Source organism: Panthera tigris, chromosome B2 (genome assembly GCF_018350195.1).
Source record: "Panthera tigris isolate Pti1 chromosome B2, P.tigris_Pti1_mat1.1, whole genome shotgun sequence".
NCBI lineage: Eukaryota > Metazoa > Chordata > Mammalia > Carnivora > Felidae > Panthera > Panthera tigris.
In genome coordinates, this window is record NC_056664.1 from 67,404,869 (window position 1) to 67,476,957 (window position 72,089).

The 72,089-nt window shown below is 36.8% G+C and overlaps 3 protein-coding genes across 3 annotated transcripts in view; all 3 read right to left on the reverse strand.

The window, feature by feature from the left end:
* LOC102955153 (cytochrome c oxidase subunit 7A2, mitochondrial) overlaps positions 1-3,646 on the reverse strand; it is a 6,273-nt gene extending 2,627 nt beyond the window's left edge. The window contains exons 1-2 of the mRNA XM_007090121.3: positions 3,538-3,646; positions 1,991-2,080 (exon numbers count right to left, since the gene is read on the reverse strand). Coding sequence (XP_007090183.3) covers positions 1,991-2,080; positions 3,538-3,555 — 108 coding nt within the window. The 5' untranslated portion in view covers positions 3,556-3,646. The remainder of the gene's footprint in view (positions 1-1,990; positions 2,081-3,537) is intronic.
* Positions 3,647-13,240: 9,594 nt separating this feature from the next.
* Positions 13,241-52,363, reverse strand: TMEM30A (transmembrane protein 30A). Its single transcript, XM_042986678.1, has 7 exons — positions 51,920-52,363; positions 28,095-28,202; positions 25,364-25,471; positions 20,520-20,607; positions 19,246-19,389; positions 18,374-18,580; positions 13,241-15,921 (listed from the first exon to the last, which is right to left on the reverse strand). The coding sequence occupies exons 1-7, from the start codon at positions 52,154-52,156 to the stop codon at positions 15,728-15,730; spliced, it is 1,086 nt and encodes a 361-aa protein (XP_042842612.1). The 5' UTR covers positions 52,157-52,363; the 3' UTR covers positions 13,241-15,727.
* Positions 52,364-64,716: 12,353 nt separating this feature from the next.
* The window catches only part of FILIP1 (filamin A interacting protein 1), a 296,630-nt gene continuing 289,257 nt past the window's right edge, over positions 64,717-72,089 (reverse strand). The window contains exon 11 of the mRNA XM_042986689.1: positions 64,717-65,014. Coding sequence (XP_042842623.1) covers positions 64,974-65,014 — 41 coding nt within the window. The 3' untranslated portion in view covers positions 64,717-64,973. The remainder of the gene's footprint in view (positions 65,015-72,089) is intronic.

The window sequence follows — 72,089 nt, forward strand, 5'->3', positions numbered from 1 at the left end:
GAAGATCTGTATAGGATACAAAATTTTATTTGGGAAAAAACAGGTATTACCACAGTAAACAAAAAAAGCACTAATAATGTAACTACTTATAAAGGTAAACAACTCTGTCCCACCATCTTTCCTCATGAGAAAACCATTATTAACAGCATAGCTCATATTCTTAAATATTTTTTAATGCTTACGTTGTCTTACCTTCTAATTTACACACACACTTGTTTAATATACCAAATGAGATTACACTATATAAGGGTATGCTATATTCTATTTTTCACTTAATGCTGTCTTAAAAACTTTTGTTACTCCCTTTAAAACTACCTTATCCCTTTTAATGGCTACATAGAATGCCACTCTGCAAAAATATCAGAACTGAATAAGCCAGTCCTCTATTAATGGGTATTTAGGTTGTTGGAGTTTTAGTGGTATTAAAATCCTATGACAAATAACCTCTACCCTTTTCTTTATATATTTAAGCTACTGTGTCTGCAGAAAAGATTTTTAAAAGTGGTAGTCCCCAGGGGCACCTGGCTGACTCAATCAGTGAAGTATGCAACTCAATCTCAGGGTTGTGACTTCAAACCCCACATTGGGCATGGAGCCTACCTTAAAAAAAAAAAAAAAAGTGGAAGTCCCTGATAACAGGGTATCTGGTTCATTTTTAATAATACTCTCAAACACTCTTTATAACTTTTATACCAATTATACTACTAACTATTATGTATGAAAGTACTGTGTACGAATATAACTATCTCCCATACGTGGCTTACATAGCCTATTTTAAATCCTTCTATAATTCTAACAATTAAATAGGGGGAAAAACTTGTAATTTGTCATTTTAATTTGCATTTCTTACTGATCTGTAGGAACTTTTTTTTTTTTAATTTATTTTTTGAGAGAGACCGAGCATGAGTGGGGGAGGGGCAGAGAGAGAGTCACAAAATCTGAAGCAGGATCCAGGCTCTGAGCTGTCAGTACAGAGCCCGACATGGCCCTCGAACCCACAAACCGCGAGATCATGACCTGAGCCGAAGTCAGAACCTTAATGGACTGAGCCACCCAAGACACCCCTGTAGGACCGCTTTTTATACTGGGGATGTTAATCTTTTGTTATATTTTAAAATTTGCTCTCAATTTGTCACTTGAACTCATAAATGCAATTTTTGTCCTTTACAGCTTCTAGGCTTTGTAAAGACTTCCTTAGGAAGACTTCCCCACCCCTAAGATATAAAAAATACTCTCCTATGGTGACTATAACTAATAGCACTGTATTGTACACTTGAAATTTGCTAAGAAAGTAGATCTTAAGTACTCTCACCAAACACACAAAAAGATCAAGTATTTGAGGTAATGGATGTGTTAATTAACTTACTTACAGTAATTATTCATAGACACATTGAACATCACACTGTATGCACCTTTTTAGAAATAAAACCCATCAGGTACAACCTAAATATATACAATTTTTATTTGTCAATTGTACCTCACTAAAACTGGAAAAATATATTTCATTTTAATATTTTTTGGCAGAAGAAGCATTTATATCTGCAATTTACCTTTTAATACACAATATAGAGGGACAGAACTTTACTTTCTTTAAAATAGCCAATTTTTCTAATGCCAATTTATCGTATCCTTTCCACACTAAAATGAAATAGCACCTTTAACACATATTAAATTTCAACATACATATTTGTTCTGTTTCTGGGCCCTTTCTATGGTCTATTTGTCTATTCTTATGAAACTACCCATAGAGTGCCAACCCAATGTAACTTCTCCCAACAAAGTGTCTTTGACCTACACCTTTTCCCTCTCATTTCTTCTACTTCCCCAAAGTCCTCCTGGATATAGGCCCAACTAACTATCAATAGGCGGTTTATTATTTTGCTAATACAACAAGATGAGTAACAACCAAACATCTCCAGATTTACTTCCTATCTCCAACTTTTGGTAATTATTATTACAAGTAACAACCTCCTATAAAATATTTCAGTACCTGAAATAGCTTTTGCTTCTCTGGAACCTTATTTTCCAACTGCCTGCGTGAAGCAGTACTTATGGTCCTCTGGGCAATCTGACGAAGAGCCTGAAATAAAAAAATCCATATATACTGAGCAGATTTAGGTCTTAAAGAAACTTTCAAAACCAACTATTTTCAACTTCTACTATTACAGAAGAGGGAAACTGACAGTTAAAAACATACCCGATTTGTCAGTAACAGAGTCCTAACTAAACCAACAGCCAAGTTTTCCAACTTGTTGTCCATCCACTACTCTTTTTTTTTTAAGTTTATTTGGGGGGGGGGGCGGGGGGAATATCCCAAGCAGGTTCCGAGCTGTCAGTGCAGAGCCTGATGCAGGGCTCAATCTCATAACCTCATGAACTGTGAGATCATGACCTGAGCAGAAATCAAGAGTTGGACGCTTAACCTAAGTGATTGAGCCACCCAGGTGAACCCATCTACTACTCTTTACATCAAAATTCTACAGTCTCCAAAGACCACATTCAAGTAGCAATTCATACAGTTTCTGAGAAAAAAAAAAAAAATATTTACCTGAATTGAACTAGTAGTATCATATAATCCTTGAGTAAAACATACTGACATACAGATATTATGAGAATAAAGAATGGTTACAAAATACACTAAAAGTTCCAATGTTTTCATTTATAACTTTACCATGTTATTAAAAGATCTATTCGACACTAAAATAAACTGACATGATTCCTACTTAATCAAAATGCTTTCCCCATTGCATTTTTCCTATAAAATAGGGAATAATTAATGGGGTACAATTCTTTTTAAAAAGTGAGTTGCATTATATATCCAGTTGAATTAAATAACGAAACAAATATGCACTCCACATTCCAAAACAAACCATATGTTGAGAGCTAAGTAAAACCTTATTGAATAATTACAAAAGAGAATGGTCACTGTTACATTTTCCTTCTCTTTTTCGAAATTTTGGGAAATTATTTCACATGCTCAAAGCCGATGGATGGGTGAAGGACACTGCAGGACCGCCTGATTGAAGCAACACTACACTTTCAACCATGACGGCTCCTGAAGTCCCAACAGAAACTGAATGACTTGCTTTTTAAACCGCATCCTGATGCTCACAAAGCTCAGAAACGTTGAAACTTTAGGCCTTTCAACGTACCAGTGAACATATTTCTATCTGAAGCTTCCGGGTATCAGAAACGTCCCACTTGGATCTTGAGTTTACTCATATCAAAATTAGCGACTTCATCAATAACCCATAGGGTTAGAGGTGACCATTAAGAAACCAAGGCTGTCTAACCCACCATCCTCTGGTCATTTCCCCAGCCTCTTCATTCCCTGTATCTACTCAGCACAGCCGGGAGCAAGAGGAATAGTTAGAAGGTAAAGTAACGTCAGGCGAAAAGGACACGGACCAAGGTGACCTCAGAAGCCGCCTTCTCCCACCCTCCTCCCCTCTCAGGAGAGGCTTTTCAGTCATCCCTTAGCCTCCGCTCCCAACCTTCCCGCCCCACATCAAGAATGCAAGCCGAGAAGCTCCTTACCAGCAGATTCCGCAGCATCTTGGCTCGGCTACTACCCACCAACCGCAACAACCGAACACCAGGAACGAGAACGGCAACACCGGAACCGGAACTGCCTTCTGGCCTTGCGCAAGCGTCAGGGAACTTAATACTTCGGACGGAGGAGGGGCTTGAGCCTCTAACCATAGAGAGCGAAAGACAAGCGAGAGCGGCCGTACGGCTGTGGCCGCTCTAGCCGACCGGCCGTTTCCGTTCCTTGCTCTCGTTCCTAAGCTGGCCGTTGCTATTCAGGGGGCTGGCTCCTGGAGCTAAGGCTTGGAGAAGTAAGCAACTTTTGAGACCGGAGAGGCAAGGAGTGACGTGTTACGTACTTTGTAACTAGCTTAGATGAAATTAATGTGAGACCAGGCTATCATAGAAAATTAGTATATTTTGAACGAGAAGGTATTTTAAAAACTTCTGAGCAAATTTTGAACCATTGTTCAGATGCTGAAAGAACACTGGGTTGGTCTAACTGTAAGCTATGAAGCTGGATGCAATACAAAACAAAAAGGTTAGCTCCTCTTACACGGATACAATCAGTTTTTTTCCGTAGAAGAAACTTTGTGAGGGCGTTATTGTTCCTTGTGCTGAGAATATGCTGTAAAGAGCTGCGTCGGGATATCTTCTTGTACCTTTGGATGCTGCACAACTCCCCATGCAAGAAACGCTACCAGCGTCCTGAAATTGTGAAAGTTGTTCGCTCGTTTCTCCGTGTCTGGGGAAAATGCTGAAAAGAGGGGAAAATTTTTAACTGTGGGACAAGAAATGGGATGGCACATCGGTATTCTTTAAGTCTTGCTGTCCCAGGGCACTTTCCATGATTGGAGTTGCTAGGCAGAGCAAATATTGGATAGGCTGCCAGTGTACCTTGCTTCTAGCAGTCTTGCCTAAATAATGCCACTTACAGAGATCTTTAGTCTTTGTGCCCACCGAGTGTGTATAAATGTAAACATAAAAATACTTATTCTATACTAAAATAAATCTTCCCACCTTTTTTAAACAAATTTTTATAATTATTCCATTGTCATTTCAAATAGAAAGTGGATGATGTATGGGTTCAGCATAGGTGAAATGTGTAGATAAAAATTAGTAATATCAAAATCACTATTCCTTCTAATCTTTTGGGTTAGATCCACCAAGTTATCTGTGCTCAGTCTTCCTCACCAAAGTTTGTAAATACCCAATTCATCCCTTCTCTAAATAGGGACCGAAAGTTTCTGGCTTATTCTCCCTTCTGCATTATGCACTGTGATGGAATCCTTGAGGACAATTACCAGGCACCAATAGCTGGACATACAAATTTTTAAAAAGTGTACTCTGAACTTGTTAAAGCTGTATGTGCTCTCTTACATTTTCTCCATCTAGACAACTAGATTGTAAACCTCTCAAGAACAGAGATTATTGTAATTTTTTACCAATCCCCTGGTACTGCTTAAAGGGTTAAAGGTTAACCAGCAGATGAATTAATGACATATATTGGGTGATTGATAGATCTATATATTGGATAAAGGACATTTATGGCTCTGTCCAAAAAGAACCAAAGATTCACATAAAATAGATTCTGAAATAGATGCAGATCCTTATTTGTATGTTACCTAGTACAATTTTTCTTCCCTCTTTCCTAGATCATTCCATCAGCATATAAGCATATTCCCATATTAAACAAGCCTTTGATTTCAGTTACCATACTATTTCTTTTCAAAAGAAAACAGATTTCTTGGGGCGCCTGGGTGGCGCAGTTGGTTAAGTATCTGACTCTTGATTTTGGCTCAGTTCATGATCTCACGGTCTTGAGATCAAATCCCCCATCAGCACAGAGCCTGCTTGGGATTCTCTTTCCACCTCTCTCTGCCCCGCCCTCTCAAATAAACAAACAAACAAACATTTAAAAAATAAAAATAAAACAGATTCCTTTATATTTGTCTTCTTCTCTTCCTCTCCTAATTTTTTAAATTCCATTTTGGGTAGGCTTTTATGGCTTTTCCTAGGATCCCCAATAGCTTCTACATTATTGAATAAACTGTCAACCTCAATTTTCATTTTTTCCATCTATCAGCAACTAAATTTAACATAATTGATCATTCCTTCACACTATGCTTTGTTTTTAATTTGGAAATAAGCCACAAATGCCATACAGTATAACATACAACATGTATGTACAGTTTCATACATGGTCCTCCATCCACTACTCTTTTGATGGTTTTCCATTTCAGTAGTGTTTTTAGTCTCCTGAAACCTCAAACTCTCAATCTCTAAATTTCAGAGTACCACCTTTACATTCATCCCATCTGTGATTTCATCTACTGCCATGAAATACCATTTGTGTGCTGGCAAATTCTCTAGCCTGACCTTTCCCTTTGACTCCAGACATCTCCACTTACATGTCTAATGAGCATCGCAAACTTATGACCAAAACTGAATTCTACTTTCCAGTCCTTTATTTTCAAGGCTTCTCCTCTGCAATTTTCTTCATTTCAAGCCCCAAACTTTGACTGTTTTCTATCATGCCCTATAAACTAATCCATTAGAAAATTCTGTTGAATACATACACCTTCAAAATATAATCTGAATCTGACCGCTTTTCATTTATCTCCACTGCTACCACAACTCCAGGCCAAGCCATCATCATCTCCTGTTTACATTACTGCAAAAGCCTTTTCAATTAGTTTTCCTACTTGTACTTTTACACTCAGTCGATTTTCCATACAGCAATGATCCTTTTAATGATATAAGTTAGATAATGACTGTTTATAACTGTTTTCTTCATTGCTGTACTTGCAGCATCTAGAATAGTAACTGGCAGATAGAAAATATTCAGTAATTATTGGTTAAAGGAACAGTATGCTGCATAAAGAATGAACTTACTGGGAATAAAAATTCAAAACATCTTTGATACTCATTGTGCTACTTTCAAACAGCTTTTAGTCCCAGGATTCCTCACTCATTGTCTCCTTGCTCCTGTTCTATAAATTGTGATTATCCTGACAGAAAAATATACCTGAAATTTGCCTGGATGCCTATCAAACTTTATTGGATCATCTCAAGCACACTTGAAATTTGTTACTAGATTTGTAAACTCATGCTCTGCAGCAGAGCAGAAGAGTTCTTTCCTTTTTTTTTTTTTTTTTTTATTTTGAGAAAGAGAGAGAAAGAGAGCACATAAGCACAATCGGGGTAGAGGCAGAGAGAAAGTGAAAGAGAGAAACTTAAGCAGGTCCCATGCCCAGGGCAGAGCCTGATGCCAAGCTTGATCTCAAGACTGGGATCATGACCTGAACCAAAATCAAGAGTCAGATGCTTAATCAGCTGAGCCACCCAGATGCCCCAGAAGGGTTATTTTCTAAAGTTTCCTTTCCAAAACATCAGCTTGAGTTTCTTTGTAATATTAGAAAATTATTGTTAGATTATTGGGAATGATTAGGAAGTATTTCCTTCAGAAGGTTTTTGAACACTGTTAACAGAACTGGCAGTACTCTATTTAGATATATAGATGGATAATCTGAGGTAAGTAATGGTTAACTAAAGCCTGAGATAAGTTTGTGTGAAAATAATTCACAATTACTGATGTAAAGTTGCCAAATGACATAGTTACTCCATCTTTTTCCTTTAGAAAACAAACAAGATTACAACCCTTACTTTGATCCTGCCTATAGCATCTATAAATTTAAAAAGGAAAGCCAGAATAGTGTTTTGTGTAATTGGGATGTGTGTTTTAATTCTGGAAGCATGCTTAATCCATTTCCAGTTTCACAAAAGCAAATATAGTAGAACAGTTTCATGTGAGGTTTAACGTACAAAAATTACTAGTCAGATAAAAGATAGCATATCACTATAATTCCATATGTTCTCTGATTACAGCTAGGAATCATGAAACACTTGGCTATCACTTAATTGCTGTATTTATTATTAAATAATTTATGTAATTGCAAGCCTTGTCTTTTCATCATTAAAGTTAAGGGGTGGCTTTGGCTCTAAAATCTTTGGCTCTAAAATCCTTTTGTATGAAAAATAATATATACAATATATGAATGAGTTCACTCCTTGTTTAACAATAATTTATTGACAATTTAATATGAATCTAACACTTTGTAAGATGCTCTGGGGAAAACTTTTTAAATCCCTGACCTTCTGGAGCATAAAATCTAATTAGGAAGGTAATAATAAACACATAATAATAAATCATGATGTGGACATGAATGTGAGGTTTCTGACTTAACTCTTAAGATGGTTGACCATACCATTCACTATGTCAAAAAATGTAAGAGAAAGCTAGCTAGAATGGCTTGGTTTCTGTTTGGGCCTTACTAAGCTTGAGAAATCCAAGGACAATCCAAGAGATCCATACTGAACAATCTAGAACTCAGAAGAGATGTCAAGGCACAAGAAAAGATAAAGAAACTAGTGCAAAGATGGTGGTAGAAGTGATTAGGAACTTATGATTGCTCAGAGAGTATAATCTCAAAGAATTCCCAACATTTTATATGGTGAGCATAACCAAAGGATGTATAAAGGAGACTAAAGACAGGTAAGTATGAAGAAAATCAGGAGTTACCCACAAAGCCACATGTTAAGAATGAAGAGGGAAGGATGGTGCCAAATTATCAAATGGAGCAAAAAGTTCAAGGGTGAGTTTACTTCCTGTGACAAAAAAAGGGGGTGAGAATTGTTCATTGTCATTTTTCTATACTTTCTGTTAAGTATTTGTCATCTATCACTTCCCTTATTCCTCAAAACAAAAATCTGTCAAGAGGGTATTGAAACTCCCATTTTACTGACAGGAAATGATAAATGATTTAGGAGATAAAATAATCTGAAGGTACAGTTTACAGACATAAGAGCCAAGTCAGCCTCCTTCTAAGACCCATACTCTTTCTACTGTATCTTTCAGACAGAGATGATAGTAAACAGAATACAGTGTGACTGTGAAATAAATCCTTAGCTAAAACTGAAGATGACAAAAAATATAAATTACTCTTTTACAAGCTTTGTTGTGAAAAGGAAAGACAATACACCCCAGGGATTACTTCAGACCATTAATTCAACTGCAATTAACATGTATTTTTTTTAATTTTTTTTAATGTTTATTTATTTTTGAGACAGAGAGAGACAGAGCATGAACAGGGGAGGGGCAGAGAAAGAGGGAGACACAGAATCTGAAACAGGCTCCAGGCTCCGAGCTGTCAGCACAGAGCCCGACGTGGGGCTCGAACTCACAGACCGTGAGATCATGACCTGAGCCGAAGTCAGACGCTTAACCGACCGAGCCACCCAGGCGCCCCTAACATGTATTTTTAAAGCCATTCTTTTCTGTATTTCTGTTCCTTAAAATAATGTGACACACAAATCTTGATAGTGAAAGTAATATACAATGAGTTCAATCTTCTTCATTACCCTGGATGAAAAAGCTTGTCACACATCAAAAGACAAGCTCCCACTAATATCACTTACAGTAAATAACAAGTTTATCTTTTAATATTTTTAAAAATGCTACAAAAGCACCAAAAGGTACTTCAAGGTGTTTTCTGGTTTTAAAAAAGTGGATGGCCCCGAGTTTATCTCTTCTCCCTTTCACTCCAGTAACATGAAAGGGAATTGAAAAAGTAGGAGGTATTGATAGGCATCATTACCTTAGATGAATCTCAAAGGCATGCTAAATGAAAGAAGCCAGATTCAAAAGATTAAATATGGTATAATTCCATGTATGACATTCTAGAAGAAAAACTATGGGGAAGGAAAAGACATCAGTGGTTGCCAGAGAAATAATGAGTATAAAGGAGTAGTGTAAGGGAGTTTTGGGGGGTAGGGTGATGGTATTGCTCTGTATCCAATGGTGGTTACACAAATCTATGCATAAGTTAAAATGCACAGAAGTACACACACACACACACACACACACACACACACACACACACACACAAAGTAAAGCTTACTTTATGATAATGTTTCTACCTAATTTTTTTTTCAATGTTTATTTTGGAGAGAGAGAGGGTGCCACCTGGGGAGGAGCAGAGAGTGAGAGAGGCAGAGAATCTGAAGCAGGCTCCACGCTGTCAGCACAGAGCCCAATGTGGGACTTGAATTCAGGTGAGATCATGTCCTGACCCAAAGTCAGATGTTTAAATGACTGAGCCACTCAGGCGCCACCTGTTTTATGATAATCCAGAACAATTTTTTAAAATTTACTTACCTCTTTTTGGAGAGAGAGAGAGACAGCACGAGTGAAGGAGTGGCAGAGTGAGTGAGAGAATACCAAACTGGCTCTGTGCCATCAGCACAGAGCCTGATATGGGGCTCAAACTCATGAACTGTAAGATCATGACCTGAGCCAAAACCAAGAGTCAGACGCCTAACCTACTGAGCCATCCAGGCACCCCTAAAACAAATTTTTTAAAGATATGAGTCAAAAGGATAGAGAGTTGATAGGGGGGAGAAAACCAGAAAAGCATTTTCAGCAGATTTCTAGAAAACAGAAAGCAGACGGAATATGAGCAGGACAGAGGAAGCTGTAATCTAGAGACACTGTAAGGGGGACACCAGTGAGAAGCACGCTGATTGGCCCACAGCCCCTGAGAAGTTCAGACTTGGATATAAAAATTATAGCAACAAGGAATAGGCCTGAAAATGACTAGTTGAAAATTACATACAACAGAATGGTGAGATCCCAAAACCTCTGCCCTCCCCCTCTCAGCCAAATACAATCTCTCACCTCCTTCACTGTCTCCCATGGGTAGGAGATAATTTTTCTCTCTATAAAGTAATGGAAGACAACCAGGCAGAAGGAATGTGCAGAGGGATAGGTATAAAGAAATATGTATAAAGTAGAAAACAGAAGGTGAGGTGGAGGACAAGGCAGAAGGAGGGAGTTAAAAGCAAAAAAAAAAAAAAAAAAAAAAAAAACCCAGACCCCCCTTGGACCCCTTCCTTCTGAAGAGGACCAGTGAATTCCTTAGAGACTTAACAGTCCCCGTCAAAGAAAAGGCCTCCAGCCAAATGACTGGCTCCCTGACAATCATTCCCTAACGCAGTACTTCTCAACATTCGATCCCCTTACAGTTGCTGACCTGCCAACTCCTTATTACTTGTCTACGCTTTTCATAATGAATAGGAACAAATAATTCACTGAGTGGCATTTCTGAGTAGCACTGCGCTAGTGAAGCCCATCACTTGTCAAGCACTGGCCACAAACAAAGAACTTTCAATTAGTCTTTTAGGGGCCATCCATATATGACAGATGGTCAAGACTAGCCAGAAACACAAAAAAAGTCACTTAAATGGCCGAGAAAAAAAAAAAAAAACCTAAAACTTAAAACAACAACAACAAAAACCAATGCTAACAGAATAGGAAAGAAAAGCATATATACCCTCAAAAAATATTTACTTTTTAACATTTATTCATTTTTTGAGACAGAGAGAGGCAGAACATGAGCAGGGGAGGGGCAGAGAGAGAAGGAGACGCTGAATCCAAAGCAGGCTTCATGAAGGCTCTGAGCTGTCAGCACAGAGCCCGAAGCGGGGCTCGAACTCACCAATGGCGAGATCATGACCTGAGCCAAAGTCGGACACTTAACCGACTGAGCCACCTAGGCACCCCCTCAGAAAAATATTTTATCTGTGAACTAAGATGAATATTTTTTAGAAACAGAATAGAAATAAAGGAAGTCTTAGAAATTAAAATACTTTTTAAATATACATAAAATTCAGTAGACAATAAGGCTGGAAGATCAAAATGAAGAAATCTTTTAGAAAGAACACAGACAATAGTGTTGAAACAACTGGAGAAAAAGAGAAGAAAATTAAGCATCAGTCTAGGAGGTCTAATATCTGATTAGGATAGAAACTGAGTTCTCAAAACCAACAATGAAACCTAGAAGAGGGTGGAGCAATACCTTCAAAACTCTGAGGGGAGGGGTGCCCGGGTGGCTCAGTCGGTTGAGCGTCCGACTTCGGCTCAGGTCATGATCTCACCATTGGTGAGTTCGAGCCCCACTTCCGGCTCTGTGCTGACAGCTCAGGGCATGGAGCCTGCTTTGGATTCTGTCTTCTTGCCCCTCCCCTGCTCATGCTCTGTCTTTCTCAAAAATAAACATTAAAAAAATTTATTAAAAAAAATCTGAGGGTAAATTATTTTAAACTTAATATTGTATATGTAGTCAAACTATCAGTGAGATGTGAAAATTGAAAAAAGACATTTTAGACATGTAAAGGACACAGAAAATTTGCCTCTCAGCTACCACTTCTTAGGAAGCTTTAAGTGCTTTAGGTAGTGCTCCAGTAAACTACAGAATTAGGAAACAGATCCAACATAGAAAGGTGACAAGAGATCATGGGATAATGGCTGTGTAACTAGTCAAGAAAACAACCAGCTCAGATTGGCATAAAAGGACAAATACAGAATAGATCTCCCTAGTAAAAACAGGGAATCAGATTATCTGATATTTGGGGACAAAAACCCTTCAAAACTATTGATGAGAATATGGTGGACCTGACAGAATAACTGGGAAAAGCTTAAGATAGGTTTCTAGAAATTATGTGTTAAAAATGAGGCAATTATTAATTCTAGGAAAAATAAAATGATGTGAAATGTAATCGTGGTGCAATGCTTTGCTCCACAGTCATAAGTAATAATAGCTACTGTGTTTCCCAAATATGATATAACTGTAATAATAATGGGAGAAGGAAAGGTATGTTAAAGAGCTTTAATCAGCAGGTTAACATTATCGAGAAGATATTAATGATGACTACAACCATTAAATCAAGCAATAGCAGACTAGGCATATTGTTTAGATACACTAAAACAAATGCCAAAAGATAACTTTTGGACTCAAAGTGATTATCTCTAAGACTTAAAGAAAGTTGGGACAGGGACTACTGGTTTTCATCATAAGGCTTGTTGATTTTTTTTAACTGTATATACACGTTACTTTGATAAAATATAAATTTATTTATTTACAAAGCTATAAAATCAAATAAGGTCACCGTGGTCGATTTGATTTTAGACATGATATTTATTTTGAAATTTTGAATGACATTAGGGGAAATATGATTTTTATGTTTATTGAATGGAGCATGGGCTAAAAAAAAAGCTCTAAAACACTTCACTAGATCATCCAAACTCTACAAACATTTATGCATCAAAACTCCTCTTGAAACAGCACTCCTTTACTGCCTCTCCCCTCCTTTCAAAAAACACATGTTTATAAAGAAGACTTTTCACCTTAACCAACAAAGGACGAAACAAGAATTCTAAGGCATTGTTTCCATGAAGATAGAAGGTGAGCGTTCATTAACCCTCCAGTCAGCTGTTCTCTTTCCTGGTCTGGCTTTTTGTTTCCTGTATGCCCCACCCTCTTCATTATTTCATCATCCTTACTTCTCTACCACTTCTTCCTTTTCTATTTACTAGACACTTCCTTGATCTAATACCAAATTTAGCCCATCTACCTATAACTCAGGTGACAATATGACCACCTCCTGGTAAGAACAGATGTTTCTAAGTAATATATACAAACCTTGCAGTTAATGCTGTCAAAATGATTAATATATATCCATAATGGCAATCAAATCTAGACATAGAAATGTTAAAACGTGGGATTTATTGACCTTGGGCTAAAATTTAGTGCTTAAACATTAACAACAACACTGAGGCATTATTATTTTAGCAAGACACTTGAACATAGCAAAATTAATTTTGTTCATTTTTATTAATACAGAACATACTAACAGAACATTATCTTTAAATATAATCAAGGTTACAAACAAACTGATACTAACCAATAAACAAAAAATATTCACTTGACTCTCCTCTTGGTTGAATAATTCTCCATTTGGTAGTACAATTATTTTTACCAATTCATTTTTAACTGCCTTATGATTTCAATGAAACTTCTTAGCTTTTACATATTAAATAATTCCTTCAATTGGGAAATTTCATATATCAAAATACTTCCTGTAAGTCAATGCATTCTTCAATGCCTTCTACTTAACCTGAATGCAATAAAATGCAGTATGATTCTCTAAAAGTTGAATATGACATTAATATTTCCAAAAGATGAGCATAAGCCCCATAAAAAAAGAAATGTTTTTCCTTCCCACCAGGCTTCGCAGAGGCCATATGAATGTTCCACATTCTTCATAATTAGTAACAGGAATCCCTTAGCGCTCAAACGGCAGGAGACGGGAAGGAAATTAGGCCATCGATGAACTTGTAAATAGATAAAACTCCAAATATATCTTAAGATTCTGTCTTCACTCCAGATGAGAAAGTGTTGGAAGGGTCTTCAACTTTTCTTTCGTGGCACCTTTGGTCCCCTAATTAGAAAAAGAGACGCAGGACGGCAGTCCTCCTTGAACAAAACAAACTCAATCCGGGAAGACTGGCAAAAACCTTCTCTCCCAGTGATGTGTCCCAGAAAATAAATTGCCATGTGAAAGAGGGTCAGTGGTCAGAATAAATAACAATATTCTGAAGGACTGACAAGACAAAGAATATTTTTAGACAAAGAATACCCTATGCACTCAGAAATTTCAGGATAATCATACATTAAGTACCTCATGCAAGTGCTATTCTACCAGTTAAAAGTAATTATGAATTACAAGTTCTTTTAACTAAATTTCATGTTATACAAAACTTAAGAAGTGTGGCACATTTCTATTAACCATTACATTATTTTTTGTTGTTTTTTTTTTAAAAAAAAAACATATATTAATCAAAATTGATACATTACCCAGACCTTTTGATTTAAAATATAACTGAACAAAATCATCACAAACTCTGAATAAACAGCCATTCTTCTATACAAATATAGGAGTTATTTTAGTTAAAAAAGAAAAGCCATTTCTATGCAATTAAGCCACCTCTGATTAAGACATACATTTTCATGCATGTTGAAAAAGTAAGTTTATATTCAACAGTAAGTTCCATAGCAAACAAATTACAGCATTTATTCAATAAGGAATATTAAAATAATTCCAGTTAATAGAAAATAAAGTAACTTCAACCATATATATTATAATTTATCATGTGCATACTGCAAAATCTCCAGAATTTAATTAGGAAATTTAAAGAATTTATTTTTTAAGTGTCTTAGGAAAAACCAACCAAAATAATTGGTACCTTAACCAAAGAGAATGTGCATACATCTCTATATTTGACCTATATGCAAAAATTGAATGAAATATGAAAGTCACTGTTTTCTAAATTTTCTACAATACAACATTAGTACTTAAATCAAAACTTACCTGCAAAATAAAAATAGCCTGAGGTATTTCCAATGCTGAAGCAAATTTCTGAATGTTAAATACCACAAGAATGAAAACAGTTTCCTCTGAACACTTACATCTGGCAGAAGATGAAGGTCTGCCAAGAAATTTTCCCATCTCACCTATATTCTTTTGTCCCTTATAAAGTATAAGCTTCAAGGGAAATGATCACATGTAAAAACATATCAAGTGAGTTGGGGTTCCTGACTGCAACATCTTAATCAAATGGAAAAAGGAATTTTAAATTCTCCCACCTGAGACCCATCTGACCTCTTCAGACATGACCATTAATTCCTATGCTAGACAAGGTAAGCATGTCCTTTGAAATCAAAGCTATACTTGACAAAGAACTGTACTGGATAAATGGAATACTTGAACAACCTCAACAAAGATGGCACTTTAAGCCTTTACACATGACACATGAAAATGATGAAGTGTTTTATTTAGATTTAGATCTTTTTTGTAACTCTGAATCCTGCAAGGTTAGCAAGGTGTTATATTCATACATCTTGTAATCCCTTTCTTCACACAACAGGCACACATATACAGCATCACATGTCAATATAATATTATCAACACAGCATAAATATTTAAGCAATAGATGCATTTCACATAAAAGAGACTATGCATCATATGGCCTGACCCAACAAAAAGCAAACATTAGAATGCCATTTCAGCAGTTATGGTGTTGATATGATCTATATAGTTAATTTGTTTCATACCCGTCATATAGTTCCATAAGACATCCATAAGGAAGAAGCAAAGGACAAAAACTGTTTTTTTTTAAAAAAACCAAAGTTATGTGCCAACTTCAAAAATGACATACTAACCAGACATCAGCATTCGAAAGCTAGGTTGAATAGGACTGGCCTTGATGCACATGCAGTAAATCTGTTTTCAGAATATAAAATTAAATGGTAATGTCAGCAGTATTACTACTGTTTCTATATTTATGATTGATTACTAGTAGTACAACTCCTAGAAGGAAGGAGATGGATCCAATAGTGATGTAAGCAATCCCCAAAAATGGATTTTTTCCTCCCATCCATGAAATAGTGCTCAAGATCATCCGTTTTCGTCCATCAAAAGAGTGTACAGGGTAATCTGAAGAATGTATAGGAAGGCTTTTCCATGTCTAGTTACTTGATCTTTAAAACACAACTTAAAAAAAATTTGGCATTTAATTGCTTGTAATTCACTGGTATAATTCTATGATACACAGGCACCTTACTCACATTTTCCGAACCACAAAATAATTACATGACTATTACCTTGAAGCACTGATTTAGCAAGTTAAACATTAGTAGTGAAAACCAATATAGTTTACAAGCAAAAACAACTGAATTTAAGGGTTAAATGGCTTCTCAGGTACTTTTACTCTCATTACACAGAAGGGGCAAAAGACCACAAAGAAATGTAATGTGAAAAAAATATTTCAGATGAACAGCAATAAAACCAACAGAGGAAGAGAAGACTGACAGACCAGAAGAAAAAGGAAGAATGAAGAGGTTGGAGGTCTCTGTGAGCTCAAAGAGCATGTGTAATAAAAGAGTAATTATGAGAATATAAGAGGACTCAGAGCACAAGGTCAAAGAGTATGATATTGAAGTTTTAACTTGTTGATTTGGAGCAATGACAAAACTCATAGTGTGATGCAGAGGTGATGGCTGAAAGAGAGTAGAAATGAAGGGTGAACTGTTAAAGAGATTTAAGAAATGGGACACCAGTATATTCGATGAGCTATCTACATGGACCAATTCTAAGATTTTGGCAAGAATTAGAACAGAGAACACAGAACTAAATCCCTATGTGAAAGGTTTACAACCTTTTCAAAGACATCTTTTGAATCAAGTTTAGGCCCCATTTGTTTCTCTCTGCAATTTCCCATCCCTACGGAAGTGCCCTATTACTCCAAATGGCAGACTCTGCCAGTTTCTTAAATCAACCCTAAACCTGAAGCAGGAGTGATTATAATAAGAGTTCTAACTAATATAACACTCTGGGAGACAAACTATCAAATCACTCATGCTAGCCTCTCTGTATCCCAACCCCCCAAAATGGGCTTCTATCTTAATTCTGGTGTCTGGTTCCCACTTGATACCTCATTTTTATAATTACCCTTGATGCTTCGCAGACCCAAATTCCTGTCTCGTCAGTCTTTGAGAGCCTAAGTTCTTTGATTTCTCTTCTCAGTGCCTTGGATGCAAATAGTCTCTTAACTAAGACAAAGTACTAAGTACTCCAAAGACTTCCCTAAATTATGCTCTAGGCTACAGGGTGGTATCTGCCCTTACTCCTTACTAGATCTTCTGGATGCTGTAACAGAGCTGCCTTCTACTCTGGCACTAGCCTCAGGATAATTGCTCCTATGTGGGCCTCGTTTCCAAAACGTGGCTACTTTTAGTCTGTCATTATCAGGTCATATTCAGTTGCATACTCAGGTGCAAAATTAAGAGGCTAAGGATCCAAGAAGACATTTGTTTTGAAATTAGGTCTATTAACCATTCACTAATACATTATAAAACTAAAACTAGTTTTAATAGCTCATTTGGATTATGAAAAATCAAAAATGCGAAGCATTAGCAAACATTCAAATGCTAATATTTGAGAAAATTTTCATTCATGATATATGTAAGCAATGGGCTACAGATTAAAAGATGTAAGGACTTTGTTTAGAATAAAGGGTAGTGTCCAATTATTGTCAGCTAAGGAAGACTTTGTAACCACGCCAATATGGCTATGGCTTGGTCTGATTACTTGAGTGAACTATCTAGGGATGCGGCCTGTAGTAGTGGCAGATGGTAAAGTCATGGCCTTTGGAGTCAATGGCTTGATTAGGAACCCCAACTCTTCTACTTATTATCTGCATAACCTTGGGTAAGTTACTTAAATGCTCTATGTTCCTATATACGTGGCTACGTACATGGAGATGATGATACCCATCTCATAATGCTTTAAATAAAATAAAATAATGCATGAACAGTACTTGGTACAATGTTGACATATAATCAGAATGAAATAAATTATATTTATCAGCACTGAAAAGTACACCTGAATTATTAACGTAAAATAATACAGCTAATGATAAAAGTGTTTTGGTACTATGAACATAATAGTTACAAACAATTATGTTGATGTGAACTAACATTCACTGATTCTTAATATCTAAAGAATATATAAAAGTATATATAGATACATATATCTAAATAAGCTGAATGCTAATTTAGCATCAGTTGTGTTCACTGGCCTTTGCATTAAGCTCAATTACAATTTCCATTGTAGAAATATCTAGCATATTAATAAATCTACCACCAGCATCTTAAATAATTTTATCAAATAATATGCCTGAATCCTAGTACAAAGTTTATAAAAGTTTAAGACTTCTAGAAGATATAAGTGAAAAGATACCCTCTCATATGTATACACACATATTCTTACAAAAATGAGATCAAAACTAAAACACAGAATAGCATGTCACATAAATGAGATAAGACTAAACTATACTCTTTCTCTTTTCAAATTCTATGAATCTGTGCACATGGCCAAAAAAGGATACTGTATGTGATATTCAAATAGTATCGTCCAGCTGGCAATGTTGGATGTAAATCACTTTTCCGCTCTATTAGACGATATAACTTACGAAAAGTAGGTAATGCTGCAGTTCGCATCCAAACAATAAAATCCTCATTTATGAACCCATTATTATCTGGTTCAGAATCCAGCATGTACACTGGTTTAACCCAGTTTACTGGCTTTGTTGTATCTTAAAAAAAGAAGAGAAGGGTGAGGGGACAAAATATTCAATTCTATTAGGAGTTTCACTGAAAATTCACACTCAAATAAAACAAAGATATGCAAGACACAATCTGAATATTTTTCCTATTTTCAAAGGTATAAATATATGCATATTCCAAGAAAGTCTTGAAATCTAGAGGCAAACCAATTCCTCATGTAATAACAAGTAATTACAAAGATTTGATGGCTATCTCCATTATGAAAATACTAAAAGTATGCTATGAGGTACATACCAAAAAGCAGATGATTTAATGCAAAGATATAATGGTAAAAAACATTACATTGCAAAATTTAGGAGGTACAGAATCAAAACTAAATTTAAATTTATAATTATAATAAAAAATTGGGTCTTGTTTAAAAGAAACTTGCCTGCAATTTGTAAAGACAATGGCTGAAATGCTTATAAGAAAATACCAGAAAAATTCAAGATTAAATGTACATGCACATTTCCTTTAGAATTTCAGTACATTAGAACATCCTACATATTTTACCTAACTTGGTATGAAGTTAAGAAAAGTTGCTGTTTGTAAAAAAGCATAAAAGTTTTTAAGATTCTAAAGATAGAAAATTTTAGGTACTTCATTAAAACTCCTTGCTTATATCATATTTGAAAGAAATATTAGTAAATTTTACCTTTAAATCGTTCTTCTAGACTTTCTCCTCCAGGGGGATTTCTGAATTTTACATTTTTATCTGTCCACCAAGCAATACCTTTCTTTTTCAAAGGAATAGGTGTAGGATGAGATTCATTGCCAACCAGAAACAATTCTAATGTATCTAAACACACAAAAAAGAAGAAGTTGCTAAGTATCTATTGAATATCCATAGCATCTACTATACTCTGAGAAATAAGGATCTGGTATCTGCTCCCAAAAGGGGTTATAACAGGGTAAGCAGGCATATGACATATATTTGCTCTTGACTACTTATATGTGAATTATCTATGGTAACTTTATAATCCTAGATGGACTTCTCTTCCCTCAATATAGTTATAGGTCACTTCTCCTATATGGCTAGCTGGTATATGAGAAGGCGAAATGTTTTAGTATTAACCCAAATAAAATAATTTTCAGGGTAAATTTGCTTCTCTTCCTTTTCTTTAAAAAATGCACTCCTAAATAGTTTCTGACTTATCCATTTCTCTACCTGCACTGTGCAATATGGTAGTTACTAGCTACATGGCTACAGAGCCATTGACATTATGGCTGGTCCAAATGAATATGTTTTGTAAGAATATATTATTATACTTTTGAAACAATACATTTCAGAAATTAAAAACTCAGTACAAAAAAATAGAATATAAAGTATCTCCTTAACTTGAATTTAAATTAAAAAAAGAATATAAAATCTCACTCATATTTTATACGCTGAACACAATTTATACAGTAAAAAGGTAGTAATATTTGGGGCATATTGGCTTCAATAAAGTATATTAGTAAAAGTAATTTTACTTGTTTCTATCTAGTGTTTTTTAATGTGCCTATTATAAAATTTTAAATTATGTATACATGTCTCACAATGATGGTTTACATTATATTTGTATCAGACAGTGCTGCCCTAAAAGATCAACTATAGCTCCTTTGTAATGGTATAAATATTTGAAGTTGGTGGAAAAGGCAGCCTGGTTTTTATTTTCCCATATATGAAATGTGAAAGTTAGCAGAATGTCTCTGTTCCTTTCTTCCCAGGGAGAGAATTCATTCTTAAAGTATAAGAATTCTCAAAAAAGTCCCAAATCATTATGACATTCCATTGAATAACTAGTTGATATATTTATTTTAAAGTTGCTGAATTTTTCAATTTCATTCATGTTTACTAGACTACCAAATCAGTATCAATAAATTATACAAAGTTTTGTAATTATATATATTTATAATCCGTATCTTTTGTTTATAACTATATCATACCATTAAACATGCTGTTGGCAATAGCTCCACAAGGAGCAATTGGTTTGTCTTCGTTTCTTCGATAAGGCTCACATTCTTTACTGGGATTCTGATGTTTGAAAGGAAAAGAAGAAAAAATTATTACACAGGCCTCCAGGAGAACTATGAGCTAGCCATAGTTTAATTACTGATTAAAAATTCAATCCCTACATGTGTCTCACCTGCAATGCATACAGAATAGATCTGTATTGTAAAGACTATAAATAACATCACATTTAAATACTCAAACTATTTCTTAACATAATTACCTTACATAAAGGTAATAATTGTATTAACTTTATAATGTAACCCTTCCTTGCATGTATTTTGTCATACATGCATATATCAAACTGACTTTTTAAAAATTTTCATATCAACACAAAAATCATACCACAAGGAGTTTTCTGTGCAAGAAAAATTAACAAGCAGTCTGTTGCCAATCTTAAACCAAAAGTGGACTGGAGACTCTAGGTCCAGCTATATACTACTATGTGCCTTTGGGCAAGTTCCTTGGTTTCCCTGGGCCTCACAAAATGAACATGTTCAACTAGATAATCTCAAATTGTATAATTCTAGGTTAATCCCATGGTCCTATGTCAAAGGAAGGAAGGAGGGAAGGAGGGAGGGATGGAAGGGGGCTAAGGTAGATTCATTCCTAGAATATACCGCTCTTCTTTAAATTGTGCATCCAGATACTAGGAAAACAAAAATGTTTTGACTTAGTCCCCACTGAAGATTTCAAGGAGATGTAGCAGTTGCAGGATTAAACCAGAGATTCTACCAAGTCTGAGATTAGGTATATGTCCGGGTTGTTCTGAAACTCCGAAGCTACAGTAAGCCATGTCTCAAAACACATAAAAAAATTAAAAATAAATAAATAATAAAATAAAATAAAATAAAACAAAACAAAACAAAACAAAACAAAACAAAACAGACTAAGATATTCTTGATTGGAAATTAACTAGACCCTAGTTAGTCCTTTTAGGGCTATTCTATTACCAACCAACACTGGCTTGTATCCAACATTCTCTGTGTCTAGACTGGATAAAGAACTGCCTGCAGGGAAAAAAAAGGCTAAAGAAACATGTGGCAGGGATCTCATTAAGTCTCTTTAATATCTGACTTCTCAGCTTTCTGTTCCCTAAGCCATCTAGATTTATAAAGTTAGTACACTGAGACCTTGAAGACAGACAGTATATAACTGGCTTATGACTACTGGAATGTTTTGATGAACACTGCGATTTCAAAAAATAAAAGTTTTAAATATAAATAAACTCTCAGAAGGGAAAATATATCCTAGTCACTAAATTCTTCAGTAAGTTTTAAAAGAAAGGAAAATATTATTTACTACCTATACATCAGGTACTGAATGCTAGATACTTTGCAGTAACTGGCTTCGGAAAGCCATGTAATGAGTACCTAATATATCATGTACCATGCAAGGTGCTAGAAACAGAAAAAATTTTTTTAAATAATAAAGTCACAGTGTAACAGAGGAAATAGATCCATACACAACCAATTATTATATGAAATAAGAGTCATGATGAAGGTGTCAATATATGTGTCTATATTCGTTCAACATATATTTATTAAATGTCTTCCATGTGCTAAGCTCTGGCAAGGTGTTTGGTATATGGTGGTTAAAGAAAGTCATGCTCCCTGCCCTCATGAGCTTACAGTGTAGCTGAGAAAACAGAAGACAAATAACTAAATATATAATTACAAATTACACTAAGTGTTATGAAAATAGTGTGCAAGTGATTATGGGGGATGGCAAAATAAATTACTTTGGAATCTATGATAAGGAAAAGTTGGCTCTGGAGGTGGTATCATATAAGTTAAGACCTAAAGAATAGGAGACAAGCATGTGAGAAGCAGGCAGAAGAGGGTTTTAAGCAGAGAATAATACATGCCATTGAGAAAAAACTGTGTATTTCTGAAAAGGTAAAAGGTAAATCTAGTTAGAGAATGGGAACAAGGAGAATGACATGATGACACTGGAGAATTATGCATAGTTCAGGTCATCCTGAGATTTACTCCAAGTGCTAGTAGACCACTGAAAAATTTTAAGCAGAAAGTGGCATTTACATTTTTTTTTTTTAAAAGATCACTATAGTGACTATGTAGAAAATGACCTCAAAGTAGGGCCAGAACAAATGATGTGGAGAGAGTTTGGAATGAATGATGTGGAGTTTGTTAAGCAAGGTGAGATGTGACTTGGGATAAGGTATGAATGAACTAAATATGTAAAGAAGTTATTTTGTATCAAAGGGCACTAAAGACAATAGCAGGCCTCCAGATGAGAGGGCCTCCAGGGGAAGAGTTAAACCAGCATCCTAGGCAAATAAAATGTAAAAGGGGCAGATTACTTGGTCCCAGGAATGGTTAGGGAGCGGCTTACATTGCCCAGGGCAGCCAGGTCATAGGTACGTTAAAGACAGAGTATGAGCGGCCGCACCAGGTTCCTCAAAAAATTAAAAATAGAGCTACCCTATGGCCTAGCAATAGCACTGCTAGGAATCTACCCAAGGGATACAGGAGTGCTGATGCATAGGGGCACTTGTACCCCAATGTTTATAGCAGCACTTTCAACAATAGCCAAATTTCAACAAGAGCCTAAATGTCCATCAACTGATGAACGGATAAAGAAGATGTGGTTTATATATACAATGGAATACTACTTGGCAATGAGAAAGAATGAAATCTGGCCATTTGCAGCAAGGTGGATGGAACTGGAGGGTATTATGCTAAATGAAATAAGCCAGGTAGAGAAAGACAGATACCGCATGTTTTCACTCATATGTAGATCTTGAGAAACGTAACAGAAGGCCATGGGGGAGGGGACGGGAAAAAAAAAAAGTTAGAGAGGGAGGGAGGCAAACCATAAGAGACTCTTAAGGACTGAGAACAAACCAAGGGTAGATGGGGGTGGGGGAGAGGGGAAAGTGGGTGATGGGCAGGGAGGAAGGCACTTGTTGGGATGAGCACCAGGTGTTGTATGGAAACCAATTTGACAATAGATTATATTTTTTTAAAAAAAGAGTATGAAACAATGAAGCTAGAATAGGAGGTTGGTAGCAGATTGTGAAGGATTTTACATATAATATTAAGTAACTTGGACTTCAATCTGTCCACTCTTAAAATCTTTAAAATTTTTGAAAGCCACCTGGTTTTAAAATCATGTATTTTGATCTAGCTCAGGGATCAATAAATGATAGACTGCAGGACAAATCCAGCCCAGCACCTGTTTTTACAAATAAAATTTTACTAGAACACAGCTACACTACACCCATTCATTGTAAGTACTATCTATGGCTACTTTCATTCTACAGTGGCAGAAGGGGGTAGCTGTATCAAGAGACTGTAAGACCCACAAAACGCAAAATATTTACTGTCTGGCCCTTTACAGAAAAAAATTCATCAATTCCTAGTGTAGTCTAAAAGCTTTGCTTGAAGCCTGTAAGAAAAGAATCAGTCTCCACTTCTTTTGCCCTCACTAAAGACAGGGTGTATCTAAATTTAAAAAAACTATAAACTATAAATCAACCCCCATTTTCTAGGTCTCTGAACACACCCAATTCATAATCCCCATCAACAAATTCAGAAAGGACTAGGAACCTGGTGTGTCTCACAGGACACCATCTTCTCTGGATTTGAGTCCTAACCCCACATGGATTGCAGAATATTGCACACTTAACCAGAACCTTTCAATAGATTCACTATTTCTTAAGATCTCAAACATCAGGGACTAACAATAAAACCAGTAAAGATAACCTAGAGCAGCTATACGGTCACAGGACTATTCTGGTTATAATATAGTCTTAAATTGCATTCTAAGAGATTCACTGTTTCTTTTTTTTCTTAATTTTTTTTCAATGTTTATTTTTTTCTGAGAGACAGAGCGTGAGGGAGGGGAGGGGGGGGGGGGGGGGGGGGGGGGGGGCGGCGCAGAGAGAGGGAGACACAGAATCCAAAGCAGGCTCCAGGCTCCGAGCTGTCAGCACTGAGCCTGACGCAGGGCTCAAACCCATGAACCATGACATCATAACCTGAGCCAAAGTCCGATGCTCAACCGACTGAGCCACCCAGGCACCCTGAGATTCACTGTTTCTAAGAAATCCTCAATAGCTCTGGAACTCTGAAGATTTGCTGCATTAGCAACAATTACATAAAATACTTGGGCACCACCCACCACTATGAAAAGTTGAACAACAGTCAGGAAACTAAGATCCTCTAGCCCAAATAAGGCTGGGCATCAGAAGGGAAGCTTGTTAAAAAGATATTTTAGAGCTTCACCCCTGCAGAGACTGGTTTACTACACTTAGGAGAAGTCTGGAATCTGTATTTTCAAAAAGGTTCTCAGACAATTTTTCGGTAACCCATCCTTTGAACTTTACTACTCAGGCTTACCACAAGTTAAAAAACAGACAGCATACATGTTCAATTCTAAAACATAACCTCAGAAACTAAAAGTAGTTTATTTATACATTCTTACCGAGTATAACAGTAATTAACAAACTCAAAAAAGAACCAATTATATACCCAGAATACTAGACTCATCAAAATTCCATTACAGACTAATAAAGCAAAAATCCAATGACACTACTAGAAAGAAGCAGGTAGTAAGAAATTGTAAGAAATCATTAATCTGTGCAAATTCCAGGCGAAAAAAAATTTTAACTAAAAACCCTCACTAAACAAGTATAAATGACAAGTAACACTTTAATTTCATCCTAACATTATTAAATTTAACATTTGTAACTGAATAATTATTACACATTCTTATTTACATCTATCACATTTTCATATTTCATCATTTTACTTACAAGCAAAGCACTAGCATCTCCATTTAGCTGACTGTCATCTCGAGATTTCACATAACGACGATGGTTTTGATAGAAATTAGACAGTCCATAATACATAAACACATTACCCTAGAGAAAGAGAAGGGAAACAATTCTCATATGAAACTATTAAGTATAAACTTGTTTCATGCATACTTAAAGGCTATGTCATTTGGACTATATTAGTTGAGAATTTGTAGTAACTTAAAATAAGCACTAGAGTGAACCCTACCAATCCTTAACAATCTAAAGCAGTACAAATTGTAAACAAAGTTAAAGAAGGTATGGTACAAAACTCGAAGAGTAAACTTTGAAAATATCCTTAAAGACTTCAAAGAAGCACTATCTGCATTAAAAAAAAATACCTCAGGGAACCTATTAGCCTATTCTCTACTTTCAACTTCAAATTTTTTACAATTCAGATTGGTTTTCACCCAGAGTCAACTTTTCATTTTTTTCTTATACAATTTTTTTAATGTTTATTTATTTTTGAGAGAGAGACACACACACACAGAGCACAAGAGGGGGAGAGGCAGAGATGGAGGGAGACACAGAATCCGAAGCAGTCTCCAGGCTCCGTACTGTCAGCACAGAGCCCATCGCAGGGCTCGAACCCACGAACCATGAGATCATGACCTGAGCCAAAGTCGGACACTCAACTGACTGAGTCACCCAGGCGCCCCCCAGAGTCAATTTTTCAAAGGGACAATGGTCAACTTTTATTTATTGCCCAAGTAAATTCTGAACTTGAATTGAGACATAATATATTTCTCAACAAGATACTACACGTAATATAAGTAATTAATAAATTAACAATTAGTAAAGTATCTAAGATAATGAGTCAATGTGTAACAATAAAAAAATACTTTAATATAGCTGGAGGAGCCAATTGGAGTAACTTGTGAAAGAAGGGTAATCTATATACACCACAATTGTTGAGAAGGTACCACAAAACCATCTTGAATGACTTAGGGTTATATATAGGAGGTAGCAGAAACAGTAAGCTATTTTCTCATTTCTGGTTGCCACCTCCATAATCTATAATCAAAAGTAACTCAATTAAAAAAAATTCAGTAACATTTCAAGTATGCTTTATTTGATTTGCTATTTTCACATACACAATTATTTATTTAAAATTTGATTTTCAAATGTCAAATTATGCAAACTTTCCCACTCTGTATAGAGAAAATGTTTATATACATAAAAACTTTTTTTTTGGTTATCAAAAATATCACAGAAACAAAGAATATGCTTAAAAATATCTCAACTAAGAAACAGTATAGTAAATTCAACTTATAAACTGAAAAAGAAATCCTTTCAATGAATACTAAGACAAAATAACTTTGAAAAGGCTGTTAATCCAATTCAAAGTTTGGTCTTGTGAAGGGACACAGAGCCCACAAAAGAATGCACTTTTCAGAAAGAGAAGCTCTGAAATAAGTGTTTTTGGATGGGGACAGAAACTACTGAAACTACTAATCATTACAAGTCTGTTTTATCTCCTTAATTCTGTCTGTTTTGACAAAAGCAGAACTTAATGCACCTATCTTTACAGTTTTCTTCATCACAGTGAAAAAGAATAGAATTTTTATGATGTTTTAAATTTATATGGGGGCTCCTGGGTGGCTCAGTTGGTTAAGCGTCTGACTTCGGCTCTGGTCATGATCTCACAGTTCGTGGGTTCGAGCCACACGTCAGGCTCTGTGCAGACACGTTCAATGTCTGGAGCCAGCTTCCGATTCTGTGTCTTCCTCTCTCTCTCTGCCCCTCCCCTGCTCACACTCTCTGTCTCTCTCAAAAATAAAACAAAACATTAAAAAGAAATTAAATTCATATGTTATTTCTGCTGAAACATAGTAAAATAATTAAATTACTGTCTTCTCCCACATTTATTTTCATGTTTTTTAAGATAGTGTTATTATCCTTTATCTCAGTGCAAGAGCATCTACAACCACTAGATGGCAACCATCTACCAGAGACTATAAAAGTCACCGAGGCCTTTAAAAATATTTTAAGTGTGAAAAAATCTAAAAAGTTGACATGTATTAAAGTAGTTTGGCTCCCTGAAGAATAAAACACTAATTTTTTAAGCTCAATTTTTAGGTAAAGGAAAGCCCAAACTGGTCGTATAATGCCTATTCTATATCTTCATGTCTTTTATAGCATCTGCTCAATTTCCAATGACGGATAAGTATGAAAGCAAAAGACACACTGACAACTACACACACACACACACACACACACACACACACACACACACACAGTGTTCTAATTGCTTATCAAGACATAAAAGATCAATAAGGTTTCACTAAGTGTTTGCATTTATGGTAATTCCTATCGGATAGAAAATAATACAATTAAATGATGAATGAATTAGTAAATGTTCTAAAGTAAAACTTGCTTTAGAATTAAAAGTAGGTTAAACTATTTGATATAAACATGATAAAACCTTGATTTGTATAGTAATAAAATTTTCCAGTGAAAAGATAAAATATTTTAAATTTAGTTTATAAAGTACTAACTTAACTACTTAAATAAATACATATATTTAATTACCAGAGAGCATAATGCAACAGCCAAACAAAACAATCTTGCTCAAAAGTGTATGTACTTCAAAAATTAAAGTGATTACAAAAAAATGAAATAACTAGTAAAAAATTTTTAATGAAGTATTTTTTAAAGCAGGCTTTTCTAACACATTGGGAATACTGACCTCAAATGACTGTTCCAGTGTGAAGTTAATGGTACAAATACAAGGTGTCACATTCGGAGACAAACATTTATTGCAGGGACTGGAAGGGTCTGTTCCGGTATAATCAATCTGTAAGAGAAAAATGTAAGTAAGCACTCCCTTGAAGAAAGTGGATACACTCTGAAATAAATTGCTATTCAAAGGAAAAATGAGTCCAATGAAACAACTTATAGTACAGAAAAAAGTTGTTTTTAAGGTATCTGTTTATATTGACAAAGTAAGGTAATAAAAACTGGAAAGGGTCCTATATTATTCTACTGGCTCATCTTTCCTAAATTCGTCTCTCCTTTTTACCAAGAGAAATATAGTTCTACATAAAATCAGATATAAAATTCTTTAAAAAAATTTTTTTAATGTTTATTTATTTTTGAGAGAGAGAGAGAAAGAGAATGAGTGGAGGAGAGGCAGAGAGAGAAGGAGACACAGAATCTGAAACAGGCTCCAGATGTGGGGTTCGAACTCACAAGAGGAGAGATCATGACCTGAGCCAAAGTCGGACGCTCAACCAACTGAGCCACCCAGGCGTCACAGATATAAAATTCTAACTACATGATGTATAAAGATTTCAACTGCTATATAAAGTCTAAACAATTAAAATACCAAACTGATAACAGAGATCAATAAACCAATCATTGCTCTCAAATCTTCCCATCTTGAATACTTTTCAGTCACCTCAGCTTTCCATGGTACATTTTCAAAAAAAACAAAAACAAAAAAACTTGGTGTTGTAAAATAAAGAATTTGTGTTGTCTGTGTCCTGGTTTTCTGGCAGGGAGCTTCTAAAACCCTTGGAATTTCCTGAATGACAGGAGTATACTTGTTTTTGATAAGCCTCTTGATTCACACACTAGAGTTTGTGCTAAAGAGATGGCTCAAGATGGGGGCTGGTCACCAGAAAGACTGTATGTGGTTAGGGACTTTGGCCCAGCCTGACCTCTGGGAAGAGGGAGAAGGATAGCAATTTAGTTCAATCATGTGGGCTAATGTTTAATCAATCATGCCTGGCCATGAAATGTCAATAAAAACTCTGGAAATGGAAGCACAGGGGAGCTTCTTGGCTGGTTAACCCATTGATGTGCCAAGAGAGTGTGATGTGCCCTGATTCTATAGAAAGGCAAAAGATTCTTCTTTCAGGATCGTCCCAGACCTCAACCAATGTGTCTTCATTTAGCTAGCCCTAATTTATGTTGTTTACGGTAAGACTGCAATCCTAAGTATAGCACTTTTCTCAAATTGAGTCATTCAGACAAATTATTGAATCTGAGAAGGGTCATAAGAACCCCAGATTTACAGTCAAGTGCAGATGGCCTGGAGACCTCTAAACTTGCAACTGACATCAGAAGGACAGGTGTGTGTGTGTGTGTGTGTGTGTGTGTGTGTGTGTGTGTGTGTGTGTTGGGAGGGGAGGTCTTAGGAAACCCCTGGATTTGTGCTAGTTAACCAGAAGTGTGGGTAGCCTGGGGACCTGACTTGCAGCTGGTGTCTAAAGTGGTGTCGGTTTTGTTGAGAACCATGCCCTTACACCAGTGGAGTTTGACGCTAGCTCACAATGGTTAGTGTCAGAGTTGAATCCTCTGTACTCTACCTATACACCCCTCCCTCCCCTAACCACTGGCAACCGCTGATCTTTTTACTGTCTTCACAGTTTTGCCTTTTCCAGAATGTCGTACAGTTGTAATTACACAGTATGTAACCTTTTCGGATTGGCCCCTTTCACTTAATATGCATTTAAGGTTACTCCATGTCTTTTCATGGCTCAACAGCACATTTCTTCTTAGTTTTGAACATTATTCAATTTTCTGGATGCACCATAGATTATTTATCCATTCACCAACTAAAGGACACCTTGGTTGCTTCCAAGTTTAGGCAATTATGAGTAAATCTACTATAAACATCCTTGTGCAGGTTTTGTGTAAACCTACGTTTTCAGCCAATTTGAGTAAGTAACAGAGTAGGGATGCTGGATTGTAAGGTAAGAGCACACTCCATTTTGTAAGACTGCCAAACTATCTGTATTATTTTGCATTCCCACCAGCTGTGAATGAGTTCCTGTTGCTCCACATTCTTGCCAGCATGTGCTGCTGTCAATTTTTTGGATTTTCACCATTCTAATAGGTGTACAGTGGTATCTCGTTTTAATTTACAATTCCCTAATGATGTTATCTTTCATATACTAGTTGCCATCTGTACATTAGGGACAAAATATATCCTCCCATAATTCACATGTTGAGGCACTAATTTTATTTTATTTTTTTTAATTTTTTTTTAACGTTTTTATTTATTTTTGAGACAGAGAGAGACAGAGCATGAACAGGGGAGGGTCAGAGAGAGGGAGACACAGAATCTGAAACAGGCTCCAGGCTCTGAGTTGTCAGCACAGAGCCCGACGTGGGGCTCGAACTCATGGACCGCAAGATTGTGACCTGAGCCGAAGTCGGCCGCTTAACTGACTGAGCCACCCAGGCGCCCCTAGGCACTAATTTTAAATGTGATTATATTTGGAGGTGGGACCACTGGAAGATAATCAGGTTTAGATGATGTCATGAAAGTAGGGCCCCCATGATGGGATTAGTGTCCTTATAAGCAGAGACCAGAGCTCTCTTTCTCTCTCTGTCCTGTAAGAACAAATTGAAAAGGCAGCATCTGCAAAGTCAGGAAGAGGGTCCTTACCAGGAACTGAATCTACTAGTACCTTGATCTTAGACTCCCCAGACTCCAAAACCATAAGAAATAAATGTCTGTTGGTTAAGCCACCTGGTCTGTGTTTTTTGTTCGTTTTTTGGGGTTTTGGTTTATTTTTATTTGTTTGTTTTTGCAGCAGTCCAAGCTAAAACAGAGTTTGGTACTGAAAGGTGGGGTGCTGCTATAACAAATACCTACAAAGAAAGAAGTGGCTTTGGAACTGTATAAAGGGTAGAGGCTGCAAGAAACTGGAGATCGATGCTAAGAATATAGACATTAAGAGTAATTCTGCTGAGACCTCAGAAAGAAACCTGAAGAGTCAGAAAGAAAGCTACCATCCTCTAAGAGAATGCATAAATAATCATGAACAGAATACTGGTCAAAATAATAGATGGTTAAAGTCATTCTGATGAGGTCTCAGACAGGAACAAGGAACATGTTACTTGGCAATGGAGAAAAAAAAGTGATCCTTATTATGACGTGGCAGAGAACTTGGCTAAACTGTGTTCTAGTGTTTTGTGGAAGGATATTTTGTGAGAGATGAAACTGGATATTTAGTTAGAAGATTTCTAAGCAAAGTGTTGAAGGAGTGGCCTGGTTCCACCTGACTGCGTATAGTTAAATGCAAGAAGGGAGAAATGAATAGAAGCTGAAATAATGTTAAGCAAAAAGGGACCAAAACTTAAAAGATTTGGGAGATTCTCAAGGCTATCCACGTTGCAAAAAATGAGAAATGTTGTACTGAAGAGAATACTATGGGTGTGGCTGAACAACCACTAGGTAAAGCTGTTAGTGTGGGTGTGAACCATGGACGTAAACAGCTACGCCAGCAGAAATGATACCAGTTTGAACCAAAGAGGAAAGAGTCGGGACAAAATGAAGAGGGCTGTGGGACTTCTTAGATCCTACCGGACTGATCAATAGAACCAATTCACTGCAAACATGTGCTATTATTCTTCAAAACAAGGGAAGAACTACCCCAAAGATGACTCAGACACCATCAGGACTTCATCCTCAGTTCAAAGATGAAAAAGGGTTCAACAGGCCAGACGGTAGCAGCCAAGAAAGAGCCTTGCAGCAAGACTGACAGCCTGGTGGATCCTGAAGGCAGAGCATCAAACCAGAGGATTACACTTGAGCCTTAAAATCTAATGGTATTTGCCTTGCTAGGTTTTGAAGATGTGCTTAGAACTTGTAACCCCTTTTTTCCTCTCATTTTCTCCCCTTTCATATAAGAATGTCTATGCCCTATCAGTTCCTCTACTGTATTTTGGAAGCACAGACTTCTCATCTGGTTAAATAGGTTCACAGTTGGAGCGAAATTTTGCCTCAGAATGAATGAAACTGAAGTGTCACCCATATCTGACTGAACTGATATTTAGATGAGACGTTAGAGTTGATGCTGGAATGAGCTGAGACTTTGGGGGACTGTTGGGATGGAATCAAAGTATATTTTGCATACAAGAAAAACATGAACTTGAGGAGCACAAGGGTGGAATGTATGAACTGAATTTATCCCTTCCAAAATTTGTACTGTGAAGTCCTAACCTCCAATTATGATGGCATTTGGAGGTGAGCCTTTGGGAGGTAATTATGTTTAGATGAGGGTTATTAGGGTGGGGTCCCTATGACAGGATTAGTGTCTTTAATAAAAAGAGGAAGAGAGACTAGAACTCTCTCTCTGCCCTTGTAAGGACATAGCAAGAAAGTGACATTCTGCCAGCCAGAATGAGGGTTCTCACCAGAAAATGAACCTACCAGCACCATGATCTAGGACTTCCCTGCTTCAAGGACTGTGAGAAATAATTATCTGTTGTTTCAGCCACCTGGTCTATGGTATCTTGTCATAAGAGCCCAAGTTAAGATATTGTATACTTTCTTGGGTGAGATATCTCTTCAGGTCTTTGCTCATTTTTTAATTGGGTTTTCCATTTTCTTATTGCTAAATATTAAGAGTTCCTTGCATATTTTGGATAATAGTCCTTTGTCAAATATATCTTTAAAAAATTGTTTTCCTAGTCTGTGGCTTGTGTTCTCACTCTTTCGATAAATAAGAATTTAATTTACCTTAGTAAAGTACAAAAATAGCTGTTTAATTTTTATTTCTGAAACTGAACATTTAAACTTTATATATGGATGTTCATTTTTTCTTTATAATTGGAAAAAAGGTTAAAATCAATATATAGAAAATAGAGCCAGCATCTAATTGCAACATCTGACTGCTTTTCAAAAAACACAAAACTGCTTCATCTTGGTTTTGTCAAATTCTGATATTGAAATGTTCTCCATCAAGCTTATTTGTTTACTAACGAAACTTTGTTTAGAGAGAATTTTTTTTAATTAAAAAAAAATTTTTTTTTAACGTTTATTTATTTTTGAGACAGAGAGAGACAGAGCATGAACGGGGAAGGAGCAGAGAGAGAGGGAGACACAGAATCAGAAGCAGGCTCCAGGCGCTGAGCCATCAGCCCAGAGCCCGACGCGGGGCTCGAACCCACGGACCGCGAGATCGTGACCTGAGCTGAAGTCGGACGCTTAACCGACTGAGCCACCCAGGCGCCCCAAGAAAATTTTTATTCACTGCAAATATCTAGGAAAAGTTAGGCACATAACTACAACAAGCTAAAAACACAGGTCTCCTAAATGAAAAGAGGCAAAGCATATGTAATTTAGCACTAGACCTATTGGGCCACAACCTTTCATTCAGGGCCTCTATATGCACAATATTCCACTGAAAGCCAAGTTTTATGATACTGAAAAGATGAGACCATTTAGAAGACAGAACTATATTTTATTTTATTTTATTTTTTTAATGTTTATTTATTTCTGAGACAGAGAGAGGGAGAGACAAAGCATGAGTGGGGGAGGGGCAGAGAGAGAGGGAGACACAGAATCAGAAGCAGGCTCCAGGCTCTGAGCTGTCAGCACAGAGCCCGACGCAGGACTCGAACTCACAAACCGTGAGATCATGACTTGAGCAGAAGTCAGTCACTCAACCGACTGAGCCACCCAGGTGCCCCAAGACAGAACTATATTTTAAAATCTGTATTAAACTTCATTAATTTTTTTCAAATTTTTATTTTCAAAAATCTCCACATACTATCTCTCTTTTTTAAGACTAATTTAAGGATTTAAAAAAAAAAAGTTGCCAGCTGGGCCTACTACCATTTTGTATGCCTTTGAACAAAATCCTCTCAAATCACTCTTTCAAATTAGTTTCTAGGACAAAGTAGGAAAGAAGGATCATTAGCTGTGACTAACCAAGGGTATACATTATTTATTTATTTGAACAAACATAATATGATAGAATGTTAAATCTAATCAATTATACTACAGTATATTAAAACTGAACATTTTATTGGAACCAAGAATAATTGCTGAATATTAAGTTATACTTCAACAAAATAAAGGGATAGCCAAAACATTTACATTACAATCTTTTGATTACAGTTTTCAAAATATACAAAAAAATTGCATGTCTTTTGAGTTCAGGAAATCTGAAAGGAATTTTTAATTTTTTTTAAATATTTATTTATTTTTGAGAGAGTGCATGCAAGCAGGGGAGGGGCAGAAAGAGAGGGAGACAGAGAATCCGAAGCAGCCTCTAAGCTCTGCACTGACAGATCAGATCATGACCTGAGCCAAAGTTGGATGCTTAACAGACTGAGCCACCCAGATGCCCCTGAAAGGAATTTTTTAAAAATCACTATCATTAACATATTAAGCCTTACTACACACAAGGCATAACATATGGTACAAAGTAGATACAAAAGCAATCGTATCTTATACTTCAATACATTTTACACATTCCTTTCTATTATATACATACTGTATATCATCTGATCCTCACCAAAATTCTGTATTGTTATCTCCCTTGTATGCAAAGAGAATACATTGAGAAACCTGCCCAAAGTCATACAAATAGCAATAGCTGGTAGTAGACTAGAACCGAAGATTTCTGACTCCAAACCCAATGTTCCTCCCACTAAATTTTTTCTGAAGACTCATCAGTCCTCTTTGCCTCTAGAAGACTACTTTATCAAAGGTATCACGTGAATACAAAGAAAACTATAAATGCTAAGTGCCAACTGAATGGCAAAGAGGACAGTGAGTACTAGGTGAACCAAAACTTTCTTAGAAGAAAAAAGAGGGGCACCTGGGTGGCTCAGTCAGTTAAGCATCCAACTTTGGCTCAGGTCATGATCTCACAGTTCGTGGGTTCGAGCCCTACCTTGGGCTCTATGCTGACAGCGCAGAGCCTGGAGTCTGTGCTGGAGTCGGATTCTGTGTCTCCCTCTCTCTCTGTCCCTTCCCTGCTGGCACTCCCTCTCTCTCTCTCAAAAATAAATAAACATTTTTTAAAAAATGAGAGGAAAAAAGAATTTGAACTGAGCCATTAAAAAAAAAAAGTAAAAAGAAAAAAAACATTTGTACAAGTGAAAGAGGGGGAATAGAGAAGCAAGAAAATAGAGAGCAAAGACACTATAAACACTTAATACACACTGTCTGTTAAAAACTACAATAGTCCTGGCAAAGTCTGTTTTTATTTTCCTTATTTTAACCTAGGAAACTGTTATTTAGGAAAGTTCAATAATTTTCACAAGATTACCCTGTTAGGAATGATGAGCAAGAATTTGAACCCAGCTCTGCTTTTCTCCAAAATCTATGTTCTTTTCACCCTAGTAGGAAAGTAGGTGGGTCTGCACTGTGTGAGTGAAAGAAGTAACAGGGGTACAATAAGGCAGCAGGGTATCCTTAGAGCAATGAATAATATATTTTCAAGTATTTAAAATGTTTTATTAATAGGTAATATATCACTATAGACAAATTCCTGTCAAAAATACTCACCAGATAAAGGGAGTAAAGGAAAGAAATAAACATCCATATTTAACTTATTTACAGCCTCTTAAAAGCAGTTGAATGATTTTTTTTTAGGTTCAGTCACTCCATTTTAATCTTTTCTGAAGATTACTTTTTAAAAAATCAAAAGCTTAATTCTAAACTTACAGCTACAAAACAATTTAGTCCTTTATATCTTAATCAAACTCTATGGATCATATGAAATCTGTTTTATGTTTCTATAAATTAGAGAACCTAAGTAGGAACCATAGACAAGGATTTTACTACTAATTCAATCAGTAAGTTTCAATCTCACACTTGGAAATGATACATTGATGAAGTAGGTAATAAATAATGTAAATTATGTTTGAAGGACAGCAATATCAAAACTAGCTATTAATTCCCAAATGTCTTCTCCATGCCAATACATTCTTAACCTTTTACAGAAAAATTGAGATTCAGAGGTTAAACAGCTGTTATGTAACTATATTAGTTTCCTAGGGCTGCTGTAACAAACAGCCATAAACTGGGTGTCTTAGAACAAGAGAAATTTACTCTCTCACAATTCTGGAGGCTAGAAGTCTGAATTCAAGGTATCAGCAGGGCAATGCTCCCTCTGGGACTCTGGGTAGATTCCTTCCTTGCCTCCTTCTAGCTTCTGGTGGTGACCATCAATTCTTGGTGTTCTTGGACTTGCAGCTGCATCACTCCACCTCTGCCTCAGTTGCTGCATGATTCTCCCTATGTCTGTGTCTTCACATCACCTTCCCTCTATGCACATCTGTCTGTTCGCATAAGGTCACCAGTCATATTGCATAGGAGCCCACTCAAATGACCTCATGTAACTTGATTACATCTTACTCTATTTCCAAATAAAGTCACATTCACGGGTTCTAGGAGTAGGATTTCAACATGTCTTTTGGGGGGACAAAATTCAATCCACAACAGTGATAGGTTCATATCTGTCCAGCTCCAAAGTTGCTGTTCTTTCCATTACACTGCACTGCTGCTGCCTATAACCTTGAACAGCATGCACCACAGGACAATTTACAAATATGGAAGTCAATTAAAAAAATTTTTTTTAAATATTTATTTATTTTTGAGAGATAGCGAATGAGCGAGGGAGGAGCAGAGGGAGACATGGGATCCCAAGCAGGCTCCAGGCTCTGAGCTGTCAGCACAGAGCCTGATGTGGGGCTCAAACTCACCAATCGTGAGATCGTGACCTGAGCCGAAGTCAGACACTTAACCGACTGAGACACCCAGGCGCCCCGGAAATCAATTCTAAAGTCATTCATTGTATTTTCAAATAAAATTGGTATCAATTGTGAATACACCACTGTTTTAAACAGTGCTACCAAATCTTCATACTTTGCAACTAAAATATAGATTAAAAACAACTTTGCTATGATAAGTAGATATTGTAGGGGCCAAGGGCAGGCAGCCCCAAGATGGGTCACTTTGGCATGAACATTATTTTAAGTTAAAAGCAATCAAAACCCAGCAGATTGAGGAAATGCCCTTCAGTTCCCCCTCAAATGCTTACTTGTACCAGGAAGAGAGCCTTAACAGAGATTCCTCTTACCTAAGAAACTTACCTACACAACAGGGCAACCTTTGCTTTCCCAACACCTCCTTTCACCTTCCTGCTAATGTTTTTTTTTTCTCCTTTGTATCCTCAGACCCCTATTCCTCTCCTTCGCTCATATATAAACATCATGTTGCTTGACTGCTGAGATTTCGATGACTATATGCATTCCCTGTAGTATATTATCAAATTTTATTTTCTCTTGTTAATCTGTCTCATGTCAATTTGATTCTTAGTACAACTAGAAGGACCCTGAAGGGTAGCAGAAATTCTTCCTCCCTGACAATATAATCCCAGGACCATCTTAACTTTTAGAGTTTGAAATAGAATTTTATAATACAAAGTTTTTATATATGGCATTTAATCCATTTCTACCAACAAAAAAAAAAAATTAATTTCAACATAACGTTTTAGTCTATACCTTAAAAGTCTTACTAAGGTATCAAGTTACAAAAATTGCCTAGGAAAAACTAATGAAAAGGGCATTGCTAATTATGCTCCAACCTATATAATAGGGTAGATTAAAGGAACAGACAAACTAATACGAATAAAGCAGAGAGCTTTCTATTTTGAGGAAATACATGATCACCTCTATATAAAATACTGTTTTTGTATAGTCATACAACTGATGTCCAAACATTAGTGGCTTTTACCTATGTCTCAAGCGCTATTTTCTGACAATAACCTCATGCTACTTTGTATCATGTGGCATCCATTATACTCCCCTCTCTAAATTGTCACTGGTCTTATCTCCACCCCCAGTCCCATTTTATTTTCCTAGATGTTGAGTTCACTTGGTTGTGTTTCTTCCTTCCTACTTGGAACTCTTAACCATCTCTATTCAAATTTATGGTGATCTTTTGAAAATTAACTCATACATATATGATGTTTTAATCCTTTTTGGTTGTACTTCCCTAAAAATTTGACTTAAAGAAAAATCAATACTGATGATTCATTGAATCCCTTAATCTTACACCCGACTGTTTTCGTTTGATGTCTGTAAATGGTACTGAAAAAGGACTTCAACTACCTCCATTCTGACCTCAGTCTGTACTTTCTAATTGATTAAGTTCTTTCCAGCTTATCTCTTAACCCAAGCAAAAGACCCTCTGGGAAAGCACCCCGAGATGGGAACTGAAACTACCCCCCTTTAAGCAATAAGGAGTTCCCTGAGCAAGCAAGAGTCTGTAAGACTGACTCCAAGACAATGACTGCCCAGACCTTTACTGCCCACTGGCATGTACCCACTGACCTTTGTCCCACATTTTCCTTATAAAAATGTTTTTAATGTTTATTTATTTTTGAGAGAGAGAGAAAAACAGAGAGAGAGTGGGGAGGAGCAGAGGGTGGGGGGACATGGAGTCCGAAGCAGGCTCCAGGCTGATAGCACAGAGCCTGATGAGGGGCTTGAACTGAGAAACCCCAAGATCGTGACCTGAGCTGAAGTCAGACGTTTAACTGACTGAGCCACCCAGGTGCCCCCACATTTTCCTTATATAAACCTAGAAGTATTTTCAGCACTTTTGGAAACTAGTCCACTATCTCCCCAGTGTTGATCACACTAAAATAAATTGCTCTTATTTCACCACCACTCATTTTTCTGTCTTTGGATTTTGTCAGCAGCCACTGGCTGAACCTGATCTATTTGGGACCCCTAGAGCCAGGTGCTCTTGCACCCCTGTGCCCTGGCTAAAGCATCACCATTGTCCCAGGCATCTAAACTCAAAATCTCAACTTTGGCATTAGCTCCCAAGTTCTGCGAATTCTTCCTTAACAATATATTTAGCATCCATGAATTTGACTCTCATTGCTTCCACTACAGATCAAACTTGAGACCTCATGCTAATTTTTTTAAAGGGAGGGGAAAAATTACATTATAGCTTCTAAATAATTAAGTAAAAATAAGTCACATAATTTTTTTCAAAACTAAATATAATCAGGGGCACCTGTGGCTCAGTCAGTTGAGAGTCCAACTCTTGATTTCAGCTCAAGCCATGATCTCATGAACCATGAGATCAACCCCACCATAGGACTCTGCACTGACACTGTGGAGGCTGCTTGGGATTCGCTCTCTTCCCCTGTCTCTCTGACCCTCCTGCCACCCCTCCCCCTCAAAATAAATAAATAAACTTAAAAAGAAAAAAAAAAAAACTAAATATAATCGTATATAATGTGAGACCTGAGAGCTGAGAACAACAGCCAACTTAGTGTATTGATGAACAATGTTATTAGATGCTATAATGTCATATAATCATCCTTAAATAAATTTCAATTAATTTTAGAAATCAAACTACAAATCCATGTAACTGGTAGTTGGTCTTCGGCTTCCAAATTTTCAGAACTAATATGTATACAACAGCACTTACTTTTAAAATAACCCCCCCCCCCAAAAATCTATGTTGGTGTGCAGAGCAGTGAGTGTATTTTATGCCATTTTTAAAATCATGCACCCCCCTCCCTCGCTGCAACATTTGCCAATCAACTTGTTTGCTAAATTTTCAGCACTATCTAGATACTGTTCAACAGGCAAATTTGTTTTGCCTTTAGACATAGATGGATGTAGAGAGCAAAACGGAGTTTCTTATGACAAGCAGGAGCCTGTGTCAAGCAATGATGCAAGTAAAGGTACTGCAGCTAGGAGATATCGCCAGGACCAACATCAGCTGACACCCCAGAACTGATAACAAGCAGAGCCAGAGGAGATATGCAGGGGCCCAAAACTGATTAAATTCCTTTAAAAGGGGGAGGATTTTTGCAGCAAAATGTCACTCTTTAGACTTGACCTCTATGTCTGACCACTTAAAAAAGGCAACTGCCACCGAAGGCTCTGCCTGATTATCTCCGAACAGAACTGAGATCCTTCACTGCTTGAACATAAGCAGCAAGTGCCCAGAGCTGACCTGGACCAGATGAGGTCTTATCTCAACTGAGCATCCACAGACTGACTTTTTAACTTCCTATACCCTTCTGTTATCTTGTTTGTTGTATGGTTTATCTTATGTTCTGCTCTGTGTGCTGTGTAAGAAGTCAGGTTTAATCACATGGTGAAATGACACTGAGTTTGGAATCCTGAACCTGCTTTATAATTGTGATTAACTCTGTTCTATTATTGAATAAAGCTGAGATTGTGGAAAGAGACAACTCATGTGTGTGCTGTCACAGGGTGCTCTTGACAATGGGTATCATATCATACAAATTTCATCTTCTACTCTATAACATTTTCCTTGGCTAATTTCAAGAATTCCTTCAGACCCACAGTACCATTCAGATGATCAATAAACTGTTTTAAAATTTCTTGATTGTACTTATTTGGTTTAATTAATTTGTTCATTAAAACATCTTACCCCCTATTAGATGCCAAGCATTGTGCCATAGGATGGAAAAACATAATGGAAAAATACACTATTCATACTACAAAAAAATTTAGACTAGTGAAATAGAAAGTCATGTTAATAATTACAGGATATAATTTGATAATGTTATGTCAGGCCATAAGCTAGTACTTATGGAACCTGAGAAACATATATATCAGGTGGGAAAAGGGAGGAACAAGGCACACTTTCCACAGTGTTGACAGAAATGAAATTTGAAACAAATGGCAGAATAAGAAAAGGAAGGACATTTCAGGTAGACCTGGCAGCATGCCACATTCCAGAAACTACAGTAGTCTGCTATGGCTAGAGCAAAGGGTAGGGGAGTGGTAGGAGGTGAGGTTAGAGAGTAGAGAAGTATTTATGATAGCATAAAGAAAATTACATTCGTTAAGGGGTCTGAACATTAGCCTGAATACTAGAGGGGGCCATAGGAGAAACTTTAAGCAAGAAAATGAAATATTAACTAGTCTTTTAAAAAGTTCACCCTGCTAAAGAAAACACCAGACTAGGGGGCCTGGGTGGTTTAGTGTGCTGAGCCTCTGACTCTTGATTTCAGCTAAGGTCAGAATCTCACAGTTCATGTGATCAAGCCCTGTGTCAGGCTCTGCGCTGACAGTGAGGAGCCTGTTTGGGATTCTCTTTCTCCTTTTTCTCTCTCTGTCCTAGTCCCACTCCCCCCTCAAAATAAAGTAAACATTTTTTTAAAACAAGGAAAAGAAAATATCAGACTAGAAGCAAAGAAAACAGAATGTCACTGCAACAATCCAGGTGGGAAATGTTGAGAACACAAACTAAAAAAAGGGCATTGGAAATGAGGAAAAGACAGATTCAAGATATATAAAGTAGAATCTAGAATCTACAGAACTTTAGTACCTAGAGATGGGATGATGACAAAGAAGTTTAGTTTGACTTCCAGGATTTCTGGTGTGGAAAAACCCAGTAGATGGTGATGGCATTCACTGTAAGGAAGGTGCACCATGCTTTTTATGTTGCTAATACAAAGGTCAGCTCTCAACACTCCCTTCATATGAACTAGCAGCAGCAGCACTGGGCATTGCTGTTCACCTACTCTTCCTCAAAACTGGTTTCCAGGACACCACACTTACCTTGTTTTTCTCCTACTTCACTGGCTGCTCCTTTCTAATCCCCTTAGCTGTTCCTCCCCATCGCCCCAACCTCTATATACACTGGAGTGATTCAGGGCTGTCTAGATGCTCTCACTTTTCTTTGACCTATAACCACTCTCTTGACTTCATTTTATCTTGTCTTTACATATCATCTGTGTTAATTAACCTTCAAAATATGTAACCAAAGTATTAACCTTCCCCCTAGACTCTTATATTCAATTGCCTGCTCATTATTTCCAACTTGGATGTCTAAAAGGCATCTCATCCTAGCAAGTCAAAAATGGAACCCTTTTTTTTCAGCCTCTCACACTCACACCCTTAGTACTACACCAAAACTTCCTCTATAGTCTTCCGCCATCTCAATAAACTACAACTCCATTCTTCCAAAGTAGATCAAAATATCTTAAAGTTGTCTTTGATTCTATCATTTCTCTCACCACCACCCCCACAAGTCTACTACCTGAGAAAATTCTATTAACTCTATTTTCATAATATATCCTAAATCTAACTGCTTTTCACTGCAACCATTCTACTGTGGCCACCATCATCTCCTGCTTGAATTATTGCAATAGACCCTTATCTCGTTTCCCTGTGCAGGGGCCAAGGGCAAGCTGCTCCAAGATGGGTCACTTTGGCATAAAGATTACTTGGAGTTAAAAGGCCATCAAAACCCAGCAGATTCAGGAAAAGGTCTTTACTTCCCCCACAACTGCCTAAAAATAATTTAGATAGAGGACCTGCTCCAGGAAGAGAGCTATCATCATAGATAACTACATCATACTATGAACTACATATGGTAGACAGGGAGGAACCTACCAAGGCCTGTTTGATCAAAGTCTTCTATGCCCTATTGTTTCTGAAAGGCCCAGCAAACATTTGTTTACCAAACAATTATGTCCCTGTGAACTACATTTCTTCCCTTTAAAGTTCCAAGCTTCTATCCCTTCTCCTTAGTTTATTATGACACATATATCTCATTTTGCCTGTTTTTGGAATTTCCATATCTGTATGGATTCCTCACATGTACACTGTTAAATTGGATCATCTCATGTCAGTTTGATTCTTAGTCCAGCTAGAAGGACTTTGAAGAAGACAGGACACTCTTGCTTCCCCCAAATCCACTTCTACTCTTATCCCCACAGGTAATATTCTCCATATCATGACCAGAATGACTCTTTTAACCATAAGTAAGATCATGTCACCAATCTGTGTGAAACTTTTCAATAGCTTCCAAAATCCTTATCCTTACCCATATGATGTGCACCCCATTACTATACCACTCAAACCCTATCTTCTACTATTCTTTCCCACTTCTCACTCTACTCCAGCCACACCGGCCTCTCTGCTGTTCCTCAAACATCCTATTAAACACACTCTTCAAGACTTTTGCTCTTACTATTTCTTCTGCCTGGAACATCCTTCCCTCAGTTATCAATATGGCTCATTCCCTGACTTCTTTCAGATCTTTATTCAAATACCACTTTACTGAGGCCTTCCCAGACTATTCTATTTAAAATTGTCAATCATTCTTCAACCCTTCCTATTCCCTTTCCTTCCTTTATTTTTCTTCATAGCATTTTACATCCAACTATCCAATATACTTCAGATACGATAAATTAAGGAGCAAGTTAATGAAAGATAAGAATGGACATTATCAACAAGTGTGGACCCTTCTTTTCAAACAGACTGTGGAGAAAAAAAAGAATACAGACCAGCAACTACAGGAATGAAAACAAAGGGTAAGAGTGCTAGGATATGAATTCTAGCTATGTGATTAAGCAAACGACTTAATCTCAGAGTTAACATCCCCTTCTTAAAAAAAAAAAAAAAAAAAGTAATAATAACATTACCATGTATCACTATATCAAATGACACATGGATGTAAAATTTTTAGCAGGGTAAACACTCAAAGTTAAGTCATTAATATTTTTATTACTACACAGAATTAAGATAGGACTTTTCATTTTTTAAGAGGTAGAACTAGAACACACTTACATGTTGAACAGAAAAGGAAAAAAGAGAGTCTGAAGAAAATAAGAGGGAGGTAATGATATTCAATATTCCATCTATTAACTTATTTTTTAAAAATTTATCAACAAAGTGGGGCGCCTGGATGGCGCAGTCGGTTAAGCGTCCGACTTCAGCCAGGTCACGATCTCGCGATCCGTGAGTTCGAGCCCCGCGTCAGGCTCTGGGCTGATGGCTCGGAGCCTGGAGCCTGTTTCCGATTCTGTGTCTCCCTCTCTCTGCCCCTCCCCCGTTCATGCTCTGTCTCTCTCTGTCCCAAAAATAAATAAAAAAACGTTGAAAAAAAAAAATTTATCAACAAAGTGATACACCTGATTTGCATTTCACATATAAAACAACACATAATGGCTTTTACTATGAAATCAAGTTCAACTCACAACTATAATCAATATAAAAATGCAATCTATTTTTCAGTGTCTAAACTACTAGACTCATACAAGATGATTTAGCTCCATCTAGCCAACATATTACTACCAGACAAATCTTCCTATATATAGCCCAATTTTGCAGAGACTCCTAACATCCTCCAACCTCAATCTCTGTGCTACCTTTCTTCCATAGTTGAAAATTCAATTACTAACTATGGAGAACAAACTGATGATTACCAGAGGGAGGGCTGGGTCGGGTGGATGGGTGAAATAGGGGATGGGGATTAAAGAGTATACTTATCATGATGAGCACTGAGTAATATATAGACTTGTTGAATCACTATACTGTACACCTGAAACTAATAAAACACTTTATGTTAACTACACCAAAATTAAAAATCTTAATTAAAACACACACACACACACACACACATACACACACACACACACACACACAGGGGTGCCTGGATGGCTCAGTCAGCTGAGTATCTGACTCTTGGTTTCAGCTCAGGTCATGATCTCGTGGTTTCATGAGTTTGAGCCCCACATCAGGCTCTGTTCTGGCAGGGCAAAGCCTGCTTGGGATTCTTCTCTGTCCCTCCCCTGCTTGCGTGTGTCTGTCTGTCTCAAAATAAATAAACTTTAAAAAAAAAGAAAAGCAATTTCTCTAAAAACAAAACACACACACACACACACACACACACACACACACACACACACACCCCAATCTTGTTATCAAAATAAAGACCACATTTCCAGCCTCTAGCCTCCCTTATAGTCATATGGTCTTGTTACTAAGTGGAGGAGTATGTGGCAGCTTCCATGAACCTTCTTTAAAAGGCCTATCCCTTTGTTCTCTATCCCTTCTTTCATACCTCTGTCTGGAAAAGGATGTGACAACAGAATTTTCTCCTCCATTCTGGCCTGTCAGCACGGGATCCAATCCCTAAGAATGGCAGAGCAGTAAACTAGACAGAATGAGGACCCAGTAAAACAACCTCTACAACTAGCCAGAAACCAAGTTTCTAAGGGATTTTTACATGAGAATGAAAATCTTAATTCCTCATTGTTGAACCCAATCCTAATGGATACACACTGTATCAATCACTGTCACTTCCCTAGTTCAATATACTCATTATCAAATACTCAAGTCTATCCACAACCTAGCACTGGGTTATTTGCCCTTATTCCGATTTTCTCTATACCTTTTGATTTCCTGTCACTACATCTCTGTTCATATTAACCTTCTTTCTTGGAAGGCATCCAACCTCCCATTTAGAAGTGTTATTTATCCTTCCAGTTCCAGCTCAAAGCCCACTTCCACCACAAACCTTTCCATGGTTATTAAAGACAGATGTGATCTTATCTTCCTTTGAAATATTAAGGCATATTCTATTTGTGCCACTCAGCTAGCAATGCTTAGTTTTCCTTTTAGGTGTATAATCTCATCTACCCGCCCCCCCCACCCCCATCCCAAAAGATTCTAGGCTCCTTAAGACAGGCTCTCTGCATGAGCAAAAAATAAAAATAAAAAAAAAATAAAAAAATTTAAGAGGCCCTGTCCACAAACATTTTTCTAACATGCACTATATCCAGAACAGCACTTTGTGTACAGAATGTGCTCAATATCAATTAAAACTCCTGATAAATTTAATTCAGCCTATAGAGTTTTTACCACCAAAACCCATTATGTCCTTTATCAGCTAAAATTCAAGGGTAGCCTGTCCTAATGTCCAGATTGTAATAAAATCTGTTGGATATAAACACAGTTTGTGAGGGGCGCCTGGGTGGCGCAGTCGGTTAAGCGTCCGACTTCAGCCAGGTCACGATCTCGCGGTCCGTGAGTTCGAGCCCCGCGTCAGGCTCTGGGCTGATGGCTCGGAGCCTGGAGCCTGTTTCCGATTCTGTGTCTCCCTCTCTCTCTGCCCCTCCCCCGTTCATGCTCTGTCTCTCTCTGTCCCAAAAATAAATTAAAAACGTTGAAAAAAAAAAAAAAATTAAAAAAAAAAACAAAACACAGTTTGTGAACATGGGAGTGTAGCTATCTCTTTCAGATACTAATTTCATCTCCTTTAGATACATGCTCAGTAGTGGGACTGTGGGATCCTATGGTAGTTCCTTTTTTAATTTTTTGAGGATCTTCCATAAAGGTCGTACCGATTTACATTCCACTGAGTTCCTTTTCTCTACACCCTCTCCAACACTTGTCATTTCACATCTTTTTGTTAAGAGAGTGGACCTTAAGTGTTCTCACCAAAGTGTTTACACTAAAAAAAAAAATTTTTTTAAACAGGTAACTGTAGGTGACAGATGTGCTTATCAGCTTGATTATGGTGATCATTTCACAATGCACACATATATATATCAAACCATCACACTGAACACCTTAAAACATACAATTTTTATTTGTCAACTATATACCTCAATAAAGGTAGGGAAAAGGTTTATACTAAAGACAATAGTCCATAACTTATCCTAGAAAGAAAGAGGCTACTGGGGAAAGAGGAACTACATACAGTTCCCCTATTTTAAAAAGTTAATATTAAATGTAAAAAGCATACAAAGCACAGTACAGAATACAATGATAAACTGTAGACCTGCCCATTAGCTTAAATACAAAACACAAAAGAATCAGAGGTAAAACAGAACAACAGATGTAGATGACTAGATTAGTTTAAGAGTTATCATATTTCTCAGCTTTGTTTTGCTACCACTATAATTGTTCCTCTAAATCAAACTTCCACTTCTTCTTAGTAATTCTAAAAATACATCCTATTCCTAAGAAACAAACTGAATTTAATGTGCTGGGAAAGGTGGAATTTGAAGGACATGCAGTATTTACACTATATAAGAAGGACTGGAAAACTTCCATTTTTGAATGTGAATTTGTCTTAAAGGAAATCAATGTTAAGACCTAAACAGGTCACCCAACAAAATGCTGAGTAATAAGGTAAATCATTGTAGGTATTAATTAGATTAATTTTTTTAATGGCATTTTAAGTACCCCTTTGAACTAATAATTACATGCTAAAGAATTTATCTGAAATCCTTTCTTCAAAGTAAAAATTTCAAAAGCAATTTTTTTTTTACCTTGCTTGAACTTAATCTGACTGTGACAAAAAAAATGAAAAATGATACCACCTGAGTCAAGATTAATGTTAAGTTTAGCTAAGGTATTATACATCTATTAAATGTGTACAAAGAAGACTGAACACAAGCAATTATCAGGGATCATTATACCTACCTTGAAAGATTACTGAGGATTAGAATGTATAAATTAAACACTGCTATTTTTGTAACAAATGCTAAATTTGCCTGTATGTTTCTTTAAAACTTGAAGTCAAGGGCAGGAAATTCTTTTCTGTAAAGGGCCAGAAAGTAAACACTCTGGACTTTGCAAATCAAGAAGCAAGGTCAAGGATATTATGTAGGTTCCTATATAACAAAAGAAAACAACTTTGCACAAATTTTTATTGATGAAATTGAAAATATAATAATAACAATGGCATACAATATTTTGGTAATACAGGTCTACTAATAAGAATGGAATTATTTGGGGGAGGGAGGGGTAACATTTCATGTAAGTGACGTCCAAAATTAGTGTTCCCTATCATCAAATCAATTGCAATTGTTCATCTATAAAACCATTCATTCTCAGTTCTTGAGCTTTACAAAATGGTCTGGGCCAGCCATATTTACTTTGTCATATCTTGCTCTAAGTACTAAAGTTACTTGAGAAACAAATTAAAACACTACAAACTTCTTAATTTCCAAGAGTCAGCTTCTAAGCAGCTGCAATTCATTTGAATATCAAAATTTTAAACTTCTTAACATAAAGTGCCTTATCTTTAACAATCATTTCTACACAGCAACTTATTCCTCCTTGACTCTTAGCTGTAAGTTAAGCATACACAAAGAATAATGCTAAATGCAGAAGAGAAATCTAATCATCTTAAAACTCTTATTATGTAAGAATCCAAGTTACACAGTACAAACAACAGATAGAAAATATTTTTATCAGAAATTAGGGAAACAGAAAATAACCAGAATTAAATAATTGAGGGCAGTAAATGACATAAGATAAAGTAGAAGAGAGGTGGAATTTCTCTATCAAACATGCTGGCAGCAAGGGCGTAGTGGGTGGGAGGGGTCCTATTCCACTAAAAGTTAAAGAAAACATTATCTTGAACCTTTTGGTAATATTAACTTGAAGTAAATATTTAGTTTTTAAATTTACTCTGAATATTACTTTGAAAAATGTCTTCATCTGATTCTAACCATTAATTTAAAACAATATAACTTCACACTGATAAATACCTTTGCAAAAGTTAAGAATACTTCATTACCTTTCTCAAGTTAACTCTATTCAAGAAATATCTCAGCCTCACCAACAAGGTCCCAAGACTAGAAAATCATTATTTTTGCCATAAAAGTATGTGACTGACTCCTACAACTGCCAAATTAAAGGAAATATTCATTCCTTGCTGCTAATATTAAATGAAGATATTAAACCTTAATGTTGAGATATTAAATATTTAAAATATTTTCTTATGAATGATAAAATTAACAACTTTAGTTTTCTAACAACTTCATTGAATTAGATTGTGGAAAATCTAAAACCCAACTAAACAAGATATACAAACCTAACAGGATGGAGCTGGGAAGATAATACTGCCACATAGAAGCATTAAAATTTAAAAATATCTTTTCTATACCCTTTTCAGGGGAGTCCAATGTGCTCTGTAAGAGTAATTTTTTAATATAACATTTCTGGGAGAAGGGTAAAGACCCATCGATTTTTGTGTCTCAAAAATATGGATTTCTGATCTTATCAGCACTTTAAGCTAAATTACAAAAGCATTCTTATTTGACAAGTCTCCTCTGGCCTAGTAATTTGATGTAATACAGCAAAGAAAGTTCTTAAAATTTCAAAATTGAGGGGTGCCTGGGTGGCTTAGTCGGTTAAGTGTCCCACTGCAGCTCAGGTCACGATCTCACGGTTCATGGGTTCAAGGCCCACGTTGGGCTCTGCACTGACAACTCAGAGCCCGGAGCCTGCCTCGGATTCTTCGTCTCCCTTTCTCTGCCCCTGCCCCACTCACACTTTGTCCCTCGCTCTCAAAAAGAAATAAACATTAAAAAAAATTTTTTTTTAATTTTCAAAATTGAGGAAATAAGCTAAAGAGGTGTGAACAACTTACAGTGTAGAGACTGGCAAGAACTTCTCATTACCCATTTACTTTTAATAACCCTCAACATATTTTAACCTAAACTAGTGGCTAACAAAAGGTGGAGAGCTGGCAGAAACAAGCATGTATGTTTTGGGAATGTTCCCTAGTTTTTCTAATATTTCACATTGGTTCTAGTCCAGAACCAATTTTCTACATATTTAACAGCCAAATTAATTTTTAAAATTCTATTTACCCAACTATCAGCATTGGTACAAAATTCCTAATCATTACCAATTTTCATTTCATCTGGTTCTAAAGGTGATACAATTCAAATATGCAGCATTTTTAAAAATCATGTTAAAGCTCGAAGTCATAGATTTTTAGAGTTGAACAGCATTTCAGAGATCACCTAGTCTGAATCTTTTGATTCTTCAAGAAAAAGAAACTGCGACTCAAAAGTATGCCTATGATCACAATCTAGAGAGTAACAGAGCTGAGACCTCAACTCTAATGCCTTGAATCTTCAGTGCCCTTTTCATCAGACCAAGGTGCAAGAGACTCCTCAGCCCCCGTGATTCAGAATCACATATATGAGAGCTAGTTAGTTGAAATTTCCATTTCAACAACTGCTTACTTATTTCAGAACCCAAAAGTTTCAAAGAAAGTAAATATTTATTTTCACAGTATATTAAACATTAACAGAAGTTAAGTTCTGATAATTTAGCAAATACCCATCATATAAAATTCCAAATTATTGCTACTTTCATCTTATTATCTTAAGTTTAAGTAAAATGATCAAATTTCTAACGTTAAATTCTTTTCTTCTACTTAACTATGAACATTGCAGTAGGATTCTAGTGTAGTGTACAAGATCAAGGCTGGGAATCAAGACATCTAGGTTTTTGTCTTAATTTTACAACACTCTGATAGCTTAGTGACAAATATCAATCCCTCTGACTCCATTTCTCATTTCCTGATCAGTGATTATCATATTGAAAGGAACTATTTATTGTAAAAACTTAGTGTCAGGAATATTACCTATATTGTTTCTAATTCTCGTATTTTAGAAGAGAGGCATCATTCACCTATTTTACAGGTGAGGAAACTTAGGCTTGGAGAGATTAAATTTTCCAAGAAACTGAGCTAGTTAGTTAGTAGATGAGCTGGAATTTAACCCCACCTCTGCCTAACTCCAACCTAGAGCCCATGGGCCCTTGCATTACACTGTTTTTGCTCAGATCCTAATATGTGTGATCCTACTGTGGTTGGGTGAACAAGTACTATCTACATATGCAGGACACTTAGGGAGGTAAAAAGGATAAAACAAAAATACATGCTGAAGAAACATACTGTAGCACTTTCTCCTGTTACTAAACAAAAATGAATTTTTAGTAAAACATTTAAAAACTATGCTATTGATACTATTCTCATTAGTATTATTAACATCAAAGTGAGCACTGTACAATTAAAAGACAAACGGATTTTGCTTTAGAAGTAACATCGTAAATTATACCATAAAATAGGTATCTTTGTTCCTATTCCATTAATTGAAATAAAATTACTCTGAAAGACCCATTAAATCACATGCACATATTTAAAGTATTTAATGAAATTAGAAAAAAAAAATGGCATAACCTAACAGAACAGAAGGAATCATGAGAAGATACCAGTTCTTGCCCTTCCAAACAGATAACTATACCCTTCGATATACAAGAGGATGGGCAGATTTTAATACAGGGCATCTCTACAAAGCATTTACATTCCAGTATCAACCTATCTTCACCACTACAGATAGATGAAGATACTATGATACGGCTCCGACAGTCAAGATGCTTTCCCAAGTTTCTATGTCATGTTTATAACAGTAAAATGTTCAGTAGATAGTGTACAACCAATTCTCTGCGTATAGCCCTTGACTCTTTTCCAAATTTAAATTCGGGGGGTGGGGGGACTAGAGCGATGTATTTCACAGTGATTAAGCGTAGTTTAAAAGCAAACCAGAATTGAAGATTCTGGTTACCTTTAACCTATATCATGCCTTACAAGTAAGAGCATTTATTAGCCCCAAATGAAAACTTCTGTGCGCACTTCGGTTACGTGTCCGAATATGTGACCTGATAACACGACAACTTTACATAAAAATCATCAATACCTCTATGACTCTGGCTCCTTTCCTAACAATGGCCAACGTGTTAATTTCTGTAATCCCTACACGAGTAATGACTCTGACCACATCAGTTCTTCCGGAGTTACATCCAGATCTAACTTCTCCCCCCAACCCCCTTTTTTTAAACCTCCGTTGGAGGCGAAAACCCCGACCGAACCACACAAACCGCGCACTGAAGGGGCGGGCGTTCTTCACCTGACCCACTCCCTGCGTTAAACATCCATTCCGTCCGTAACCCTGTAAATCGCAAGAGGAAACTCGGACAAAACTGCAAATATAGAAAGCAACACAGAAAGAAAAAGAAGAAACAGAAGAGAGGGAAGACGCGGGGGAGGGCGGAGCCCGCCTGTCAACCTCCAGGGAGCTGAGGCTGGAGTGGAGCGGACCTGGAGGACCCCGCTCCAGAGCAGCGCCAACTCCCACCGCCGCTCCCTCCCCTCACCTCGATCTCGCGGATGTTGTTGGAGGTGACGAAGATGCCGATGCCAATGGGGATGAAGATGAGGCCGATGATGAAGAAGGTAGGTAGCACCGTGCCAGCCGTAAGAATGGGCTGCCAAGCCGGCAACCGTTGCTGTTTGAAGGCCGTGTTATCCGGCCTCCGGTTCTTAGCGGTGCCCCCAGGAGCACACGGGGGCCCACCATCCACTTCATCCTTCGCGTTGTAGTTCATCGCCATCGACCCCCACGGCGCGGCTCCGCGAAGCGCAGGTGGACCACCCAGGGGACCCGCCTGCTGACCCTGACAGAAGACGCGCAGGCGCCGCCGCCGCCGCCGCCACCTCCTCTGTAAAGGCGGAAGAGGCGGGACACCCTTCCGCAGACTGCCGCCGACCGGAAGCGGGAGTCGGCTGGGGACGCCAGAGGGAGGGAGAGAGGAAGGAGGGAGAAGACTGAGGGACAAGGGGAGGGGAAAGGGGAGGAGGGTAGAAGGGAGAGGGAAGAGGCGGACGCACCCTGATCATCTGCCCTGTGACGACAAAGTGAGGGCCTCAATCCCCCAGAGCGTGGACCTACGTTGCGCCTGCGCCGCCCTGGGAGCGAAGAGGTCTCGACGCTTACGCCGTATGCTTGTTTTAGCTCCTCGGGCCGAAGCTTCTGCTCTCACTCACCTGACTGTTGCTGTGGTTATCATGGCGAGGGCCGTTTTGGGACGCAAGTCCAGCCCACTGGGCCCAAATCACCTTCCTCAGCCCTGGAGCTGCTGAAGTCTTTCTGGTGGCTTTGGCGCCAAACAGGTTTTTGTCTTGCCTCGAAGCCCTCTGAGGGGTATCCGAGCATTTGAAAGACCACACCAAGCCTGGTGGGATTGGCAGTATTTGCTTAGGTTATAAAACCGCGACTTTCTCTTAAATATATAAACCTCTACTCAAGGCGCAAACGTAAACGTTAAAGTGAGATGCGTGATGAGTGACCCTATTGTACTGTAAGAATAAATCCTACCAGATGGTGAACCCTTTTAGCTTACCTCTAAGCTATTTTCTCCTCCATTAATGGTCTTTATGTTAACTTTTACCTTATTTTCTGTGTCTGCGTTTCTCCTTTGCACTTTAAGAAGTCTCTTGTAATAAGCTGTAGCTTTTTATTTTACTGTTAATAAAAAAACCTCAACGAATTATGGCAACACTATAAAATGAGATACTATGTAGACACCTTAAAACTGCTGAGTACTTAATGACCCTCGGAAATATTCCTGATATAAAAAATAACTAAATTACACCTAAATAGTATAAAGCCCAACTAAAAAGTAAATAGTGGTAATATCCATTGACTGGATGGAGGATACTTTTTCGCTGTTTTTTACACTTTTGTATTTTCCACAATTCCTGCAATAAGCATATATTTGTTTTTGTTTTTGTTTTTTAGTTTATTTATTCTGAGAGAGGAAATCCCAAGCAGGCTCCAAGCTGTCAGCGCAGAGTCCCCATGAGGGGCTCCATCTCAGGAACAGTGAGATCATGCCCTGAGCCAAAATCAAGAATCAGATGCTTACCTGACTGAGCCACCCAGGTGCCCCAATTTTTTTTTTTTTAATTTTATACAAGTCACATTATATTGGAGTCTTTGAAACCGAAACCAGAAAGTAAATTATAGTATCTGAAAACAAATACCCAAACTTTATTATCTGTCAGGCTTTGTCTGTATTTATGCCTTTTGTAAGGTAAGCCAAGGAAAGGGAAATGAAAGAGTGTTTGGGCCTCATAATTTAAAATTAAATACATTTTCACAATGACTACACGTCTCAAGATGTGAGCCAATTAAGATCTGGCAGATAATTGGCTTGCTTGGTTTTGCCCTTATATGACATCCATTATCTCTCAAATTCTTAGCCCTATTGACATAGGTGGGTCTATTTTGTTTTGATCTATGCAAGTTTACTTTTAACCTAAGGCTCAAATGGAAAACATTCATCTATCACAGTTAATGGAGAAGGCATGGAATACCTTTATTTTGCTAAGTTCTGTCAGTTAGTAAAACTGTGTATAACAATATTAGACATACTGCAAAAATATAAAGTATGAGGCACATTTTTTTTCTCCCTGTTTTGGCCTATATTATCACATCCACTAAATGTCATAGTTCCTTAAGAGATTTGCTATCTCAGCATTCTGTGTAAATGGTCAGTTATTTTGCCCTAAGATTTTTGTTGTTCTGTTACGGAACCTGGTCTGGATCACCCCACGGAAGAACCAAGCTACACTTGGATATCTTGGAAGGCAGGAGGTTTATTTTACACCGGTGGGCTCAGAGATCATTCTTCAGAGGTCTGAGTCCAGAGCATCAACAGAGGGGACAGTTGATAGTCTGTTACTTCCACATTCTTCATTAGTAGTAATTTGGCGCCAGCTACGAGCAGGGTGGGAAGAAGAACTCAGAAGGGGAGTCTTCAGGCAGGGACTGCAATTCCCCTATCGGTCCTGTTGGCCATCTTATAACAGGTTTTTCCCTATCAGTTCTAGTGATCTGAATGATGGCAATATGTTTATCTGCTTTTTTTTTTTTAGTTGTGTTTGTCATAGTAAAGATTAACAACTTGTCTCTTTTTTTTTTCTTATTAGAAATTCTATTTTGACTGAAACAGTTGTAAAACTGAAAGCTTCCTTAGATTCCTTACATTTTCCTTTTTCAAAATCTCTTGATGATAACCTTAGAGTTCCTTCCCTCCCCCCTTCCTTCCTTCCTTTTTTAATTTAAATTCTAGTTAGTTAACATACAGTGCAATGTTGGTTTCAGGAGTACAATTCAGTGATTCATCACTTACATACAACACCCAGTGCTCATCACAACAAATGCCCTCCTTAGTACCCATCACCCATCTAGCCCATCTCCCACCCACCTCCCTCTGTCAACGCATAGTTTGTTCTCTATCATTAAGAGTCTCTTGTGATTTGTTTCCCTCTATTCTTTTTTCCTCTCCTTCCTGTATGTTCATCTGTTTTGTTAAATTCTACATATGAGTGAAATCATATGTTATTTGTCTTTCTCTGATTGACTTCGGTCAGCATAATACATTCTAGCTCCATCCACATCATGGCAAATGGCAAGATTGCATTTTTTGGATGGCTAATATTCCACTGTGTGTATACACACACACACACACACACACACACACACACACACACACCAACATCATCTTTATCCACTCATCAGTTGATGGACATTTAGGCTCTCTCCATCATTTGGCTGTTGTTGATAATGCTGCTATAAACATTGGGGTGCATGTACCCCTTTGAATCTGTACTTTTGTATCCTTTGCGTAAATACCTAATAGTTCAATTGCTGGATTGTAGGATTGTTCTATCTTTAGTTTCTTTAGGAAACTCCATACTGTTTTCCAGAGTGACTGTACCAGTTTTCACTCCCACCAACAGGACAAGAGGGTCACCCTTGCTCTGCATCCTCACCAACACCTGTTGTTTCTTGTGTTGTTAATTTTAGCCATTCTGATAGGTGTGACATATTTCATTGTGGTTTTGATTTGTATTTCCCTGATGACGAGTGATGTTGAGCATCTTTTCATGTGTCTGTTAGCCCCTCTGGATGTCTTCTTTGGAAAGGGTCTATTCATGTCTTCTGTCCATTTCTTAACTGGGTTGTTTGTTTTTTGGGTATTGAGTTTAATAAGTTCTTTATAGATTTTGGATACTAACCCTTTATCAGATATGTCATTTGCGAATATCTTCTCCCATTCCACAGGCTGCCTTTTAGTTTTGTTGATTGTTTCCTTCACTGTGCAGAAGCCTTTTTTCTGGATCGAGTCCCAATAGTTCATTTTTACTTTTCTTTACATGTCTAGTAAGAACTTGCTCTGGCCAAGGTCAAAGAGGTTTCTGCTCTTACAGTTCCTTTTCCTCCTTGTACTGTGCCGTCACAATATGCTGCTTTACCGAGCTAACATTTTTTTTATATCCACATCATTATTTTAGGGGACTCAATTTTATAATTTCCGTAGTTACACATTGTTTTATGATACTCCTTACCAGGTAGGTTTTGTTTGTTTGTTTGTTTTTGTTTTTTAATTTAATATGATAAAGTAGAAATTTTTTTTTTAATTTTTTTTTTAACGTTTTATTTATTTTTGAGACAGAGAGAGACAGAGCATGAACAAGGGAGGGTCAGAGAGAGGGAGACACAGAATCTGAAACAGGCTCCAGGCTCTGAGCTGTCAGCACAGAGACCAACGTGGGGCTCGAACTCACGGACCGCAAGATCATGACCTGAGCCGAAGTCGGCCGCTTAACCGACTGAGCCACCCAGGTGCCGCATAAGTAGAAATTCTTAAAGGAAAAGGTTAGTCAGCATTTCTAGGGTAACAAAAGCCAGTGGTTGTTCTCATAGTGGATTACCAGTATATGCATTTCTCACTGTAGGTATGACTGTGTGTGTGTGTGTGTGTGTGTGTGTGTGTGTGTGTGTGGGTATTGATACATTTAGATAACATTTGTGTTGTTCAAATGATTGTTCATTTGCTGATTCCTAGTAAAAGAATTTATGTGGCTAAATGATTTTGATTAATGCCAACTACCAGATCATTGTTATAAGTATGCAATGATTGCATAAGCCCAAATATAAAAGTAAATCCAAAACAATAAAGCAGTCAAACCCCATGATCTGAAAAGATGTATGTAAATAGCCTTTGGCAGGGTAGTTTTATAATATTTTTTTTTTAGCTCAATTGCTCTGTTCAAGTTACTGAACTAGTTAACCAGAAACATTAAGGTAAAAAATATTGAATAATTATTGAGTAATTTAAAGAATTAAGAGGAAACTGAAACTGGGCTTCTTACTGTTTTTAGCCAAAGTGCCAGATTTGCTCATTAGACTCTTTTGAGTATTTGAGTCTGCTTTAGCTCTCTAGCTTCTAGCCATATTTAAGCCATTTCATTCCCATGTGTAGCATAACAATGTTCCAAGACCTCAAGTTAAAGAGACCTAAGAAATGTGCTATAATTTTTACCAGCATGAATTTAAGAGAAAGTTCTTAGAGACTAGAAGTGGTTTGAATTGTTTTTAGTGACTGTGTAGTATTTTTGCTTGTTTATTTTTGAAGCAAAAAAATTTTTTTTCTATTCAGTTAATGGCAGCTTACTTTAGAGAACTTTGGTGGGACTAAATATTCATTCGTAATTGATAAGATTTTTAGGAAAAAGATCATATAGAATTTGTAAAATAAATTAGTGTTATATTTATTGCATCAGAAATTGATTCCAACTGACACTGAAAAATTACTACTTTTAAAGTTGACTTCTTCCTGCCTTTTTTGTTGTGTATTTATTAAACGTTTTCAGTTAGGCATTTAAGAAAATTCTTTTGTTTTCACACTGAGAGATCTGGTTAGCCTGAGGTCATTGTGCTGAAAGCTTTTGCAAGTTCATGAATAATAATCATAGTAGTCAGAAACACAGTCAAACAAAATATTTTAATGGTTAGTCTCATTAGAAGAAAGAGTAGACAGCCTAAGAACTTTGTTTAGGGAAGGAAATAAGGTTTCATTTCTCATAATTCCACACTTTATTTAAATGAAAAAATATAACCCTAGTAAGATTTTAGACTTTATGACTTCCACTGTATAGACTCTCTCAGTTGATTACATCCCATGGGATATATTTTCCAATAGGTGCCATCAATTATAGATAAGGTCTTTCCTTCAAATATGACATTACCATCTCTCAGTTGGCGGCCAACTGACAGATGTTATATGTATAATAGTGAAATTAGTTTTTAAAGGAGAGAGTCAAAAGAAGGAAGAGACTTATTACTCCATGAGAATAGAAAGATAGGGGGGAAATGTTTAACTTCTTGGGCTGCCTGTGTGGTTCAGTCGCCCTGGAGCCTGCTTCGGATTTTGTCTCTCCCTCTCTCTCTGCCCCTCCCCAACTCGTGCTCTGTCCCTCTCTCAAAAATAAATTAAAAAACCTCTTACAAATCATGTTTGGACTATTTTTAGACATAACTACATTTTTCTGTTTTTCCAGGTTTTAAATTATGGGAAGTCTGAGGGGAGGGAGAATTAGCAGGCATTTCATTATTATTTGTTTTTTTAAACACTTGGGTCACTTCTTTAAAATAGCTCTAACATATTTTTGAAGGATGACTTTCACAAAATTAACTTAAATGTGGAAGTCAACTTCTATTGAGGCTGAGAAGTGAAACAATTTTTTTTGTCAGTGGAACTAAATATTTATGACAACAAATAGCCAAGACTTCCTAGGACCTCCCTCTGACCAGTGCATGGTGAGGGACAAGGTAGGGGTTCAACAGACTGTTCACAACATTTTTTATTTTCACTGAATCTTCTGAGAAGAATCTGTACTCACTGTCTTCAATTCCTAACCTGTCCAACCTATTGCTCCCCCACTTCAGACCCCACTTCTGCTGAAGCGGCCTTGCTAACTAATTCCTACTCATCCTTCAAGATGCAAGATAGTAGCCAATTTGAGGAGTCTTTCTTTGTCCCTATGGCTAAGCTAAGAGTTTCTCTCTGAGTTCAAGGCAACTTGTACATACCTCTATTCTTGCACTTAACTGTAGTACAGAAAAATATGTTTTTGTCTGTCTTTGCTATTAGATAATAAGCTGCTCAAGGTCAGAGACTTTTTATTTGTCTCGATATTTACAGCACCTGGAAAAATGCCAAGGTCTTAAAGGTATTCAGTAAATCCTATTGAACTAACCTGACCTATGCTCAACTCACATTTTAGGGGAAGAGACATCTTGGCAACAAACAACTGAAAAATACAGAGGTCAGTGCCATATAGGATGTATGCACAAGGAGTTACAGGAGATGCCATACCTCATCCTCTTTGTGATGTCAAAAGTTAAACTGTGAGGACTGTTAAACTGTTAAAGTGGGTCCTAAGGCCTGAGTGACATTATGGCTCTCCATGCAGGAAAGAATAGGATCAAAAATAAAAGAACATAGAGAAAGTTGAACCTTATACTACACTCATTATTAATGATTTGCAGGACTCCATACCCTAGCTGATCATGTGCTTTTTCTCAGGGGCTTAGGTTGTTTCCCTGGAAACCAAGATTTCTGGTACCCTCCATTTTGGGGAAATACTCTGTTAGCTTATGTAGTCCATTTGTGCCACTTACCTACTTGCAATGACGCTCCATGTGGGAACGAATGCTTGGCCTCTTTGTGAATTGAAAATGACTGAACACACTTTTCTTGTTAAAATGGCATAGGCCATATGGTAGTCTGATAAGATGAAAGCCCTTTGTCTTTGCAGAGAGCCTATCTTCCCTTAAGATCAGTGATGGAGAGTCTTGTTTAATACTCTGCATCTAAACTCTGCATCTAAAACCTTCAGTGGGCACAGAGGTTTCTACAAGGGAAGGATCAGCAGGCAGAATAATTTGGTAAGGAAGATCTGGCACAGAATACTTTGGCTAAGGTACTACTCCTAGAGGAGCAACCCTTTGGGGTTAAGTAAGTAATTGGGTGCCTACAAAACACCCTGCCACTTTGACTAAATATATCCTGCTGTCAAAGAGGAGAAAGAAATGTGTCCTAGGAGCCAGAAGCCAAAAATGAGAATGATGATAGTCATGGAAAAGGTCTGTAAAGATTGGGGAAAAGGAGATAGAGCATCTGGAAGAAAAGTGGGAAAAGGCCTCTCCCTAGAAGGAATTATATTGCCCTTTGCAAACATTTATACAGTATCTTAGATTCACTATGAGGAGTATGCAAGTTCTGTCTTTAAGAAGCTTACAGGCCAACTGGAGAATAACTTTGTACACCAATACCAGTCAATATAAGGCAATATAAGAATGGGAAAATGGACTACTGAAGAGAAAGGAAAAAAATATTTTCTTCTTAGAGATGCTTATCTCTGGAAAATGCTGAAGATAATTCCAGGGGAAATTAAAGAAGGACTGATTATCTTTAAAAAAAAAAAAAAAAGTTATCTGGGAACTCCAGGGAACTGGGACCCAACCATTATCTGTGGATCAGGTAGCTATCCCTGGAACTGTGCAGTCAGTGAGGGTTGATCTCAAAGGGAATTGAGGGGAGGTCTCAAAGCTTGACATCTTTTATAGGTTCCGTGGGATACTGTTAAATACAAATTTCAAAAGTAAATTTTAATGATATGCAAAAAAAAGAAAACAAGTATGATGCAATGTACCCTATTTCCAACATGCATGGAGCCCGGGGAACTTGTTCCAGTTTCTGTGTACAGGAGAATAGGCTGGTGCTCATTAAGAGTGACTTTAGTGGCACCTGGGTGGCTCAGTCGGTTGAGCTTCTGACTTTGGCTCAGGTCACAATCTCACTCAAGGTTAATGAGTTAAAGCCCCATGTTGGGTTCCCTGCTGTTAGCACGGAGCCCAATTTGGATCCTATGTCTCCCTCCTTCTACCCCTCCCCTGCTCTTGCTTTCTCTCTCTCAAAAATAAACAGTTAAAAACAAAAAAGTAACTCTAGCCCAGGGCTCGAGGGGAACAAATTTATTTAAGCAAATATGGTAGAAAGCTTGAGACCTTCCTTCTCCTGGGAAGTCACGAAATAAACAGACGACGACTTTTGGCCAGTGCTCTTAAACTATGTGCACCAAAGGGCTCCACTCCTCCAAAAAGGGGCCACAGAGCTGCTTTTTGGGTAAGACCCCTAACATCTGCAACTTTCCTATAGAAAGCATCTTTGTTTAGACATCATCCTTGCCTGCTTTTTTGATCTTTAAATAATAAACAGGAGAAAACCATTCCTTTGTTCCAAATAAGGCAAAGATAAGTAGAGATTGGCTACAGACCACCATTTCTGACACAATAAAAGGGGCCGGAGAATAGCCCCACTGTCCCCCTGGCCCACCTTGCTGAAAGCATTACCCAACTGCCTCTCTGGAAGAGGGGCTATGGATTGCTGGCAAAACCTCAGGAGCATTTGCTCTACTGAGCAATCTACCTTCAGATTGACAGCAGAAAGTAGTAGAGGAAAATCTGAATACTGACTGGCATTGCATTTGATGAGGATAAAGGGCTGAGGGAAACCCTATAACCAGTTCCATCTCTTGGTGTCTTGCAGTTTTCATCTTACTAAAGAATCAGACTATGATGTAACTCAGAGGAAAAGTATCTCATTTTGGCAGATCTGCTGTACCACTTCTGCTTATTCACAGTGAAAAACATATTTTTAAGAAAACATGAAATGCAGAAGTGAAAACTATCTTAAAGCAAATAATTTTAAATAAAAATAAGGTGAAGGTTGAATCCTCATTTTAAATGATTTTAATTTTACGAATATTATGTTCCAACTCAAAAAAGAATATTGCACAATGTTTTTATATCACAATTATTCTTTTTCTCACTCTCTAGTGAGACTTGGATAAACATGGTTGACTTTGGAAATGACACAAAGAGAACACCTTAGTTGGCTAAATAATTTCAATAACCTTTGAAGAACTGAAAGCAAGATATTACATTCATATAAAAGACAAGTAGATACCCATAAATTCACTTGGCTGGAGTGAAAAATAACAAACTTCTCATGTACTTACTAAAACTTAAAGGAGACAAAATTGATAATGCTGTGAAAATATAATGTAACACCAAAATTTTTCAATGCACTTTTTTGCTTTCGTAAATCCATTAATTAAACTGCAAGACTTGTAAGAATATCTGATCACAATGTAAGCCTCTTACAATGGAGAGGCTGACATCTGATATTTTTTAAACAAAATCTAAATAAATACAATCTGCACTGGTAAAAATAACAAAATCTGTGAATGGTAAGGCAAAATTACCTAAACGATATAAATGAAAAAACAACACCAAAAAATAAATGTATTATGTGATGACACCTATAAACATTTCTATTCAAATTTATTAATCTATAACATTTTCCCTATGTATCATATGTTTCCCTATGTTATCATATAGTTATGGAGTAAATGTTGACAATGTAAGACAATAAAATATTAGTGGTCACTAAACACTAATTAATTTCAGGAAAATTTCCTAATTTTTATGAATTTATTACAATAATTTTTATTGTTTTCCTCTTTGCCTTCTAATTAGTATCTTTAGCAGGATCTTAGCACTGGAGTCCAAGGCGGGTTGTATGCCTCAGGTGCCAGTTGTGGGATTTTTTTAACTTCCATTTTGCATTGTTGTTATTTTAGAATTGTTCCTCATCAGATTCATAACACACCCAACTTTTGCTGTTTTTTATTCACTTCCAGGAAAATTCAACCACAGCAAAAAGAGAAAGAACAAAATATTGTCTGAAATTGTCAAAATATTGACAAAATATTGTCTGATATTATCAAAATATTGTCTGTCATTTTGTCTGATCCAACATTTACTCTTGCTCTACTACTGGTTTTTAGAACCTGTGAATTATTTCAATAGTGCTAGTGTCTTTTTTAATGCTTAAGCTAGGTATTCCACATCATGAATTTTTTTTTTATGGTTGTCCTAAGAGACAATTAATTCTTCACGTTTTGTGAACATTCTAGGCATCTATCATCTGGAAAATTTATCCACTGTCTGCAGAACATACCTCAAAAAATCTCTACAGAAGATACCTCAAAAAATGCTCTTATCAAAAAAAAGGGGGTAAAATAATGGGTAGTTCAATTGTTGCACTTTAAACTGGAATCATTTCAGAAAATACAATTCTTCCATTCAAAACTGATTATCTTTCATATTGATGATTGGAGATTTACTTACAATGAAAGATATAGAAATTATGTGAGTCTAGGATGGTTCCAGGGTTGCACGTGGAGGCAATTTTTTCAATTGGATGTGGATATTGGGATAAGACTATTTATGATCTTATTTGTTTATTCATTAGATAAGGATACAACTAGTTGGTGGTTTCACTTTTCTGTTAATTTTTAATATTTTTTTATTTCAGAACAATTTTTGTATTAATTTTTATTAGTTTTACTCATCTGTCACTCAGATTCCATTTAGGTTTGCACAGAGGACTTGATCACAGCATGAGCAGAAAAGGTCTCAGCATCCATCTAAGTGACTCTGATCGCACCACCATACTTTGCATCGCAAGTACCAAATTTTATTATAAAGTCAAGAGAAATTAAAACTTCAGATCCAAGTGAATTACTTGTAATATTTTAAATTCCAGAGGTAGTCTCATTCTCTAGCCTTTTCACTGTTAGCTTAATAAAATTCCTGCAAGTTGAGAAAAAGTTATTGCTTCAAATGCTAATTTGTGATATATCAGAATATTTTGCCATCAGAAGTATAACCATGGGCAAATAGGTAACTGTGTGTCAAAAAAAGATAACAATACAAGATAAAACCCTTTTCTAATTGAAAATGCCTTTACAGTTCAGAAACATTTTCAGAAAACAAAATTCCTAGCAACAGTTTTTAAAATCTTCACACATACACACTCTAGTTTGCTTAATCGTTAATCAAAAGCTCTGAAGGATATGTGATACTTTCACAATCATTCAAGCTAGGACAAGCCTACCATAGCATTTCTTTTACTTACAAAAATCAAACTAATTTTACATAAAATATAATTTAATTTATAATATCTACCAAATATGATTGCTAATTCCACAAAGTATACCTTAAAACCTTCCAAAGGTACCTAGGGGGAAGAAGTCAAATTAATTTTTCTATTCCAGGGACTCATTGTGGACTCACCTCTATGGGCTTATAACCTGGATACAACCTGTCAACCAGAGAAATGAGCCAACAGTGTTGTTTGCGTGGTTTTTAGGTATTCATGTGACACTGGGAAGCATTCTTTCTTTAATCTCAGTAGAGTTACATGATATATGATTTCTACATTCAGAAACTAGTATGTCAATTCTTCATTTACCTTTAAAGTTATCTTTTTAAACACCTTATTGAAAACATATCCACGTTAGCAAAGTCTTTTTTTAAAAACCTTTGTTATTAGGGTTTCAAGTAGACTTTAGATGCACATTTTTCCATAAACCTAAATTCGACAGCAGCTCTGACACTGAGATTTGAGTAAAGCACATTGTGCTTTTATCTTTAAAGAATATATTCTGCAACCTATATGCAGTTATGAAAAAATATCTAAATCCTACCTATCGAGAAGAAAAAATGTTATCTATCATGAGATTTCTCTTACCATTTTTTTAAAAGATGCAGACATTACCTAGGTCATTTTTTATTTTTCGGGCTTTCATTTGGGCAGACTGTGAGAAATATCTTGATATCACAGTCCTTAATATAAGTCTTGTATATATAAGCAAATAATGAAAACAGAAATATAATTGAACTGTCAGTCAAAGCAATTCCCATAACGCTTACTGGTTAAACTTACATATCTCCTTTTATTAATTTGTTCCGTATGAAATTCAATTCATCCAGGGGTTTTGGCACAGAACACTAGAAAGAGCAACTTTTAAAACTGGCTCTAGGTGTTTAAAATTAAACTCTTAAATCAGCGTTATTACTGTGGAGCCATGATCAGACACAGTATTGTACGGCAATAATAAAATCTCTTCTAGAATCTCCTGCTTCTATTTTATGTTTTGAATTTACCCCAGGAAATATATAGAGTGTTGTACTTTCTTTTCCTTCAGAAAAATAACAAATTGATAAAGGAAAATAATTATAGGTTTCCATTTTGAATGCACCAGTACCAATACTTTGAATAACTGACAGTGTATTCTACAGGTATATGTGCCATAGACTACGAAAAAGGAAACACTTTAGGAAAAAAATCACATTACAGAGTATATTATAAAAATAAATTACATAGCATGTGCCCATGGACCTGAAAGCTTTACAAAAGGCAGAGAAATTTATTTTGACACAAAGAGTGAATTGCTCTGGCTACCTATTTTCATATTATCAGCAATGCCATTTTCAGCTTTTACATTATATCTTCAAAAAAAAAATCACTGGAAGTAGAAAATTATTCCCAGTAGTGATCAGTAGCACAGAGGACCTTAGTGATGATGAAGGGCTGTAGAAATACTATTCATTCAACAGGGATTCAGAGGAAGTACACACACCCAGTATGTGCTTGGTTTACCATTTCATCTGGAGTTCATTCGTAACTGGTGAATGACGATGCTTTCTATAAAGAGAAGAAAGACAGTATTTTCAATTAAACTGAAAACTCAGTAGTTTATGTGGGATCAATTCTACATTATCTCACTTAAAGACTAGATGTTAAACAACAAAACAAACAAAAACAGATACATGAGCCCAATAGCTTCTCCTGCAGTTCTTTACTAGTCTTGGGTAATTTCTTTATATTGACATATGTGCTTTACCTCCAAAATTCTCAAAGCCTTTTAGAAACTATGTCTAATATTCTAATAATATTAGGTTGATTTTACCCCCAGGAAAGAACTGAACACAAAGATATTAATTACTGCATATAAGCCCCATGCTGGGAAGCTAGACTATTTTCCAGAAATAACTATACTCCTCTAGCCATACGTTTTCTTCTTTTTTTTTTTTTTGTAATGTTTACTTATTTTTGAGAGGAAGAGAGACAGAGTGTGAGTGGGGGAGGGGCAGAGAGAGAGGGAAACACAGAATCTGAAGCAGTCTCCAGGCTCTGAGCTGTAAGGACAGAACCCTACACAGGACTCGAACTCATGAACTGCAAGATCATGAGCTAAAGTTGGACTCTCCACGAACTGAGCCACCCAGGCACCCCCATACTCTTTCTAATCTGAGCAATATTCACATATTTTTTACTTCTTTTTTTATGTGTGTGGATTTGAGTTTTAATAAGGAAATAGTCATTACTCCTAAGAAGTCACTAAACACAGACAACTCACATTTGTCTTGGACTACTTCTTTTTGCAAAGTTATGTATATGCTTTTAAATCTAGATTCATTCTTATAAGGGTAAAAAAAAAAATAGCTTGAGATAGTACCAGCCATGTTATGGGTGTGTGAGCTGAAGTCAGACGCTCAACCAACTGAGCCACCCAGGTGCCCCCAAGGATTGCTTATTAGGCACTACTATGTGTCCATCGCTGTGCTAAGCATGGAACTATATAAGTGATCAAAATGAGAGAGAGTCCTGCCATTTGCTGAGATTATAAAGAACAGAGCAAAGAGGGGCGCCTGGGTGGCGCAGTCGGTTAAGCGTCCGACTTCGGCTCAGGTCACGATCTCGCGGTCCGTGAGTTCGAGCCCCGCGTCGGGCTCTGGGCTGATGGCTCAGAGCCTGGAGCCTGCTTCTGATTCTGTGTCTCCCTCTCTCTCTGCCCCTCCCGCGTTCATGCTTTGTCTCTCTCTGTCCCAAAAATAGATAAAAAACGTTGAAAAAAAAATTAAAAAAAAAAAAAAAAAAGAACAGAGCAAAGAAATAACTAAGCTTCAAATGGTTCCTTCACCTGAAATATGTAATACCTCCCTGTCAGCATATGGCAGTGTGGTAAGCTTAGAAACTAATGTCAGGGTTAGTCAATGACAAGGACATTTTCATCTATTATTTTCACTTTAATATCAAATAATTAATATTTACATTTTATTTTTACTTAAGTAGTTAACATCTAAGTAAACATTAATTAAAGCACATTATATCATAGACCTATAGATTTGTGCTAATTATATACAGTGGAGGATCCTTTGTCAAAAAGTTTAATTTGATTTTATTAACTTGACTTCATGCTGACCACTAGATGGAGATATTCCCATTCCTTCCCTCAACCTTTCGATTTGAATTTGGGATAAAACAGATGGGAAAGCAAAGTAGAACGAAATCAATAAAAGTTTTATATATTTAATAATATTTAGCAATGAAGGCTTTGTAATGCTTTTAAGACCCACATATGATTTTTCACAATGAGAAACCCTTAAAAATCATCTCATTTTTCTCATTGGAAAATTGCTCTATCTCTAAATTTTTTCAATGCCTAAAAATATATTGAAATCTTCATCCAAAAACTAAAAGCACTAGTTAAAATACTATGCAGTAAAAAATCAGGATCTAAGGTTCAAATTCTATTTCTCACTCAACACTTTTTCCTTTTTAAAATTTCTGTAGTTTTCAAAGAGTGAAAAGACAGATCTCAAGTCTCCCTAAAAGAATTAAAGTATCCATTAAAGAATCCATTAAAAGAATTAAAGTATCCATTTTCCTCCCTTAGGAAAGCATGGAGAACTTAAATTTAAAAGAGTGAAATCCAGAATTGTTATTATCCTAGATGTGATTTAGAACGGGCATGTCTTTGTTTCCTCACCACAAAATGAGGGTATTAGAGATCATCACTAAAGTCCTTTGCAGTGTAAATATTTTGTGTTACTAGAATACCTTCTCTCACCTTGAGTGTGCAATCCTCATCATAATAATAGCTTTGCAGAATTAGAATTTTCAGAATTCGGAATTTTCAGTAATTGGTGAAAATACATATGGCAAAAGGGTCCATACATAGAAGAAACAATGTCTTGGTTGGACCATTACATTTTATTATTACATTTAAATTAGCAAACTAACAATCCCGCATGATATATATACTAACGCTATTAATCAGTCTGCTTTCTAAAACGACTATCTTAAAAATACTTGACAATGCTAAGTAACAGTTTATTTTATTCTACTTTAATAATAAAAGAGGATATTTTATTTTTATATACATAAGCTTTATTTAAAGGAATACAATCAAGCCCAAGTTATTTTGTTTTATACACATGAAAACAGTTCATCTTGTTTCTAGAGATAGTGAAAAAATATCTATATAATAGAAGCTCTATGAATTGAAATGTACTAAACATATTTATTAAATCTACATCTGCTTATTATCTGTTTTCCCCAAGTCTGTAAACTGACTCAGAAAATAATCACCCTGCCACTACAGCAAATTGTGAGAGATAAAAACATGTTACTTCTCCCTCTCTCTCTCTCTCTTTCTGCCTCTCCCATGTTCTCTCTCTCTCTCTCTCTCAAAATAAATAAATAAACTTTAAAAAGAAATGTTGCTTTAAGCCAGTAGATTTTGAGGTGACTCATTACACAGCAAAACTATCTGGTGCATACAGAGTCCTTGGTTGTCAGCAAAAAAAAAAAAAAAAAAAAAAAAAAAAAAAAAAATGCTTTAGGGATGATGCCATTATTTACGGTTTTTTTTTTTAAAGGACAGAGTTTCAAGTCTTTCCTTGGCTTTTTTTATGGTTCAGTACAATAAAATAATGATATAAATTTTACTGAAGTTACAAAGTCAGTGAACAAATCTTATTCCATTTCCTGCTTGTCTTCATTTCATCTCAGAATTAGACCCAAATACAGGTCATTTGGGGCCTCTGAAGTAACCTGAGTAAAATCAGGTATAATTCTTCAATAAGGTTTCTCTTTTTACAGACACATTTTTCTGACATTAGTAATTTGTAGAGAATATAATAGACAGGTTGAGACCAAAGGCCATAGTTAATTTCTACTTCTATCGCAAACTCAAAATAGCAAAGTACGTAAATTTAGGGCCTTCTGATGTGCCAACAGTTAATAACATCATTTCCTTTTTCCTAATTGGAAGAAGGAGAAAACTGTAAATCTTAATCAGCATACACACATGGGGACATTGGATTTTTATGTATTTTTGACATTAACAGTTTACCAAAAGCCCTTACAGACACTTTCCTCTGTATGTTTCTTTCAAGTGTTATCTTGATGTGTTCTCAGGTAACACATTAATACATTATTTGTAATTATGATATTATTGTGAAAAGATGTTTCACAATAACATGAATTCATAACATGAACACACCAGCTATTAGATGATGTCCATGGAAAGGAAGTTCAACATATTATCAATTCCTAATTACACTTGATCTTACTCTTCATGCTCCTTGGGTGGTAATCCCAAACTACTGGCCAGCCAAATGACTTGAGATCCAAAGTTATATATGCAAGATGGGATTTGGGGAGAAGTTTGGGGGAGACTCTCTCTTGAGTGCTAGAGTGTGGCAACATGGCAAAAAATTGCAAGTTTGATTCTTCCCAGGAGAGCTCCTTGGCTGTGGAGTAGGAAAGATGTATTCCCTGGAAAGTCAATGTCTTCCTCCCAAGCAGTACATATGTTTATACTCTGCCAAACTCTCTGCAAGGGGACACTTGAGCTCTGAATTTTAAAAGTCTATTCTAGTAAATGAGACAAGATCACTTTAATAGATAGCCTCTAAGTTCACACACTAAAGACTAAGACAGAAGTTCAATTTATAGCAGGACTTTCTCTCTGCAAAGGAGGGCTGCTTTATCCACAGGAAACTGCACACCAAATTACTACAGAAAACATTTCCTCTTGGATTTTGCTTCAGTTTGGCTGGCTTATGGCCTGTTTCCCTTGTTTCATGGCTCCCTACTCCCTGTGGGCTCTGCCTAAAGGGCAATGCACAGGCTTAGGGCTGTGCTGTTCTTCCTCTCCACTAGGACCCAACACCAGCTTTAACATGCTGTCTGCAGAGTGATTTATTCACCTAAAAAATGTCCTAGACCTTTTAGATATTGTTTTCTAAAGTGCCTAGATATTGTTTTCTTTTAAGGTTCTCATTTTAATAAACTATTTCAGTATTCATTCCTGTTATTATCACATTCAGAAATTAATCAGAGTTCTGAGAAAACATCTGTTTTAAATAGGAAGTCCAATAAACTTCCTCTGTTGACTTGGACTTGTATTCCTTCTTTTCTTTTGGATTCAGCTCAGCTAATTAAAAATACTTCCGCTAATCAGTTCTGTCATTTGCTTGAGGAAACTTTTGAACCAGATGAAATACACTCCCTTGGGGTTTCTCAACCATCTAATAGTTTATTTGCTTCCTTCCAAAACATTTCCCACTCCATCATCAGCCCAAACCATCCCCTTACCTCTCCAGTTGCAGAGTTACCAATATCAGTTATGACTGGTAACTTCTTTTTTAGGCAACTTAACCCTTATCTCTCACATAGTTTACTATTTCTAGATACAAGTAAATTGGAAATAATTATCTCACATATAACATTAACTATAAGTCAAAGTTCAATGGTGGAAAATAGTTAAGCATTTGAGTTAAGATTGCTTATGTTCTACCTTTTTGGACACAAATGCTAAATGCCTAGGTTGATCTCAGTCTATGGCTGGTCACAGAATAGCATAGAAAATAATATTATATGTGAAACTTGGGAATGGCCTGTGCTTTTTAGATAAGGACAACAATATTTATCAAAGTACTGTTATGGAAACTTTGACACATACAGCTTCTACATAGCTATCTCAATATCTCAGAATCCTTTGGCCATATTATTTTGGCCTAGTGAGTGTGGATGTTTTAGTCTACATATGAAAACATACTTCGCTCACCTGAGGTTGTTTCTCGTATGAAATAATGAATAATGCACAGAAAACCTGGCACCATCACTAATAAGATGGTTGGATGCCTCTAAACCTTGGAATTTTTTTGTTTTGTTCTTGGTTTTGATTTTGTTTCCATCTTTAATCATAGAGATAATTATCTTCTTGACCTCTAAAGTCTGGTTCCACTATTACCAGCACTTGATTTTGCAATTCTATCATACATATATAACATTAGCACAAGTAGAAAGGCCAAAACTACATTTACCAGATAAGCAATTATTTATTAGTTCTTAGGAAAAGTGCTATGGTAAAATGTTTTAAGTTGCTTGCTAAATAGTGAAGCCTATCATTTGACTATAAGGAGGAATGCCAGAATCATAAATGGTTATAGCTAAATGTTAAACCATAAGCTAAAGTAAGGCAATTTGCCAAAGGTCACACAACCTTACTCTGATCTCCAGGTTTTCAGGTCTATATCAGGTATCTAGTCCATTGTTCAGCAATCCACTTTCTCTGGGTGTTCACCTTAATATCTATCCTAAATCTAAATCCTGCCTATTGGTAATGTTGTTTGGTCCTTTAAAACAAGAGCCTCTCCTGACCTATTTTAGAAGGTCCTTCGTGAACCTGAAGAGCGTGACAAATCACCTGAAAATTTCTCTTCCCAGAAGTGTCTTTCATGTGCCTCTGGGAGAGTTCAAGAGGGTGAGGAAAGAGCAACTTGTAATTCATTCAAGTATCTGTCTATGTGAGAAAGCTCTCAGTGCTCCTAAGTTCTCCACATGTAGTGTGATGGCTTCAGAGATGACAACTCCCCAGTCCAGGATCCCTGGCTGTTCTGCACCCATTATGGGCCTATCATGACTTTGAAGGGAAATAGACATAACTCACACTACCCAGAATGGCAGTACCTGAATTTCCTCTAATTTCACCATCTCTTTATGTCCATGTTCTCACGCATGATTTGTCAGGACCCTCCACATTCTCACAGGTTTGCGTTGCAGACAAAGGCAGGAAGCGAGAACACCTCTTTCTTCTGCAACTTCCAGCCATCCTTCAACTTCTGGTTTTCTTTCTCTACAGTAAAGTGCCAAGTTTTTTACGAAGTGGACAGGCTTTAAAACCCAGGTTAGATTCTGAAATAATGGCTTGTCTTTCTAGTAGAGGCAATGTTTTTAAAAGAAATTTTAAACAGAGATGGCCACAACCCCCAGAAGGAAAAGTAGGGAGAAGGGACAAATTGAACAAGTCAAGGAAAGGTGGACTGGCCTGGTATATAAGCCATTCTGTCCAGCTGGGGAACAGGAGTCCAGGCAAGGGAAAGGGAAGGGGAGGGATGCTCAAAGATCAGGGAGGGATAGAGCCGGGTCGCAGAGAGCCTCAAGGGCCATATGGAGTTGTTGGCATTGTGTTCTTTAGGTAATGAGGAGCCTTTGAAGGGTTTTCAAATAGAGGAGTGATATGATCAACTTGAACTTTGGAAAACAAAATGAAAAATGAATCTGAGAGTTTTGAAGCTAGAGATTTTGAGACCAGTTAGGGGCACATTGGAGGAATCCAGATGAGAAGTAATTAAAACCTCAACTTAGGCAGTAGCAGGGGAAATGGAGATGTGAGTCCAGCTGATAGAAGTGATAGGGGATCAGACTGTGAGAGACTTGCTGAATGAGTCTACTTGATGGATGTAGGAGAAGAAGGCTAGAATGGCTACCAGGTTTCTTGTGTGGGCGACTGAGTGGATCAGTGGATATCTGCTGAAATGCAGAATAGTAAGGAGAAGAAGACTTGGAAGAAGGATGGAGGAGGTGTTGAGAATTGCTTTTTTTTTTTTTTTTTTAAGGTTTAGTTATTTTTGAGAGAGAGAGA

What these genes read in the sequence shown, in the direction of transcription:
- TMEM30A (XM_042986678.1), bottom strand. Translation starts at nt 52,156, where the DNA reads ATGGCGATGAACTACAACGCGAAGGATGAAGTGGATGGTGGGCCCCCG. An exon ending in ACAACATCCGCGAGATCGAG is followed by an intron (nt 28,203 to 51,919) that starts GTGAGGGGAGGG and finishes TTTCTCTTACAG; the next exon opens with ATTGATTATACCGGAACAGA. An exon ending in CACTGGAACAGTCATTTGAG is followed by an intron (nt 25,472 to 28,094) that starts GTCAGTATTCCC and finishes CTCTTTCTCTAG; the next exon opens with GGTAATGTGTTTATGTATTA.